Source organism: Chaetodon auriga, chromosome 21 (genome assembly GCF_051107435.1).
Source record: "Chaetodon auriga isolate fChaAug3 chromosome 21, fChaAug3.hap1, whole genome shotgun sequence".
NCBI classification, from domain to species: domain Eukaryota; kingdom Metazoa; phylum Chordata; class Actinopteri; order Chaetodontiformes; family Chaetodontidae; genus Chaetodon; species Chaetodon auriga.
The window spans coordinates 15221620-15293708 of NC_135094.1; the positions used below are offsets into that span (position 1 = coordinate 15221620).

General features: G+C 42.7%; 1 protein-coding gene across 1 annotated transcript; it reads left to right on the top strand.

Annotated features, from left to right (window-relative positions):
* Positions 1–31360: 31360 nt before the first annotated feature.
* klf6a (Kruppel like factor 6a) lies at positions 31361–38360 on the top strand. The gene is made up of 4 exons (XM_076761519.1): positions 31361–31704; positions 33515–34097; positions 34917–35040; positions 35587–38360. Exons 1-4 carry the CDS (start codon positions 31603–31605, stop codon positions 35636–35638), a joined length of 861 nt encoding a protein of 286 aa, XP_076617634.1. The 5' UTR covers positions 31361–31602; the 3' UTR covers positions 35639–38360.
* The last annotated feature ends 33729 nt before the right edge of the window (positions 38361–72089 follow it).

Genomic DNA, 72089 nt, shown 5'->3' on the forward strand with positions numbered 1-72089 from the left:
GACCCACTTAGGATCTGGTCATGAGAGCCAAACAAAATGTGTTTCCATCCAGCCTTGGAAAGCCATGTTTTCAAGAGTAAAACAAGTTTTTCTCATTACTGACCTGTCTGGCTAAGGGAAGGCTGGGAGGATAAAGCATGAGCCATGGAAAAACTTAATATCAAGTCTATCAAAGTACTGCCAGAGAATCATATTAATTTCTTTACATCCTGGCTTTTTTTTTTTTTCTTCCAAGGCTATTTTTTCCATTATCATGTCAAATGAAACCTTTAATACAAAACACGGCTCGTGACATAACAGCCTCTTACATCTTATGATGCCATAGTTAGAGATTTTACACATTCAACACATATGAAAACTGTGCTCTCCCTGTGGTTTCATATGAAATTAGACGTAGTCTGTTGAACGAGGAACCTGATGGGTTGAAAGCAGAGTTATAAAGATAAAGAGGAGTCTTTGTTCGAAATTAGTCATTCCAAAATCACATCCTATTTTACATGTATTCATTACCTGACATCTCTTTTTTGTGTGTCTGTGTGTGTGTGTATCCAACATGTATCCATAGTGCCCTCAATAAGTCCACAATGGCATAAAAAAAACTGTCCATGTTAGCAACAGCTGTCATTTCAGCCGTAACTTCACTGTTCAGGAGCCAGAAGTGGGAAGCCTGCTTCTGTCTGTTTGAAATCTAGGACGCTTTCTGTTTTTTTTTTTTTTTTTTTAATTACAATGACTTTCAAAAGTAAATTTGCCACAGTTATCATTGTCAAACTCATACATTTATATAACAGTGATCAAACTGTATTTGTGTCATGCGAGAATGGAGAGCTTTAGAATAACTAAAGGGGACGTGGCTTAACGGTCAATTTGCCTGCTTGGATTATGAAACTGAGGCACATTGTGTTGCCTGTCAACACAATATTCTCCCAAAAAATTTAATGGTCTTTGAATGAGCATTTTGCAATGTTCATCTTCAGACTTGGTGATGCTTGAAGATGTTCAACCACCAGCTCCAGTAGGAGTTTGTGCAGCAGACGGTAATTAGAAAACACTGCTCAGAATCAAAACGGGCACTGGAAGCTTCCTTAACTTTCTTTCACACACACCTACACTCACACATACACATGCTCACCCTCCTCCGACTATATAAATATGACAAATGCAGTAAATTGAGAGGCAGTGATGTAACCGGGTCAAGTAAAGTTGAGATGCGTGCGTCACTAAGATGACAAATTTGTGCATGCTGAGCGTGGTGACTGAATTCTGATGATTCCAATCAAGCATCTGATGAATACAGACGAGCAGGATGTTGTCAAGTTGAACATGATTGACACAAATGAGCAAAAAATGTTTATTGTGTATTATTTTAGCATGAAAACCCATTCTCTGCGTTGCTGTTAACTGTTGTAAGGTGACATGAGGGAGACATTTAGGCCCTGAATTTGCGTGATGCAGGCCTTTGAGTTGAAATCCATTCAAATGTTTGCTTGGCTGTCTAGCTTGGAAATGATTCATTGGTGGTGTTTCACCAGCATTTCATACCAGTTTTTCTCACTTGTGAATAATATCAATAGTTCTGTTTCATAATGAATTAAAAAGTGAGACTGGGCTGGAATTGCACCCTATGGCTAATGAGTATCCAGCGTTGAAGACATCTGCATCAGGGCATGCAGAGTGCAGGACCAGGCGGCTGGGTGGGGGTGCAGGATGGCATTGAACTGTGCATGTGTGTAAAGGGGGATTGCAGCGCCTCATTAGGCTACAATCTGAGAAGAAGAAAACCTCAGGCCATACCAAGACAATCTGGTCCTGGAGGGTCATTGATTTTCATCCGAAATTAATTGATGCTCAAAGATATCATAAACAGGGAAACATATGTGCAGGCATGTGAGTCAAAGCTGCGCTCAGTCCGCATGATGCGAGCAAGCCAGCCATAACGGTCTTTGTTGATGTATTTTTCCAGAACAGCAGCAATATGGTGTGCTGACTCTTATTAGCAAGGTTAGTTATGTTATTTTGAATGGTAAATACAGAGAACAACAGTGGCATTTATTAGGATGGGCTTCTCTGGATAACTGCAAAACACAGGATATTGTCTAAGTACAAACAAAATTGGCCTTACAGGACCAGATGTCATACAATTTTAATTCCACCCTATATCGTTTGTATTAGGTATGGAGCAGTGCTTACCTTGGGGGCATGTTCTATGAAACCAGTCCTTGTAAGTCATTCACTGAGAAGCTTACTCATTCGTATGCTAATGTTATGGGTTAATATTTGTTCCTCTGATTTGCAATAACCCAAAGTCCACCTCCTCTAATAAGCCCAATGAATAATGCACAATGCTTATACAATGTTTAGAAATGCATATCTTTGGAGATGAAAATCTCGGCCAACCTTGGGTGAGTTAATGGGTAGAGACTGTTCTCCCTGGGGGATGTAGAAGAGGCTCTGCAAAGTCCAGTAAACACTCCAGCATGTAGAGTGTTCATAGCTGCAGCTTTAAGGATTAGATTTGAGTTATGTTAAACAGTTGATCTGTTTTTGTGTGTGTGGGCTTTCTTATTATTTTTTCTTTGCTGCTAATTGGTAAAAAATGCACACCTCACATTCGAAAGACCACCTGTCAGTCAAACGGAGTGGCTAAAGCTCTGTCAGTTGCTTTTTTCTGTGCCTTCTCTCAGCCCGACTGTTTATCTCTTTTCATGCTCACTGCCAGGCTCCTCTTGTGTTTATTATAAGCAAACCGCCATTGGTGGTGATACACTGTAAACACAAAATGCATGTACAGTGGCTGGGATCTGGGCCATGAAGTAGTTCAAACATTATTGGGGGAATTTTAAAATCAATTCTGGCAGGAAGGAGGTCTGTGTGTGGAGGCTAATATAAGGCTAAAGTGATTCTGCCCAGCAGTGGCAGCTGAGTTCTGGACAGTCTCTCGATCCAGATGAAAGATTTTTTTTTTTTTTTATCAAGATCATTGAAAGAACATCCTGTTGTTGAGTGCTGAGGTTGTTGTCAGCATGAAAATGTAAAAAAGGTGTTATGAGGATATATTGTCCCCAAGAGCAGGTGTACGAAGGGAACAAAAAAGGACCAAAAGCGGAGTCTTGTGGTACTCCAAAACTAATTAAGAACAATGACATGACGAGACATAATTGTTTATGGAGACACTGAACTTTCTGGCATTCAGGTGAGAGATACACAAGTTTAGAGCAGTTCCAGATATTTATTCTGTCAATCACTCTACAATAGTCTTTTGTGTGAAAAGCTGCAATCAGGTCAAGTAGTAGTAAAACAGAGCACACACACATTCATCAGCAAGTCATTTGTCATCATGAGGACAAATGTCTGTCTGCTATATTCAGGATTTTGTATTTGCCTCCTGCATGAAAGGTGTTTTTGTGTGACCTGGCATCGCAGCAATATTTGCCACTGTTATCATTGTTTAACTGACAATTTATAGTTCTTGTAAATATGATTCTATGTAAATATTTTCTGGGGAAGAGAGTCCAGATTTACTCAGAATTCATCTGAAATTCATCATGGTTGTATCCACTTGACAGAAATGAAGTTTCAACCAGGAAGAATATTGTCATGCTTAGATTCTTTGCCCACTTCCCACTCAATCAACAGACTAAGGGCATTCACACTTGTCACTTCAACCAATCACATGTTGCCACAACCTGTGTGAGCCAATCATTCCATCTCTGTCAGACTTTAAAAACTCTTCCTTTCTTTGATGCAATCAGCTTTCATTTCAGTGTCAGATCGATGCAACCCACCTCCACCACAATCAGCTGTCCGTGGGCCTTTCTAGTGAGATGATAGGAATGCCGCTTCACATCACGTCTATCCAGGTCTGTTGTGCACATTATGTCAAATAATTTGATTCGTTTTCAAGCTTGCCTTTCAATTAGTCTCCTGATTGAAATGTAAAAGGTTGATTAAAGCAAAAAACACAAATGGAGTTCATTGATCAGTACTTCAAAATAAGAACATAGGCTCAAGTTATTAAGCAGTGATGAGTTCATGGAGCCTTTTTTTTTTTTTCTTGTGTTTTTCAAGTGCTGCATGTAACAAAAAGCAAACATTTGAGCCTTTGCTTATGTCATATTTTCCATTTAACTGTTGCTTTTTTGAGGTTATTAGTGAATATGTGGAGGCCACATTTACATTATTCATGTTAGTCTGTGTTGACTGGTAGTTTTGAAGTTAACTTTGTATTGTTATGGATTAATGAGTTGATGACTCTAGATACAGGGTCTTATATGGTTTTTGATTCCTAATGAAGTGCAGAGCCTTGTTAGCATTTTTTCTTTTTTAATCTAAAGATTTAAGATGTTTGGTCTGTGATGGATTATGAAAGTTCACGATGTTAGGCTACAAACACAAGTGTCTTTAAAATCTCCTCATAATACATTTAAGCAGAGAGCAACATATAGACTCCTTATGTTTGGCTTTGTAGCACTCTTTTGAAAATGGTCAGAAATCCCTTCAAATTCCAAATTAAATTGGACGAACAATCTTATATTGGGTACGCTAATTTGAAAACCTGCAGAGAAACAGTGCAGTCTCAGAACACGTTCATAGGCGAGCAGCTCGCATACACCCACCACCCTCCAGCTGGGGTTCAGCTCAGCTCAGATTCACTATCTCTGTTTGAGATGCATGTTTTCATCAGCTCCCCACATGTTTACATCACATATACATCTCTCAGCCAGTGAGAGTTGGGGAGAGTTTGGCACCAGCTCAGATGCATCCCCCCCCTCCTCCCTCAACACACTCCTTCTCACAAAGACCACATTCCACCCTCCTCTTGTCGAAAGGATACCCATCTGCCCCGGAGGCAAATTCCAGCCATGTTTTCTGGGAACGTAGCGCTCGGCTTTAGTGAGCCTCCCCTGAGAAGTCCCAGGCCTCCCCCCACCAGGGCCAAAAATACTACAAATTATTGAGGGAGCACACACTGAAGTCTTTCTTTTAACCCCTGACAGGTACCGCTGGGCTATTATCAAGATGTTAATGGAAGAGACAGAGATGTGTGGCACAACGGGGAAACCCTTCAGAGGTGTACATCCTCAGGATGAACAGACCTTGTTACGTCAGCCATGTTTTGACACGCATGCATTGTTGAATATTCATTAAGAGACACTATCACTTAGTATCAAACATCCTCGGAAATGACATGTAGAGGTGATTCTGACACCAGTGTCCCTCTGCATGATAAGTCCAAATGCTTCTTTTTGTTGAAAGGGCGAAAAGTGGAGGGGGAGCTCAGGAGAGAGGACGTGTACGAGACCCTACATTCCTCCCAGCTCTATCAAGCAGGCATGAGAAGATGTCAGAGAGGGTGCCTGAGGCGGCTCTGGGATGGTTCACTCTTATCTGCACAGATGAACCCTTCTGGCTCTGACCTGGCAACCATCAGCCAGCTCCAGCGCTGAGTACACAGTCTTCTAATGAAAGGAGTGCACATCAGTAGTAGAAGCACTCACACGCTGCCACCACACATTAGGCAGCTTTCTGTGAGGCAACAAGAAGCAGTCTTCAGACTCCTGTCCATGAAACCAAAGACAGTTTGAATGTCTCTTAGTCTGAATGATCTGTTGTTTTCTTCTGTGCAGTGGTGAGAAATGACAAAACACATTGACTGAAATACTGTGCTTAGAAACAGTTCTGAGGTGCTTGTACTGTACTGAGAGATGTTTCCCTTCTGAACTTCTCAGTCCGGTTCATTTAAATAATTGCTCGAGGTTAATTTGTCTAGTACATCACAAGAAAGCAAAGATTGGAAGAAAGTTTTCAAAATTACAGTGTAAAATTATATCAGGCGCAGAACTTATTTTTCTTCTGTGCTCATGTATAATGCCATGACCCCTCAGATTAATCTTTGACTCTTTGGAGGAGGCTTGAGCCTCAGGTTGGGCATCACTAGACTAATCTACCCAACTGTATATAAAGTAGTTCAAACTAGCTATGCCTTGAGCGGCTACAACAGCGAAATGCTACACACATAGTTTTAACAATTTATAAAAATAATATATAATAAAATGTCAGTCAAGGGGCATTTTTCTGCAGAACTATTTTAATATTTGATACTTTTACATTTTACAGATGATGCTTTTGTACTTTTGCCTATGTAGGATTTTTAATGAACTGTTAATGGAGTAGTTTACATAGTGGTATTGGAAGTTTTACTTTTGTAGTTCTGGTACCCTAACATACCTGCAGGATGTAAGGTGTAATAATATGGGCTCATGAGAGATTTGAGAGCTCTGTGTAAGAATATAATTTAGCATTTGTTTTTTTCCCCCACATCTTGCATGCATTGCAGCATGTCAGCTCCTGTTGTAAGTTAAAGGAAAGAGGCAATGAAATCATTTCCTGTTATCGCCTCGCTGTTTGGTTTCCTGGCAACGTAACAGTGACATCGAAGAGGACAACTCCTGAGAGCTGCTTTGATCCTTGAACCTCATTTACCTAATAACCCTCATCACATACTGTAGATGAAATGTTAGATTTACTCCTCACTCATAATGAAACTGTGCTGTCAAGCCAGACGCTCTTATTGATTGATATAATGAAACATTTTGTCTGTCATGGAAGTCTCAGACAAATCAATCAGTCTTGAAGGCCATTAATCATGGATGTCTGACGTTGGTTGAGTTTGTCATCATCATATTTGCATCAGCAAACTTGTGCAGCATCTTTACCTAAACTTCACAACATTGAAAAAGCCACATAAAGCAATATTCATTAATACACATGCCTTCCATGATCCAATCAAACAAGAAACTCCACAGTCTAATATGGTGGATCCATACTCGTATATCAATATTCTCTATCTAGAGCCAGTGAAAACATTGTATAGGATCAATGCATTCAGCCTCAAGCCCTGAGATGTTCTATTAACGGTTTCACACAGTCATTTAAATCAGTGGGAGGGGATCGATTTAGAGTCGTCCGGCGTATCGATGATGGTTGGTTTTTATGACTGGAATGATAATATGAATAACACAGCAACAGTCTATTCAGCCACTCTTTTGTTGCTAGAAAAACTGTGGTACCGGAAATAGCACCTGCTGCAAAATGTGAAAAAGACATTTAAATAAAGTACAAAGTAAATAGAGAAAAATGTGATTTATTGAGGGAACTACAAAAGGTGACATATTTGAGTCTATTTAATGGAGGAAATGAATTTGTGTCTGGCTTTTTCAAGGATACAAATCTTTTTAAAACGAAAAAAAAAAAAGTAAATTCCAATGCCAAAAACTGAAAGCATTTAATTCAGATTTATAAAGTTTATACGGTGAAAAACCTCTAAAAGTAATTTAGACAATCACAAAGCACTCTCGTCACACTGAAACGGCAAGATAATGAAATTATTTCAGAAGGAAATGTTGCACTTTTTACAGCATTGTATTTATCTTACAGCTAGTGTTAGTTACTTTGCAGATTATGTTTTATAAACGTTTTGATCAGGTCCTGAAGTGTCATATAATATAATATAATAATGCAACATCAAAAGTAATTAGTCTTCATCATTTTATTCATTCTAATTCAGTAGTAATTATCACCTGACTCTTCAGTTCTCCTCACCTCTACGGAGCACGTTAGCATTTTAGCGTCTTCCAGCTTGTTGTTTTGATTTGTCTGGCTCGCACCTTTGCTGTTTCTGTCTTACACTCTCATCAACGTTGTTTGCAACGTTTCAGCAGGCCTGTTTTAATGCTGAGCTACAGAAAAGGCATCTCAATACTTTTTCTACTAGTTTTTGCTGATAACTGTTATTTGATAAAAGGCTAACACTGGCATCATCTAAGGTTTATACTTGTATATACTACTGATTTGTTTTTGCTATATACATTTTGAAGGGGACGTTTATTGCCGCCTGGATTGGTTCATAGACAGGAAATGCTACTTCATGAATCATGCAGAAGGGTTAGGTTAAGGATTAGGGTCCAGTGGCTGGGGAAGATGGTGCACCCGAGATTGGGGTTCACAGCAAGTCCAGCACATGGGTTTAGGCAACATTAGGCAACTTTACACAATCACTCTTTCATTTTATATGTTAAGACAGAGTAACAGGAGAGCAATATGTTTCTCTTCCATTTGCTTTTGCAAATTGTTCAGGCAAGCTCTAATGTCTAGGAGACAGGGTTAGAAGAAGAGATCTACAGTGAGCGTGACCCCAGTGTGGGAAAACTATTGTTTCCAGAAAATAGGCCACACAAGATGGAGGATGACCCGACACATGGGTAGGCTGACTATATGGGCTTAATGATAGTACAGGAAGCAGGTTGCACAAAGAATAACTAGAGAGTCTGAAACAATGGACATCCACCCGCTGCAAAACAGAAGTGACTGTTCCTTGTGACTTCAGCTTCTGTTTGTTCCTCCATCATTCCTTGTGAGCGGTAATTGCACAGCGCAACATCCTGTTTTGAGTTACCTAACTCAATAGAGTCACTGCTGCAATAAACAATGAGAATATTTCCTAAGCTGTGTAATGGCAAGAATTGCAGGGAAATGGGTTGTGATAGAAGAATGTGGCAGTTGAAGTTAATGTAGCCGAACATCTTTTATGGTCGTTGTACAACATCCATACTTTTCTGTCCTAAATAAGAGGTCAAGCTCACACACTGTCTACGCTGCTGTAAAGATGACAGCCCCCAAAGGACATTATGGATGAATTGATAAGATTCCAACGGGGGGGAAAGGTGTGATTTATGCCAGGAACTTGCTCAGAGGGTGTCCTGGGTCAGGGAGAAAACGGTGGCCAAGGTTGTCTGGGAGAGCAGATTAAGTGTCCAGACATAACCTGTCACTGAAAATACAGCCTCAACTGTGGGAGCCGGGAACGACGCCAGAAAGTGAATGGCAAGTCCACCACATTTTCCAGCACACATAAGAATATAAAATCCCTGCACATAAAGACAAAGAAGTAGACGCAGAGGAGGAAAAACGATGATTGTGACAACAGGAAGTGAGGTAAGAGGCAGGTGCTGCTTCCTGCTGCTGAGATACAAGCATGGAGAAGGAAGGAGGCTGGGAGATTTAAAGGGGGGCGGGCAGCGAGGGATTTGAGCTAGCAGATGGTGATTCTCTCACTGTGGAGGGAAGTGGAGCGGAGTGAAGATACGAAGAGACTGGTAAAGAGTACGGACAGAGGAGGAAGGATGTAAGTTGGTCCCGGGAGGGGGGGGGGGGGGGGGGTGAGGTAGTAGGGTTATCCGCCGGCTGGGCTGGGCGTGCTCAATGCAGCCTGGAAGCATATGAGGCCAGCAGGGTTGGTCAGAGAGAATCACAGGGAGGCTGCAACTGCAGGAGATGGAGAAGTTCAAGATGGAGAGATAAAGAGAGAGAGAGAGAGAGAGAGAGAGAGATCAGTGTCATGGGTTCATGTCATATGAGTATTTGTGGTGGTATTTTTCTAAGTTTACTCTGCAAGTTAAAGGACTATTTTGACAAGTTGGGAAATGAATCCTTTTGCTTTCTTGCTGAGAGTTAGATGAGAAGGTCGATGCCACTCTCACATCTGTATCGTACATGTGCACCAGCAGCTGGTTGGCTTAGCTTAGCATAAAGACTGGAAGAAAGGGGGAAAGCTAGCCTGGCCCTGTGTAACAAAATCTGCCTGCCAGCACCTCTGAGGGTCACTAATTAACACGTTATAGAAGCCAAAGTCCTGACATCACATCTAGCATCTGTTCCTGTAACTTCTGTAACTTGTTTACTTTCCCTATTCCACAAGTTGACATCCACAACTTGCTTTTAGAAGTTCAAGACGACATGATTTTTTGTTTGCATACAAAAAACAGAACCCTGACTCAACTTGTAATCTCTAGTACACCCAGCTATACCCTAACCTAAGCCCTGCAGAGCCAAGCTAGCTCTTTCCCTGTTTCCAGTCTTCATGCTAAGCTAAGCTAACCAACTGCTGCCTTCAGCTACATCAACACAAAGACATGAAGGTGGTGTTGATCTTCTCATCTTAACGTATCTCCCAAAATGTGTAGTCCTTTAAATTCTCAATGCTTCTCTGACTGGGATTTGCATAGTTACCTGACACTTTCCAATTCTTTCTTTTCTTTTCTTTTTTTGAAGAATAGCTGTGCTGAAAAGTGTAATCAGCTTTGTGTCGAACAAAAAGCAGGTGTGTGAAGCTAGCTGCAAGGGGAAGGAGAGAAGGGGGTGGTAGTGGTGGTGCTGGTGGGGGGGTGGGGGGGTGGGGGCTTCGCTTTTCACATCCATTTCACCCAAAAAAAAAAAAAAAACTGAGGATAAATCCCCAAAATAGATTTAAGCTCAAAGTGGCAGACTCCAAGCTGTTTCTCTTTGCCATACGGCAGCTGTCTTCAAACGTCTGGGATGACACAGCAAGCATCCTGTTTATTGACTACCAGCAGGAAACGTTTTCAATGCTAACAATGTGCGCTACTTACAAGTCTCCTTGCTGCTGCTGCTGCTGCTGCTGCTGCTGCGGCGGCGGCGGCAGAGGCTGCCTCTTTTTTTTCTTAATTCATCCCTCTCCCAAAAAAGGGGGGAATGTTAACTTGAAAATGAACCATCGAGGGAAAGCTGTGCATCAATATTCATTCATGCAGAACATGCATTGTCAAGTAGAAATAGAGACGGTGATGAGTGCTGCATTTATTTGTCATTTACCTCCTGGTATGCTAATATAATGAGGTCTGCACACCAAATAACCAAAGCCTGCATGAATACTGATTCTGTGCCGTTTCCAATGCAACTGGCACACAGAGAACACAAATACTGCCTTTAGGGTCTCTTTTTTTTTCCTCGTTCCTCGAGAGAATACTTAGTGATAATAGTGGGCTACATTTTCCTTTGAGGCAGTGAAGAGAAAATTATATTATTCTATCAGCATAAGGTTATTGCATTATGTTTTCCTTACGTACTTCAATAAGCAATAAATCTTAAGGCAGGGCCCAAGTAAAGCTGCACAAAGGTAGAGCACATCCTTCCTTTATTGATGACAGTCGTGAGGTGGTCCAACAGTCACCTCTCTTGCTAGACAGCAGATGAGCAGGGACCGTACAAAAATTATTTGTAGGTCAGAAAAGGTGGAGAGTTATGTACTTAAATTTTGCTGAAGGGAGGGATTGTGACTTTCCTTGACAGGGAAATGACTCCATTCTGTCAAGTGAGGTTCCTTAACGTTAGCACAGTTAGCAGCGCTGGGGTACACAGTTATGATACAGAGGTTTTAACCTAAGTCTCCTTGGCTGTTAAATTTAAGCATATGGATTACAGCCACTGTTGGGTCAGTGATCTGGTTTCCTGCTCCAACTGATGCTAGTGGAAATGTTTTGTGGTTTTCAAGGAGGATATTTAACTTTGTCTCAAATATTTTAGCCTTTCTTTCTGAAGTTTATTCCATTAAGGATGACATCAATATGATGGTGTTTGCGTGTCCTACAGGTAAAAATTTGTTAATTTAACCTTATACGAACACTTCTGTCTCTCTTGGAGCTTTATTTTTTCATCAAAATTATCATCCTGTTCCTGGTTCACTCATTTAGGGACAGTCATAACCGTTTATTTAGCAACTCTTGATTTAAAGTTAATGTCTGTGTTTTCACCATTTTTGTGTTTGTGTTTGACATAAAAATACAATTTTCATATATGTGAGGTTGTTTTTTTTCTCAAGTCATGAGGAGAATACAAAGGAAGTATGAACAACGCTGTGGAGGGCCTTGCTTTTTTAGAAATTAAATATCAAATTCTGCCCCTTCTCCACCTCAATAATTTTCATACAGTCCCTAAAGTTGAGGAACACCGGAGCATAATTTGTATCCCTTAAATTGGCTTAATTTGGGCATTTTAATCAGATTGTTTTGCTTTTGATCGTGAATCTGTCCCACCTCTGCTGGAGTAATGGAACAGCAAATTACATGAAAATGGACAGGATGTATGTGCAGAGGCACCTACAGACCTCCCTCAATTTTAAGATTTGTATATAACAGCATGGAAACACAGCTTGCTGTGCACTGCCGCAGGTTAGCACCGCTATTTCTCAGACGCACAATGTAAACAACAGGGTTTGCAAATAACATGTTTACTGGAGACAGAGTGAGTCAGGTCTCGAGGGGTTACACCAGCACTCTGGATGTCTGCGTCATTTCAACCATAATGGAGCCTTCAAGTTAAGCTACAGTGCTATAGAAGAAAACACGACACCGACATTGACCCGAGGGCTTTTTATCAGGTGACAGTCGGGGTTGGTTGCCTTCTGTAGCCTTGACACCTGGTTTTGAATGGGGGATTGAACATCTTTGTCCAGGCTTTTTGCTAAAACAAGATTTTATAGAACATATCCTTGTTCGGCCATGATGGTCTGTATCTGTTCAATTTGCAATGCTAAATTTGAATAGATATTTTTTTTCTCATTACAACTGAAATTGACCCCTTTGACTGGAAATTCTTTTCTCGTTCCATCCAAAGATTCCTTTCCAGTTTAGCCTTTTATTTTAAGGTTCATAAAAAAAAGAAGAAGAATGTTGGGCACAAATGTCATGGTTGTAATTAAGGGATATGTCAGTACTGCTGTGTCTCTCCAGGAAAAAGCCCTGAGCTCTCTCTGTCCCTCTGTGTGAATGACATTGTTTATGTTTCACTTATCTCTGGCAGATGTTAGCTGAGTGAAATTGAATTCCTGGCAACGGGGGGGTGAGATCACGGTGTGCATCCTTTTTTATGTCTGGGGACAGGATTTCTCCTGGCCGGCCTTGATCCCTTGATTGTCTGCCCTGCGATGTTGTTGGTGGATAATGACAAAGGTCGAGGGTGAAACAGGCTTTTCCTGAGTCACGGGGCCAAGGAACCACTGTCAGCCCGTTGGTCTGAATCTGATAGCGACATCTCAAACAGGCACAAACGAAATGACGCATAAAACAAGCCTGTTATGCACAGTACGTGACAAATTATGTGCAATAATACAAATCAGCCATCTAATTCTTTTATTCGCCAATACCAGTGTGGCTCCTCACAAGTTTGAGTAAAACACATATCATACTGGGTTTATAGTTCTTCATATTTCTGCTTTTTTCCACATTATCAGGGTGGACTTGTAAATCTTCCTGAAAGATAAATCCTGCAGTGATAAAATGTAGTCAGTCATCTTTATTGGATTCCTGAGACTGGTGTGAAGACGCCGAGATGAAATTGCTGCTCGCAAATAAAAACACGGCAGAGCCCCTGAGTGAAAGGCTTTGCTCGTATGCTGAATAGCACGCATTTATCTCAAAACTCCGAGCTGCTGTTTCTGCTGCAGTCGAGCATTTCCCCTGAAATTGTCGGTTAGATGATGCAGCTTCACTCTACTGTAAAACCAATAGAGAGAGAGAGAAGGAGAGGAACAAAATAAAGAGAGCAATTTGGTGTCATTTGCTGAGCGGCCAGGCTCATGTGAAGGCGCTCTCTTCCCTCTTGTTTACCCCAAGCTGTTTCCCAACCCGGGACAACAACCCTGAACAAACATGACTATCAGCTGATATCGCAGAGGTCTCCACAAGCATGTGCAGATGACACTCATTACCAGTGCACGTCGGGAAGATACAGAAACAGCAGTTACGCCACAACAACCCTCTGGATTTCGTATGCTTGATTGAAATAACAATCTGCCCCCTGGAGAAAGTTGACGCAAAAGCATAAATAATGAAAGATGGCAATAAAAACTGCAACAAGAGGCAATTGAAAAGTACAATACAGTATGTACCAAACTGAAGATGGAGAGCAATCATAGTTCTGTCCCTGCTAATTTCCTGAGTCTACCCCAGTTGTTATTCCTCTGATAACACCTGCCAATATTACACTCCCTGTTGTGTTAGCTGTTGTTATGCAATGTTCCTCTGAAAGATGACATAGTAGGTATAATAACCTTTGTGGGTCTGTCATGTTTGGTGTTTACAGCGGTTGCTATGGTGCTGCTGGAGATACACGTCATCCCATACAGACTCCCATGTGCTCAAAATTAAAAATCAACGAAAAATCTGATTAAAATCATGCGGTAATGATCTGATGTTCTGCTGAACTTGTGCAAAAGCATTGCATTTGCAAAAGTAACTATAATATGATTAGGTCCGTAAGGCTGATGAACTAATCTGAGCACAGGTAGATATCATGTTTTCAGTTCATAGAATGCACGCTTTGAACATTACTTCCTGTCTTTAACACCTTTGTTAACGTTTAGCCACACTTCACTGCAAAGGTACCGAGTAGTTTCCTTCTGTTACATGTAAACAGTCTGTGAGGCTGATGCTGCAGTTTGTAGTCTTGTCATGATATATTGTACTGGAAGAATGACTTCTTTGTATCGGAATACCATGCATCAGTGTGTCTGTCACCAGACTGTGCACATCTGCATGGTCAAAGTTGAACAAAGGTGAACTCTGACCTGTGAGTCCACAGCTGGCTGGAGATCACATCCAAACAGGAAACAAATGCTTCGGTCTGTCTGTTGTATGAGCTTCATTTGAAGTGAAGCCTCACTTCAACTCCAATTCCAATGTTTGACCTCATCAGCTTCCTTGATTTTTATATATATTCAGAGCCAAAGAAGACAATTTTCATATGCTGAGTAGTTGTCCTCAAGACAAGCAAATGTATTTTCAGCTTTAGAGTCGGTGGAGTGAACCTAACTAAACTCATCATTTTAACTGAGTAATATTAAAGTGTGCTCTCAGCAGAAATTGAAATGGTGTCTTTGTCAAGCCTCGTGTGCTGGATGTTCACCAACAGGCTTCAGACTAATTAATTCTCTGCTAATGTAGATTCAGACTGTGTGTCTATATATTATCTGTAACCGTGAATACAGCCATACAGTATTTATCTGCCCTTGACTATACAGATGATAGGCCCCTGAATGGAACAGCAACAGCTGGCACACTCCCAACTTCCATGAGCCACTTAATAAATAAAATCCCTTTACTGTAATAATTCATCTTACATATCTTGTCTGGGCATCGCACGCATATAGCAGCATGCTCCTGAAACAACAACGAGTGTGAAGGTGCCCTTCAAGATGCCTGAATAAAACGCAAATTCTGTACATTGAAAAAGGACCACCAGAACTAAACCTGTTATAGTTTCAATTTGATCCCTTGTAGCATGAAGTTGACCCCTTTATCTGTGCCACAGATTGAATTGAAGTAGCAGTAGGAGTTTGTGTGGAGGGGGGTTATCATTCACAGCTGCTTTTTAGGGTGTCTTGGGTTTTAAATACACAGATAATGGGAGTGAGGAAGGCACATTATTAAGAAAAGCATGTGGAGCAGAAGGGTGGTACCATCAGTCAAACAAGACATTTAGAGATTTAGATCAATCCTGTTATATAGGAACGTGTATGCACAATATGGCTGATCTCCATATTCATATATGTAACTCTGTGCCGTGTCATTAATAATCCCAAAGACGGTTCATAAACTCAATGGTGAAGCAATGCAAATTCAATATGAGTAATCGGCTGGTGCAGGGCCCTAAAATATGTGGGGGTTTTGATTAGGGTACACGGATGAGGAAGTGGATAAGGAGAAGATATAAAAGCAGCCACACATCTGCATCCCCACAGGAGAGCTTTTGGAGAGGAAGATGAATATGGATTCCCATTAGAAAGCGAATAGTTCATATCCAGGTGATTTGTTACGAGGTATCAGCAGCTCAAATCTCTACTCCCTTCCTCCAGCGCCGCCACTCCTCCGGTGGAGTCATTTGCGGAACGAGATTCCTCCAGACACCCCAGATTAAAATGCAGTTGAATGAAGTGGCAGGTGGCAATCACTCCCCCAACCCTCTCCCTTCATCTCCCCCTCCCCCAGGCTCTTCTTTTATTGAAGTATAAAAAAACCACCTCCAACAGGATCCCGGTTAGTGCTGAGAGATTTCGGGAACATCGGTCACAAGCTGATGCTAACGACGCCTGATGAAAGGGCGGGAGATGAGCGCGTGAGATGAAAATGCATGCGGGTGCCCGGAGCGAGCATCAGCAATGAGGCTCCATAACAAGACACCATAAATAATAACCAACCATTGCTTGAGCAATTTTTGACAAATGCTCAGCGGCGTCCCCTGACACGGCTTGGTTTTGGGTAACGATGCTCACCTGAAGGAAACAGAGGTTGTATTTCGGGTTTGGGATGAAGGATGTTCTCGCAGCACAAGACGCATTGACCTGGTTTCTCAAAATAGAGCCATTAAATCCAACTTCACCCAATGACACAAGCAGAGAATTCAGCGGCTGGAGTTTGTCAAACTTTTCCCCCCGCGCGACTTCAACCGCGGATGAATGTGGATCCCGGTATCAGCTCATCGGAATACGTTATCACCATCCTTCTGCGGCCTCGGCGCATCACTGAATAGCGAGCCAAGGTCAACATGTTTGCACAAGGAGGAGATACGTCAAGGTCAAAAGTTTATCAAAGAGAAAGAAAATCACCATTCAGGCCAGCACCCATGGACGGACAATGAATGAAGATGGAGATCACGACTGGACAATGCCGCTGACCTCAGTCACTCCGTCACATTCACTCTTCCTTTCACCTCCATATCTTTGCACCACTTCTCAGTGTTTTCACACCAAATCAATAGGAGCCGTATAGAACGGCTGACTTGAAATTACCTGGAAAAGTAATGACAAAAAATATCAATAGGTGTAGATAATGTGGCTGCGAATGTCTTTATTGCCATGACTGTAATAGAAAGCCATTATCATTTTACTGCTGAATTCCCTAACCAATTGTAATTGCAACATTATAGCCTATTGCAGGACAGTTGTGATATTTTTATTGATGCAGCTCCTATATTTCCTATCAGTGGAATGAGCAAACAGGGAGATATTCACATCCCTCCCTGTGTGTAAAGGTAGGTGCATCTTTTAAAACATGTTTCCACACAAACCTATGTGACAGGAAGCGTTTTTTTCTGTTTTCTTTCTGCTCCGTCTTCCAGTGACAAGTCCCAACTGAGGCCCCTGGTGCGGTGTATCCCAGTCAATCCCCGTAGTGTTTCCTTGTCACAGTTTGTTTGCGGACGACGAGGCCGAAGTTCCTCAGCTTTTGTTGAGCGAGTGCACAGAGATCAGCGCGTGTGTGTTTACAGTGGACCGTGATGATAATTCCTGCCAGGCATCTCAGATATGCAGGTGTTTGCACATGTTTGCTCACGAGTGCCTCACCCTTTCCATTGCAGCTTCCCTTGGAACGGGACCTCCAGGAAAAACAGCGAGGGGCGAACATAAACACGGGGCGTACAGATTGATGAGTGTGAGGCTGTGTTATATAAGCCAGAGCTATTCAGCTGGGGGGAGTATTTGGAGGTTGGCACAACACACTTGATGGAGGTGCTTGAGAAAGATGTACAACACCGGCCGACTGTCAAAACACCTGGCATGTTGCAACATGCCACATTTGCACTTGAATGCGTTCTCATCGGGGTTTCTATAGCATAGTGTTTCAAGTATGTTACACAACCTGCTGACTTGATGGCGGGAGCAGCAATGACAGATGTGCACGGTGGCAGTTGCATGGAGCACTCGCAAAACACAGAGAGCTTTTTTTACAACAGAGAACAATTCATTCAGCCGTGTGTGATTTGACTGTTTTATGCTTTTAGAAAATGCAGCAGACTGAGGAGTTTCTCCATTCCAGGTGTAGCTTAGAGTAAAGGCCTTGAGGCTTTTTGCAATTGCTCTTCCAATTAAAGCAGCTCATCAGAGACTGATGGTGGAGCTGTTGTTAGTCTAATTAGCAGCCACAGGCCATGTTGGAGTCTCAATGCTCTGGCTATGGAATAAGCTTTCATATGAACAAGTAATCACAAGTCCAGTCTGTGTCTGCAAATCCTCTCAAGAATGTCTCATTACCTAAGAAACAGAGCTGCAGTAGTTTGATAGTGTATTTATTGCTATGTTTGCTCTTTATTTCCGTGTCTTTGTGATGCGTTTTGCTTACTGTTACTTTCCTTGGACTTTCTTCACCGTGCAGAATAATTTATGTGCAGAGTTTGACACCAGACACTTGGACTGCTCGAGTGTTTTCACATTCGTCTGCTGAAGGAGGAAGATTTCTCTGTGCTCACCTTAAATCTGAGTTTAAGGCTCACAGGCTTTCTGGAGTTTTCAGCCTCCTTTTCCACTGTGATGGATGCACCTGGTGCCACATAGCTGAGCTGAATGTCAGTAGCCTTCCTGCACACACAGACCTTTGTCTCTATCGTTCGCACTACTCGCTATACTATGATATCAAATTGAGTGTGTAGTGTGTTTTAACAGCGTAGTATGTGGATTTTGTCTGTGCAAGGAGTGTCTGGATGTATATTAGATTAACAATAACCTCCGAGTGTGCACCATGAGCTTACTTGACATACTCGGTTACCCCAAAATGTGTTGCATCTCTTCAGACTGTCCAATGACAAACAGCAAGACAAATGGGTCTAGTGCCACACTGTAGTTTTTTTTTAATTTTTGATGTGAAAAATCAACTGCGTAGATTTCAAATATTGGCTATCTCAGGAAAATTGACGGCAAATCGAAAAAGTGCTGCAACATTTTCAGAGTTCAAAGCTCCATAAGTGCTTGTGGAGATAGCTAGCTAGGCCAGTCACACAGACCACTGTAGCCAACACAGCGGACTTCATTTCCATCTGCTGTGTTGGATTTTATTTTCCATTATCATAAAAGGTAAGCTTTAGATAAAGTTTAAAAGGTAACTTTCGTAACCAGAGACAAATGCTCAGATAGCACCTCCTCCTCCTCCTCCTCCTTCTCACTTGCAGTCACCTACACGGCACAGCAGCCTTCTCTTCTGCTTCTCAGGAAAGCAGACTGAGCTGCTTTTATTGTTGATCTTAACGGCTATTTTACCTTCATTCTTTATTCTTCATTAAATCAAACATGAACCACCACAATGCCCTTTACCAGGTGTTTTCCCCTTTCTTTGATTTGTCGTAAAATAATACTGGGGAATATTACATTGAGTGGAGGAGGTAATATTGATTTACAGTTGAGATTGAAATTTTTTGTGAACTGGTCATGACATCCTTTATCATACATTTAGTAGGTAGCATGCAGTACATGCTGACTGCGTATGTGGAAAGCAGCATGTTAGCACATGTGCACATCCTCATTGTGTCTACCAGCAGTGGTGGAATCAGGCAGTTTTTTTTCCTTCATTCATTACAGCAGTTCACACATCATGAGTAATTCAACAGTAAAAACAAAAGATACTGACTCAGTGTTGATGTTTCCATGTGTGGGAAATTTTTGTTTAAAACTCCTGTCATCTTTTAATTTGTCAGTCTTCAGTAGTGCAAGACACTTTAAGTTGCACATTCACAGATCCTCTTTAATGAGGGAGTGGATGCACTCTTAAGTATTTGCAAGTAATTCGTAATTCAGTATTTTAACAATTGTTTTAAAACATGTCTGAAGGAATCTTAGGGACTGATTTTCAACAGCCCTCCATGTCAAAATCTGATACGTAATTTCCTCACATAGTTAACGTGTGATCATACCTGTGCACAAAATCACAACTCCAGCTAAAGTACAGAGTTAGGAATAGGACTTAAGTGTGTATCCTCGTGCCCTTCGCCCTTTCGTTGTTGATGGAACTTGGACAGCAGGTCCCATCAACACTGTCATCCCGCTTCACAGCAATGACAAGGCACCATTTGGCCAGTAGATGTTTAACCATGTCCCAGGGCACCAGCTGGCACTCAAACACACTTCACATTTCCCTCCAAAGTGAGCCTCCTGTCGTCCGTCCGTGGTCCCAGGAGCCAAGAGGAGGGAGGTGGCAGTGAGGGGAGAGGGGAGTGGAGTGCAGGAGCAGCGAGAGGAGGGGTGGGCTAACAGGCAAACACTAAAGGTTACCATCCCCATTTCACATCAAATATCAAGGACACCAGTAATTACCGCATACAGCTGAGAGGTTCTGACACTAGCGTAGGGTATCTCTTCTATCTGACCTTGTGATAGCCTGGACTGAAACGCTAGAAGCTCGTACAGGAGGGGTGACTGCAGAACGAAAGAAAAAAAAAAAAAACTTGAAAATGACACTCACTAATTACAATGCTCCCAAAGTGCAGTGCACCTTAATTGTATGTCAGGACGCGTCCAGTTCTTCTGTCTCTCTGGCATGGGTTCTCAAGGAAATAGATTTCTCCCTGGATCTGATCCCATTGCCTCAGCGCAAACACAGCCCTCTCTCTTCACCTTTTTGTCATTGTCACAAAGCATAATGCGAGTTAAAGACCTCACCAGCCACTGCAACTGGGTTAAATTTATTTTGAAGGTTAACTGGAGACACACATAAAGGAGCAAAGAAGGATTAAGAGAGAAAAAAAAAAAAAAGAAGCAGCAAACTGGTAGGAAACACAGACGAAATGCGCAGCGCCTATTAACATCCCTCTGTTACTCAGTGTTGCGTGTGGCTGGGGCTGCAGAATGAACCCAGGGTGTGAGTGTGTCAATTTCTGCTTGTCTGCTTTGTGGGTGGGCACAGGGCCGGGGCTGCATGTGCTGGCTGGGCTAATACAGAGTCAACCGGGAGAATTTGATCCCTGGTTTGGAGGGCCAGGCGCATTGTTAAATTCCCGGATTAGGCGGCTGTAAAGGGAGGGAATGTTAACTGTGCTGGTCAGCAGGCTCGGCCGGGATCAGCGTGCTTATTGAGGCTGCTCTGAGCGGCTGTCACTGGCTGATAGCGTGAGATGACACGACGCCCAGCCGTGTCGCTCCCCACTGACCCACATATCACACCTACGTACAGAAAGTCCCAAATAACTGTGCTAAAATCGGCCATGCCTGTTAATTAATTCTCACAATAGGTCACCCGGCTGCGGGCTGATGTCGGACATGCTTTGACTGCAGGTCTGCATTAGCTGAGAATTTGAAGCCGTGTTCGAGAAATAAAAGAATAAACCAGCTCTGGTGTGACACCTTCATGATATCAAACTAGATAAAGAGCACACTTTATGAATAAATGTTTATGGAATATGTTTACAGCTAAAGCGGCTGAGCTCAAAATAAGAATACCAGCAATATAGCACACCTGCGCTAAGAATAGCCATGATGCAAAACTCTAACTGTGGCATGTATGAGAGGGGTGCATGTCTTACAATGGAGGCGAGGAATGGGAAGTCTCCAACCGAGAATGATCAATTAGGAGCTCGCTCAGGTAGCCCACGCGCTGTCATGGCTTATTTGGGTTGTTGTTGCCACTGCTGTTGTTTATTGAGCCCCCGCCATTAGGGTTTGCTGAGGAAGAGGTGGTGTTGTGCGTCTGTGCTTTGCCCCCCCTCCTACCCTTGTTTTTTCCCTCGGGAAGGCAGCCGTGTCTCCAGTCATTATAGGCTGCGTGTTTGAGGTGAGCGGGCTGCTGTGTGTCTACACTCGGCTCTTCAGTCTTTCGAAAGCCACCCCGCTCCCCTCCTGCCTGCCTGCCTGCCTGCCTGCCTGCCTGCCTGCCTGCCTGCCTGCTCAGCCTGGGTCTGTGTTGCAGAGGGGAGGCACTGGCTCGTGTCATTGCTCTCTGGGGCATTGCCCCAGCCCTGTTTGTCTGTCTGTTCACCTGTCTGCTTTAGTCTGCCAGCTTGTCTGTCTGTCTTTTTGTGTCACCTTGCTGCTGCGGCACTGTGGGCCTCGTGGTGTCTGTCCTGCTGCAAGGCCTCAAAATGACACCGGTTTGGGGCTCATGGCAGGGACAAGTTCACACACTCTTCATTATTAGCGTCAGCATGTTGTGCTGTGGAATAGTTGGGTCTTCGTCAGTGCTTGTTAGGGCAGCAGCAAAGGTGCCAGAGTGGTGCCTATTAAAATGGGCTTAATTTAGTTTTAGGGAACTGCATGTTGTGATCCACAGGAAGCTTCTTGGTGTTTTCTTTGCTTGACTGTTATCACTATTATTAGTCAGTGGTGGAATGTAACAAGTACATTTACTGCACGTACTGCAGTGCAGTATGTGTACAATTCTGTGGTATTTGAGTATTTTAATTTTATGTTGCTTTAAACCTACTCCAATATATTTCTGTTGGAAATATTGTACTTAAATGAAATGAAACATAATTATTCAAATTTTATATTCAATCAGCGGGTCTCCACAAAGCTTTTTGCAGAATAAATGTGATATAATGTGCTGGAAGGATTATTTTGTTACTATCAGACAAAACCAAGTTAGCTGTTAGCATTTTCTTAAGTCTTTATGCTAAGCTATGCTAAGCAGCTAAATCATATTTAACATTCAGACATGAAAGTGGTGTCAATCCTCTCATCTAACTCTTGGCAAGAAAGCAGATAAAAGAACTTTCCCAAAGGTAGAACTATTGCTTTAAGGACTACTGTGCAAGATTTAGGGGGACCCATTGGCAGAATATGACAGAAATCTAATAAAATATAAATAAAAGCATGCTTTAACTATTGTATAATAACCGGAAAATAAGAATTTTTCTTTACATTAGAATGAGTTTTTGTGTGTGCAGAGGAAGTGGGTCCTTGAGTTCGCCATGTGTCTACTGTAGCCCAGAATGGACAAACCAAGCACGAGCTCTTACAACACCTTTCAGATTTTTCATCAGTTTCATGACCACCATAGATAATCCTGCACACTTGGTAAGGGATGGGTGAGGCGAGCCGTTTTCAGATGGTTGCAGTCTGCAACCTCGCCACTAGATGCCACTAAAACCTGCACACTGGTCCTTTAAGTGAAAGATACTTCTTCCACAATTAGCAGTAGTAGCAGTAGAGTAGTGGAATCATTAGCAGAAGGAAGTTTAAGAGTGGCAGTCGTAATAATAGAAGCAAAAGTTAAAAACATTGCAAAATGGCAGTTCAGCAGATGTTGTATTATTACCTTTAATAACAGCACTTAGCACAAGTATCAGTGGTAGTAATAGTGGTAGCATTAGAGCTACTGTAACTCATTACCTGCCTCATCTACCCTTTAAAGAAGACTTCAAACTTCACTAGTTAAGCATCACTCTACATCAATGTCTATGTGACAAGTAATTAAGGTCATTAGTATGTACAGTTTACACTTGTTATTGTTGTTTATGCCAGTGCTATTCCCTGGAGGCTGAGGTGGTGCGATGGCATAATTCACCACTCAGCCTCTATTCCCGGAAACTGCTGCTCGGAACAACAAGTTTCATTGGAAAGCAGTCATGAGATATGAATGAGTCATTCTCAGCTGGGCAGAGGTATCTGCCGAAGGGGGGGGTGAGACAGCATCTCTAAGAGTGATGATTATCATCTGATTACTGCAGCAACCAGATGATGATGTACAAACAGGAACACATGTTGTGTAATGGCAAACTCAATGATTATTTATCGAGCCTATGTTAGCTTTGCTATTGTTTGCTCAAATGGGAAGTGAATCCTACAGTGTATGGGTCACCTCAGATCAAAGCGCTCACTCAAGTGTTCACTCTCAGAGGATGTCCATTATGTAAGCTTGGGAAAGAGGACTTACAAGGTTTAAATGAAAGGGGCTAACATGGTAACGATTATGCTAAAGAAAACTCACAATGGAACATAACAAAAGCAGTGGCATAATAGGTTATGAAGGGGCACAAGCGGTTTCGGGATAGGATTTCCTTTTGATAGGGAAAGAAAACACATAGTGTGAAGGGACAGAGGGAGGGCGATGGAGGGGAGGAACTTGTGAAAGGAAATGCCGATGACACACAAATCAAATAAATGACATAACTGTTCAAAGTTCAACACCGTTCACCAGCAAGTGAGGTCATAGTGGATAGGATTTGTTACTTTGGCAACAGCAAGCTGTTAGCCTGCCCACTATCTGTGTCCTAATGTACAGACAGGCGCTGAGTCAACAAAGCCGGTGTTTGGAGTCAACCTTTAAAAGTCATGACCTTAGCAAAAGGTGCAGTGGAGCTGATGTGTTTCCTATACAGCACAGATACCTAAAGTTCACACTCTGCATTAGCTGCTGCTGATGAGCTCTCCTGACAAAAACACAATTATAATAAAGTAGCACCTCACAGTAAAGATTTTCCAAAGTTCATTCTTTACAGAGCCATAAACTTTGCTTTGATGAATCTTGTCCTGCGTGTGGATTCGTACAAGGAAGCAGAATCTTAATGTGATGACCAAAGGCTTACTCACAGGGCTCCTGTTCCAAGTTTCACTTTAAATGTGTCTGACGGTCATCCGTGATAAACTATTTCCATGTGGGAAAAAAAGTCCCACTTCCTTAGCCTACCTGTGAAAACAAAAAGCATTTCTCCTTTCTTACATCTCCTTTGTATTTCCATTCAATCCTGTCATCAGCAAGAGCAGCAGAGGACTTGGATAGCTTCATCCGAAACTGATCTGTGACCCAGATCTGCGGCAATAAGCGATAGATCTCAGTTTGGATAAGCATGATAAGAAAGCAGTGCAGTCACATTGTTCACAGTTGTGTGAGGACAAAGACCCCCTGGGTAGAGGCCTGCCTCCTAGGTCAATGGCTCAGAGAGACGTCAACTCAGATAACAGTGGAGGTACATTGTAAAACATAGATCTGTTGTCAGGTTGGAACCGGGTGAAAAAAGCCTGTTACTTTTAAAGCATTTCTTTATTATTATTGTTGTTCAGCAGACCAATTCAGTTAGAGGTGACATTAAATGGATCATATGATCGATTTAAAGAATGACCACAGTCTGTGTCTTTGTTTTTAACGTGTTAATTTAAGCATTGAATGGCAATAATTACTGTATGACTGTATACTCAGTCGAGATTCTCACACATATAGAAATACAGCCATGTGAGTGTCCTTAAATGAAGAGCAGATTGCGACTACATATCTTGAACAAAATAATGAACAGAATGTACACTGTGAGTACTTGTGAGATCCAAGACATTTGAACATTTTGTTTCCAGTTTCACAAAATTATAAAATGTCAGACTGCAGACCTCTGTACAATCAGGGCTCTGTGCAGGGTTTTTATAGCCAAAGCGGGCTGCCTCGCCTGAAACAAAGTCATAAAATTCATGCGCTTTTATGAAATGAAACATTAACCTTAAGGGGAAAAGAACATATTGTTGCCTGCTAACAATAGCGCCAGTAGCCAGCTAACTAAACTGATAATGAAACTCAATGCTTGAATATCTGGGTGGCCACAAGTCTACACACAAGACGACAACACAAATCACTTCACCAGATTTTCCATTACAGGTTGAAAAATTGAATTCATGCCAAGTGAGACACCAGTCACCTCTCTGTGATGAGGCTGACAAACAGATTACAGCTGATATGTTTTCTGCCACACCGGCCATGAAACTATGAGTCATTGTTACTTTTATTCATACAACAGGAATTCATTATGTGCTCACCACAACTGGGTGATAGGAGATCCTGTATCAGAGTCTGAGAACGCCACATTCAGCTTGGCGTGACCATGGTCATGGTAACCTGAACGTGACCCCCGCTAACCCCCCTCCCCTTTCTCTCCCACGCCCAAAAGTGTAGAATGAATACGTCCCAGCTCCCTAATCAGTGGGTTGGGTCTGTGTTTATACCGTGGCCTCGATAAATACCACCCCCGAAACAGCCAGAGAACTCTGGTTCCCACAGAGGTTGGCAGAAAATAATAAAATACTTAACATTCCTCCACCCTGTCTAATGGTAGTAGCCCTTAGTGTGGAGCTGGCATCACTGAAGGGAAAAACAACTTTCAGCCCCTCAATGCACCACCCTGTGTGAAACAATGACCATTGAACTGTCCTGCAGATTTTCCAGCACTTTTAAGATCTACCTCTGAAATCTCTCCCTGCGTGACTGCAATGTTCAAACAAAGCTCTACTTGAAATCTTTCTGTGGCACAATGTGTTTCCGCGTTTTCCAGATCTGCGGTCGGTGGGAGTGAATGGAGCTCAGTTTTCGAGGGGGTACATGTGGTCCCGTTGCTGTTTGTTTCTTCAGAAATGGCTATTTGTTTCATTTGAACAGAGAAACACCTGAGGGCAACAAGAGTGTCTCTGTAGATAAGAGAAACTGACTCTGTTGCTTTTCACTTGTCTGATAACCTCAAGGCCGTATGACACAGCGTGCATGGTCACTGGTAATTTGCTGTTGTCAAAACATCACCACTGTACCCAAGGTTATACACTTGCAGGGCATTACAGAGCATTTTGAATGCTTCTGATGGACTGACACACTGATTTCCACTTCTTATGAAAATCTTTTACAGTTTTTGGGGCGGAACAAGGAAAGTTTTCAGAATAATTTTAGTCCAAATCCCTAATTTGTTTAGATTTTCTCATTTTTAATTGTATTTTTTTTAAGCCACTATGTGTGTTTGAAATCATATGAAACTGAGACTTTTAGTATGCTCTACTTGTTAACCCAGACATTATGATTTGCTGGCTTATGTGAATACATATACTCTGTGGCAGTGCTCTGGTTTAGGCACTGGGGTCATCTGGGGTGTTGTGGACTCCACTCTCTGATCTCATTGATCATGTTTTTGTCTTTTTTTTCCCTATCTTTTACTTCTATCATAATGAAATAAAATATCAAAAAAAATTGTAATATTGAAAAAGGACTATAGTCATGATCTGTGAGGCTACACATACTGGTGCTTTAAGCTAAATGCTAATGTTAGCATACAAACATTCTTACAATGACAACGCTCACTTGCTGATGTGTCGCATGTTCACATCTCAGTTTAGCATGTCAGCATTCCAGCATTTTTAGTGCCTTCCTTATCCCCCCATCAAACCGACTCAGGGACACTTAAAGAAATGAGCAGAAACAACACATTAATATGAATTGTTCCCAGTAATAAACACAAACTAAATCATGAAATTCTGTAAGATTAACAGCTCAGGATGTCTACCTAAAACAAAGAAGACACATTTTATTGCAGGTTTTACACTGTGCTGGACTGCAGCGGTGATCAGGGAAGAACCTCCATCATATTGGAAGTGGACAATATTGATTTCCACCCCAATATATCAGCAGGCTGATGCATCGGCCTGTTCTGAATGCGAGCGCACAAACCAATTCACAAACCTCCATCACCAAAACATCACAAGAGCTTCCTGACTGATCGCTGTGTCCCATGCATGTCCGCTCAGAAAGGCCACCTAAACGCACACATACGCACACACTCACGGGGCCCACTCTTCATCCTCAAGGTCAAGAGCTGCTGGGAGGCAGAGGCTGTTCATTGATGGCCTGATGGAGCTGACACCACACGACCCATTGTACACACATGTTGATCTGTCCCCAGACGTGGCCTGACAGCGGCACATAAGACCAACGTCGCACTAAACCATCAATGCATTTCAATGAGAGGATCTCGCCGTTCGTGGTTGTGTGTGTGTGTATGTGTGTGTGTGTGTAGGAGGGGGGAAAGAAATGTGACGAGTCGGGGGATTGTAACAAAGCTAAACACATTTGCAGGCTGGACAAGCCTCAGCCCTGTGGAGTATGTAATCCAAAACCAGGCCAATGATTATCTCCCCTCCCCGCAAGCGCTGACTCAATTCTGATTTATGATTCGAATGAATATCGATTTTCCAGGAGCTCTTTTTCCCCCCTCTCATCCCTTCCATTTCTCCTTTTAACAAAAGAGTGAATGATGTATGTGCATTGATTTCCAATCAATTATTTTTATTCTCATTTTATTTAAGCTTGGACAAATTTTCAGTGGCCCCCGCGGAGAGCAATGCATCTCTATCAATATTGCTGTACTTCATTACTAACTGGCCTTCTTGATAGTAAGCAAGGAAATAATGAGGGGACGTTTAATTCAGAGTCTTTCACATCTGCATCAACGTTGTCGGGCCATAAATTTGTCTCTGCTTCATTTCTGTGACACTGACAAATGAAGTAAGTGAGCATGTTAACTCCATTGTCCTCCAGTGATATGCACCACTGTTATGTGCCACATTTTGCCCTAATTTACAAGATCATCATTCTTTTATGGAGGTTTTTTCTTTTTTTTTTTATCAGAGTGGACTGATACTCATCCCTTTTTATAAATTCAGTTCAGTTTTTCACAAACTAACCCTGATATTATCAGGGTCCTCTCAGCTTCAGCATGAGGCATAAATCTGACATAGAGCCTCTGCATTACAAACTGGAGGTGTGGAGTTTGAAAGAAGTGGGCATTTAGGAGGCAGAGAGGGCTTAATGTCAGTGGAATAATAGGATCCAGCGTTTTCAGAGTATGACCCATATTGGGGATTAAAAACCTTGATATTTTGGCATCTGCTGCTTTGATTTTGACAATTATGGGATAATAATAAATGCTGAAACAAGAACATAAGCTAGTTGAAAAGTGAAGGACCTGAAAGAATATGCTTATTATTTTCACTATCAATGAATCTGCTGGTTATTTCCTCAATTAACTGATTAGTCTTTGGTCTGTAAAATGTCAGAAAATAGTAAAAAAATGCTCCTCATTATGTCCTATAGCCTGGGGTGATGTCTTCAAAGACATTCAGTTTACTATCATGTGAGACGGATGAAGTCAACAAAACATCAAATTTGGCAAGGTGGAAATGTCACATGTTTGACATTTTTGTTTAAAGAAGTGACTGAAATGATTCATTGATTGTCCAAATAGTTGTCATTTCAGTTCTAGTTTGTGTGTGATGTCGGTCGAGGATGATGATTGGAGAAAAGTCCTCATACACATTATAGAATACTACACAAGAGTGGGTGTCGAGTGCACCCAGGTTACCCAGAAAAACCCCTTTGAACAACTCACTAATTGGGTTGACAGTGATGCATTAAAATGGGTCATCCTGTAATTGCTCTTTCCTGTGGCTACTGGCTAGGCTGAGATTACATAACGATGATAAAGCTGCGGACCTGGCCTTCCAAGATAAAAGCTGCCATGCAGGACCCCGTGCATTCTCTAAATGCTTCATCTAACAGGCCTTCTAAAGGAAGTGATTACTGCAGATCTGCCCACTAATGCTCCGGCGGGACCCGACAGCATACTCTGTTATTCATGAAACACATACAGCGCAAGCCTGGGCAACTTTGGAAACGCATGGATAATGAGAGCGCGTGTTCTTGTGCAATGATAAACTGTGCATTCTGTTACATTTCATGTGGTGACAAAAGACGTTTTAGCAGCTCTTGCAAATGGACATGAACTCAGTGAGATTTTGCTTCAAAGCAAAGTGTCCACTGAGTTCTAGAGGGACATAATGAATAGCCCCATTAGTAACATAAAAGTGGAATTCCTTTGGAGGGTGACTGAGGCCAGCTCCAGGCTTCACAAGACATCCCATCACCATATGACTAAATCAGATGCTATGGGTGACAAATATGGCCTCACAGTTGAGAGCAGCACAAAGGATGCTCAGTCGTCTACTCGGGCCAGCAACAGAAAATACTGCCACTTGGAAGACAATGTGGCTCCTGTGTGGAAATGTTGTTTATCTCATCAGGCGTTGCCGTGCCAGGTTGTGGTGCGGCTTAATGCTGCGAACTTATGCAATAGCTGCAGGAACAGACGCCTCTGTGGCACGAGAGTTCTGCTGCAAAGAGGAAATGATAAGAATAAGTTGGGATGACGTGATGCCATTGCCAAATATGTGATGGAATGCTACTGGAATGAAGAGGCATTCATGAGGAAATACAGCTGGGGACAGACAAGAGCAGACTTATGGAAGTTAGAATTTAGCTATAGTGTAAATCTTTATGGTTATGTTGATAAATCTAAAAGTGCGCAATGTAAGAGTCCAGTTTTTGGTTTTAACTTTCATTTAACCTCAGAGATTTGACTCAAATTCCAACAACTCTAAACACAAAACTTCCCTGACTTTGGGTTTGATTTTCATTTCCTAATAAAGTGGTTTCAAACTTCTGAAACCGAGGGAGAAAGAATTTTTTTTTTTTTTTTTTTAAAAAAGGAAGTTCATTTTTCACTTTTCTCTATTCCTTGTTATGAAATGGTGGATACTAAATTTAGCTTTAGTCCGATGAAGTCAGACTGAAGAAGAAGCTGTGGAAAAAATTATGCAAACCACTCATGTTTTCTTTTTCTGCCCAATACTGAAAACCCATCAACAACCTTAACTATGAAAATCAAAATGTATCATGTATAACACATGACTTTTTGGTATAACATCACCTGAACCAACTCCAGGAATAGACCCCTATTACAGCTTTGAAACAAATATCAAGAAACTGGTCAAAACCCATTCTGCCTTCATTAGAAATCAAGAATCTGAATGTCAGAGATGATGGAGTAACACTTAAATAATGTAGAAAGCTATAATAATAGGGTGCAGGCTAGAGAAGAGGGCGCCGTGTCAGTTTTTTATGTTAAAGAAAAGGTTTGTACACATATTTTAAGACGTGGAAATAATGCAAATAATGCAAAGCCCTGTAGTGAAACACTTTGATTAGGAAAAATCACTTTTTAGTTGTACTCTTCCAGCTCGTGTCGACACTAACGTGGTTGGGAACCACTGCCCTGCTGCGCCGGGTGAAGTCACTGCTAAAATGGCACATGTGGATTCATTATACTGCTCTAAAGTGTTTCTGGGAATAATTTGTGTGTTAAAATATACAGGATTTTTTTCCTTGTATCATAATAACTAAACTGGGGTAAAACAAATTCTTTAACTTTGGGGAGCTGCTTTTGAATATTAATTCAAATGTATGCTCTTTTAAGTGCAAATTAGGCTGGAAAAAAAGAGCTTTTTTTAACTAATGACACACTGCACTTGTCGAATCTCTACTTAAGACAGAGTGCAACTTTGATGTTGTACTTTTCAGCCATTCAGTAATAAAGCAGAAGTCTATATTAACTCAGTCAGTGAGGAGAAGTGAGGACTAATGTTTCCTCTAACTCGTGCGTGCTGATAACTCAATAATATCCTGCCATCCATTAGTCACAGTGTCCCAAGACATGTATTCACTTTTAGTGCCCGATGTCAACACGTGCACTTCACCACAGTTACAGCTTCGTGAACTCTCCCCTATTCAACGGCAGTGTTGCAAGTGCTGCTTGTGACAAAGTCACACAGAGACACACTGAGCTGTTTTCCACTGAAGAGGAATAAAACTGTTTCGGCTCACATACGCTGTCTGTGGCGAAACACGTCGCGGACAGAAAAGACTACACAGAGAGAGAGAACATCAGCGGCTTATATACATGCCTATAAATAACCAGCCAATCAGCGGCCAGCCGCTTGGAGTTAAACGCACCAATTAAAACGGCGAAGGAACCAAATTAAGTCTGAGGCCGGTCGCGATTGGCCGGCTGTGATATCATTTGCAGTCCCTTACGCTGCTCGCCGCTGATTGGCTGATACCCTGCAGGCGTAATCCTGCCGCGAGGAAGGAGGGGGGGCGGGCTTCGAGGTTTGAATAGGGAAGTTTGCAGAGCGCAGTTGTTCCCCATCTAGTCCGGCGCAGTGTTTGCAAACACCTTAACACAAGCGAGAGAAGAAGGGGGGGACTGACGGACGGACGCTCGTCTGCTGCTCAAAACATTTCTTCTTCTGCTTCGGACCGCTCTTATTCCTCTCACGGGGTGTTTTTCTACCTGAGAAAAAAAAGATATTTAAGTGCAGCTAAATAGCTTTTTATTTGAAACTAAGCTCTGGAAAAAATGGATGTTCTACCCATGTGCAGCATCTTTCAAGAACTTCAAATAGTTCACGACACGGGCTATTTCTCAGCCTTACCGTCTCTGGAGGAGTACTGGCAGCAGGTGAATATATCTACTATCAACTATTTTGTAGGCTGAGTCAGTGTCTGAGCTTGTGTAGCAGAGCGGAACTGAGCACGCTTCTCTTAATGGGCTACACGGCGGCGTTCAGTGCGCTCCACAAGTTAAAAATCCAGGCGTAGCGGTGGTGAAGGCAGGTGCCCGGTGATTAGACGGCGCCCGTCCGTTCACCTGACGTGCTATATCACGATCGGTGTGGTTCTGAAGTTTTTTGGCAGGCTGAAGTGGATCAGTGTGTCAGTCTGACAGCTGGAGATGAATGGGGACAGAGAAACTCCAGCAGCAGCAGCAGCGTGCTGGTGCTTTGCTGCTCTGCTGTGTGAGCAGGATGGTTTCGGGGCAGGATAGCTGCTTTCACTCCGAACACAAGCGTCCCAGCCGGTGCAGGAGGAAGTCGATTTTCAAGGCAGTCAGCAGTTCATTCAGAATCAGATGCAGCGTGTTGGCTCGGGGTCAGCTCTGTAGATCTGAACCGTTCAGACTGTGTTTATGAGGTGATTCAGTGTGTTTTAGAACTCATCCATTATGAACTTAAGATATGCAAATGTTTCAGAGATTTTAATATCCTCACCCTGCTCTGCTCTATAACATTTCACTTGTTTATCTCAAGCAAACATACAAACAGCAATTTGCATCCTTCTTCGATTTGAATGGCCTCCACAACATGACACTATCAAATGTCAACTGTGGCCAATTCCTGCTGGCATGAGTAGACACCAGCACAGCTGGAAAATATCGTGTAAGGCTGCAGAAGCCTGGAGGAAATATTTATTCTACATCTGCCTCGTCAAGCCTGCTGGCTCTGAGCACCTCCTAAAGACGGGCCCCTGCTTTTTCAACTTTTAATGGCCTCTGAAGTCAATTGTAGCCAGTGTCTTTTACGGTCCATGAGCTTGAGTGTCTGACAGTGAGGAAGGATGTGATTGCATGTCAGAGGTACGCATGAGGAAAAGCAGCTGAATGGCTGGTGTTGGGGGTGGGGGGGTTGAGTGGCTTCCTTAAAAGGACTCTAAATTTGCACAGTGAGTCATTCGAGGGCTGAAATGACAATGCACGTTTGCTGTTGGGCTGCTCAGGTGCAGGAGAGTTGGAGTTCAGAGGGATGACAGCTCAAGCACGAACAGATGACGTGAAGCTGAGGTGGCCGGTGTGTGTTGTGATGTTAGACATGAGGCTTGATGAAGTTAGGAAGGCTGAGTTTAGCCTGGTTAACCATTAATCAGTGAGTTTAGGATCATGACAGGCTGATGTTAGCTGCGAATGTGTCTAATCGGCCTGCAACTAACGATTAATTCAATGATCAGCTGGTCTATGAAACATCTAGAAATAGTGAAAAACACTCATCACAACTTCCTACAGCCCAAGATGATGTGCTTAATGTGCTTGTTTGATCTGAAAAACAGTCCAAAACCAAAAAATGTTTAAATCACTATCATATATGATGCAAACAGGCAGAAAATCAGCATGTTTGAGAAGCTGGAAACTGCATTGTTGTGTGAAAACTGACTGAAATGATTAATTGACTAATCTTTATAGCTCTCATATCTAAACCTCATCATTATAATTAGCCTGAGCCCGATATCTGCAGTAAAAACAAGTGCAGGGATAGCTACAATTTCCTGCTGTAAGCATTTAACAAGTATTCCACCACATCAGGCATTTTGGGGCATGTGCACATGCATCATTTAAAAGGATTCCCCACACATGCATTCTGCTGGAGTGAATGAACCTCCCCTCTTCAGGGATGCTGTTTCGATTCATTTATTCTGACTGTGTTTTCTCATTCGACCAGACATGCTTGGAGTTGGAGCGCTATCTACAGAGCGAGCCTTACGTCTCCACATCTGACCTCAAGTTCGACGGCCAGGAGGACCTTTGGAGCAAGTTGATCTTGGCCTGCGGGGACAAGGCCAAGGCCGAGTCTGACCCAAAGCTGCCCCCGGCCCACGAGGAGGACAATCAGGACAGCCAAATCTTGGACACCAACAGTGTGAATTCTGACGCCAGCAGCGAAGCTTCAGACAGTTCTGAGGAGCTCTCGCCCACACACAGCTTTACCTCCAACCCTCTGGGCTCTGTCTTGGTTGGCTCTGGACCTTTTAGCCCCTCTGTCATTAGCACTCCCCCGTCCTCTCCGGAGGCCAACTCGGAGGCCGGCGGCGTGACAAACGGCTGGGTCGCCACGCACGCCGAGTTGCACTTGCCGGTCAAAATCAGGAGCGGCGGGGTGGCAAAGAGCACGGAAAAGACAGGACTCATCTGCGGGGACGCGTCTCCGGACGGCAGGAGGCGAGTACACAGGTGTCACTTCAACGGGTGTCGCAAGGTTTACACGAAGAGCTCCCACCTAAAAGCACACCAGCGCACTCATACAGGTGAGTCTCAGAGACCTATCAGAGCGGAGGTCACCCGTATGGTGATGACCAGTGTGATGTGTGTAAACAGAAAGCTAAAAAGAAAGGGTGTGTGTCGTCTGTGCTGCTCAGTTCATTCAAAGAAACGCCTCACTTTTTATTGAGTGAATGGCAAAAGTGCTATTAATTCAGTCTTCCACCTTAATGGCATTGTCCATCCATTGTGTAACGTAATTAAAGGTCCACATTGCATGATGTCCTCAGCTGGAGCGCTTGGAGTATTAGCTCTGCATGGCTGGATACCTAAACTGTGACCTAATCTATCTGGAATGTGACTGACTGAGCCAGTGAGTGAGCGAGCGACAGAGAGAGAGAGAGAGGGGGAGGGGGAAAGGGTTGCACATGGGAGATAAAAGGACTTCAAAACAGATTGAGTTTCACCATGGGAAAGGGGTGAATGGGCGGGGAGCCAGGGGCCACTGGGTTGGAAGGCTTTGAATGGTCATTTGAGCTTTTCTTATTTTTGATTAGCAGCGTGAAATTGCACGTGTGGCTTTTTTTCATTTTATGCGGCGCTCATATTCAGCCGCACAGCATCGCTCCCAGCATTCGTAGCATGTCGCAGGTCCATCAAAACACAGCCAGCGGTCCAACAGGTTCAGCGGAATCTGGGTCTTGGCTCGTCGGCACCCGTGTCATGCGGCCTGCCCCCAGGCCTGATTGATCTGACCGTACTTGAATAAGAGCAGCGCAGAGTCGACCAATCGGGGCCTGAGCAGGAAAACAGCGGGTTTGTGTTTGTGTTCATTTGAAGTAATCGTCTCCTTGTTTGTCCTGCAGGTGAGAAACCATACAGGTGTTCATGGGAGGGCTGCGAGTGGCGTTTTGCACGAAGCGACGAGCTGACCAGACACTTCAGGAAGCACACTGGGGCAAAGCCATTTAAATGCAGTCACTGTGACAGGTAAGCCAGGACATTTCTCAACAAATACCGTCAGCCGGCTGTCGATAGTCCCTGTCGGAGTATGCACTGGTGACGTGCACTTTTGTTGATGGGATCTACCTTTGTTGCGTCATCCAGATAAGGATGCATGTCTGTAAAGATCTGAGGCACTGATGGACTTTAATCTGATAAGTAAAGCTATAAAACAAGACCAATAATCAGCCAGTATCAGCTTTTTGAAGATATATGGCATTGATATAATGTCAGCTGAAGAGCAACTAGAAATTAAAAAGCTACAGTTAAAATGTATCTTGATCACAATTGAAAACATCAGCTTGTTCTCAGTAGGAATTTGTTGGCTTTGTTAGTAATTCTCACAAACTGACGAAGCTTGTGATCCAGATTTCTTCTTATCTTTGGAAGCATTAATATTTAAAAGCCACAGCTGCACAAAAGCTTCCTGCAAGAACCTGTTTGATTAATTCTCCAAAGCGTGCCTCGCTCACCAGAGGTCCATTTCTTTGCATTGTTATTGACTTCCTCTTCCTCCTCCCCTCCCGTCCCCAGATGTTTCTCCAGGTCTGACCATCTGGCTCTTCACATGAAGAGGCACATCTAAAACGGGGCAAACACCAACCAAGCAACGCAGCGAAGGGGAAAGTTCTAAAAGAAAAAGAAAAACAAACGCCGTCTCCCGACCAGTCTCTTGGTTGAACTGTCCCAGAGCAGAGTGGCGGGAGTGTGTTCCAGCCAAAGCATGCCGTTTTGCACCATACTGAAACCCAGTGCCTCCGGGACCTCTCTTTGGAGAAAGGCGCTCTGAAGGTTGTCTGTTGCAACAAGAGGACAAAATCATGGATGGGGAAGAAATCTTTTTGATTGAGAAGGACTTACACACACACACACACACACAAAAAAAAAGAAAAAAAAAAAAAGATTAAAGACACACAAACAAAAAGAGTGAATGATGTGTATGTATGGTGCATGATGTTTTGGGGACATCTCCCGGACAGCAGATACACTGGTACTTTACAAAACTGTCTGAGGTGAGCATGTGTGCACTGTGAATGTCTGAGGTTGGCTGACTGGCCCCCTGGGAAGAGAGAAGAAGATTTTTTTTGGGAGGGGGGAGAAGGGATGGATTGATGGATGGTGCGGGGCTGGTACCAATGTTGCTGTGGACTGAATGGGTTTCTGGGGGAAACGTCCCACTTGTGTTTCCCCGGTGGCAGTGTGAGGATGGGGCAGGATGGAAGGTCCTGCCTGTCTGTCTGGCACCCAGACTGGGGGGGTTCTCCGAAGGTTTTGAGGCCTTGGGTTCGACCAGAGAAAGAAGGTGGACGTGTCTTCTGGTCAGTGACCCAGGGACCAAAACTCCCCCTGGTCACTGTATGACAGGAGCTTTTTTTGGTGTTTTTGGTGCAGCTACTAAATGTGCAATGTGTTATGTAGCCTGGTTTATTATTTTTTTACAAGCTACAAAGCTCATTTGTAGTCCAATTGTATAAGCTGTGTGCTTAGAGGTATAACACAACTATACTATAACTTCAGTATCATAGACAGGTGTTGCATGGTTCTAGGGTTTGTTCATTTCATGTTTCCACTGTAATCAGGACTGCAAATAGTTTCAATAAAAGTGCAGCTAAAGTGCGAACGGTTAAATGTTACAATGTTGTACATAAAGCCTTGATGATTTCCTCTTTTCATTTTTACGACTTCATCCACTTCCTTCATTCTGGTTTCTCATCTGGCTGGAGATTTCACCACTGCTTGTTCATTTTCTCATTCATCCTATGCCTTTGAGGAGTAATTTTGATTTTTTGTACTTTCTTTTCTATCTAATAATGCACTGTTGACCTTAATGGTGCCTTATGCAAGTGACTCAGCCCCGTGGCAGCGGCGGTTTTGCTCCCTCGGGAAGTCACGTTTGTTGTATGGGTGATTTAACAAGCTTGATCAAGGCTCAATTGCAAATGAACTCGCACCTCTTTGTGTACAACGAAGGTTCTCCGCCTCAATTCTGACGCTTAACTGTGCTTTTAAGATTTTAATGTTCCCAAAAGTACCTTGACTCTTTCTGTGTTTGAATTAGAGCACCAGTGTAATTGATGCATATCACATTCAATTAAGGCAGAACATGTAAACGAGCCAAATGCTGTATGTTTAGAGCACTTAAATTCCTTTATTAAAGACCTTAACTACTGTGTAGTATGTACTCAAGTTCATCACACACAGCTCAAAGGTACCAAACAGCCAGACGAGGCAAACAAAAATGGTTTTTCACGTGCAGTTCATTCAGCTCCTTTTCCCATCTCCCTCCCCACCATCACCAACCCCATCCTCTCCTGCCTGCCCCCCCCGATCCCAGCAAGTTAGAGTGAAGAAAAAGCTAAAGATTTATTGTAATTAACAGGCTGCAGTCGGACAGGCCTCGCCTTGTACTGCCTCTCCGTAATGAATTGCTAAAGGCTTTGTTGGCGTGGAATCTGTCACAGACTGCTGACTGTGTAGGTTGGTTATTGACCTGTCTGGGGGAGCGTTGTTTTAGCCAAGCTGCAACAGTATTATGAAAACCACAGGAGTGAGCGAGGGAGTGGGGGTGGGGGTGGGGGGAGCTCTCGGGAGGAGATACAGATCAAGCGTTGACGCTGCACATGGAAATTTGTCCAAAAAAAAGAAAGAAGACAGTATCTCCCTTAAAGGCGAATCTATTGGCTCGATCATTATTGGAGTTGGAGGGAGATGGATGCGCAGCAAAAAGGTGGAGGCCGTGATAAGTGCAGGGATCATTCTTATTACTGTTCCAGGATGAAGTGATCTGTGCCTCCCGCTTCAGATCAGCGACCTTGCTGTAGGAATTCGATGTTGCAGCACGTTGCACCGCGGCATGCTACGACTTATGGATTTCAGATCAGCGGGCGAAGGCGACGGGATGAGTACAAACTTGAAAGTGCTTGCTGCGATAGATTTCGGAGTGCTGGCAGTGCCTTTTGTGGGCAAAGGAAGGGAACATCCATTCTGTGAAAACGGCAGCCAATACCGTTCAAGTGGTAATTGAGCCTTGATTAAGCCCCATGTTTGCTCGCATCTTTTACACTTTTCATCATCTCTTTCATCCCACTACACCCCGACTCTTCTGTCACACACACACACACATACACACAAACACACACAGCTCTTTGTTCTCAACTGAATCTTTGTATAAAAAGAAAAAAAAAACAACTTTTGTAAAATTGTTATGTTTATGCTTTATGAAATTTTTATTTGAAATTGTTTTGCAAAATTGTTATATTTCTGTATGAATGTATTTTTTATTGGAATAATAAGAAATTCCTATCTGACTTTGGCTCGCTTCCTTTGTCTCATTTGTCGATTCTCCTCAGTTATGCTTCATTATTGTGAAAGCTTTTTTTTTTTTTTTTTTTTTTTTCTCCTCTCTCTCTTAATGGCCTGCGGGAGCTTTGCAGCTCGTTGAGGATGATGGCTGCATTTCAGCTGCACCCTGCCCTCCAGTGATGAGGACACAGTTACTTAGACTGACCAACGCAGGTACATATTGAACATTCCTCACTTTCAAAACCGAATTAGAAACTCGACTGCTTTGCAAACGCTGTGTCAAACTGCACCTGCTGCTGCAGCTAGAAGCTCGTCTCGAAAAAACCAGCGTGGAAATCTCCCTCTCGAATGAGCAAATTTCTGGTTGTTGAACACAGAAACCTGACGCACCATCGCTCCCAGTGCCAAACATTCAGATTTAGCCCCCCCCCACCCCACCCCACCCAAAACACCCCCTAGAAAAGTTTCTGTAAAATCTCACTGCAGTGGTTGCAATTCAAAGAGAGACTGACTGCTCGCTCCTTAGAGCTAGCTAACTCTCATCAAAGCAGTATAAATAATTTATCTCCATCTCTTACAGCCCATGGCATTTAATTAGAGAGCCGCTTTTATACATTTGTTAGATAATTACTCTACTTGACACAGATAATGATACAAAACAGCAGTGGATAAACCAAAGAGCTCGGTTTAAGTTACAAACCAACAAGAAAATAAGATAAAAAAATATAAAAAAAAACAAAAAAAAAAACAACAGCCTTCGTCTTGTTCTCCGCTCCCCTGCTCTTGGTGATGACCTAGAATGGGCAGGCAACTTATTAGCTCCTCTGATTTCCAGTAAAAGCTCTGTGGTTTATAAATGAAGCTTTGCCCGCAGTTGGTAATTAAGCTCGCTTTGGAGAACCTCCCAGCTTTGGAGTGGCAAAGAGTGTTGTTTTTGCCTCAAATGCTGCAGCTCCTTGATCTCTCAAAACCGCCGCCATGCTTGATTTCGCAACTTCATGTCTACCTATGATGCGTGAGAGCGAGGCAACCAGCAAAGCAGCGCTCTCAGTCCAAACTGCTCACTCGACCTGCTCGTAGACAAAGTCCTGGAGGCTCCGATTCTGGGTTTGCAACCCTCTTAAGGAGACTCTTAAAGAACATGTTGCGTTTAATTTCCGCGCAGCTGACTCTCATCCTCACGATGGAAGTGGAACGTCCTCCTGTGAAGTGGACCATCGAGGATAAAGTTTCTCGTAAATGTGCTACTAAGATCGCATATTTCCTTTGATGTATCCAGACTCCACATCCTCCGTGTGCTTTCCCACATTGATATTGTAACACAGTCTAAAACCCAAAGGATTATGGGAGACAATGAATCATGTTTAGATGTCACACATCTTATCTTAATGTCTCAGGGGAGTGCATGAAATCTCGGGTTGCGTCTCATGTCAGTGCGATGGTTTGAGTGCATGTAATCAGTGGTGGAAAGTAAGAAAGTATATTTTGTCAAGTACTACACTTTGGTCAATTTAGATTTAACATTTCCTTTTTATGCTCTTTTATACTCCACTACATTTCAGAGGGAAATATTGTACCTCTCATCTCACTACATCTATTTAACAGCTACAACTTGTGTTTCAGATCCAGATTTTACAAGGACAAAGAACATATGATAAACTTACAAAATACTTTGCATTGTATGAGAGTGACTGCAGCTATTAACCCTCTAAAATGTCATAATTCTGTTCAATATTATTATTACTTTTTCATATAAATCCAGTGAGACAAAAGTCCAAAAAATGAATGCAGATTTGCGTGGTGGAATTTCTTCTTCGGTGTCCCATGAATCATCTGACGAGCCCCCAGATGTATCCTGTGACCCTCTGGATGGGGCCTAGCTTTGCAACCACTGGACTAAACTACTGAGCTGTATGATGACCTGCAGCTCGACCAGCTATTTATACACCGATGCATCAGTATTAATCCAATAATATCATATTTAATAACATATTAGTAATGGACCATTTTGTTCTGCAGTACAAGTACTTTTACTTTTGATACTTTATGTACATTCTGCTGTGCTTCTGTACTTCATTCAAGTTATAATACTTCAAATTTTCATTAAATCAGACCCTGTTTTTAACGCTGTTGATGTTTGGCATTGTTTAGTTAGCTCTCCTTATGGTAGTGTTCATTAGCACTGGCGGGGTCCGCCATTCACAAGGTGGATTCAGACTGCCTACCTAAACACGAGGGATTCACAGTGACTTATGCATGCAAGCAAATATCTATTTTGATCTCCCTTCAGAGGAGCCCGACCCCTAGGCAGGGAACCACTGGACTAAACTAAAAAAAATATTCAAAGTAGTTCAAAGTAACTCCACCTCGATCAGCTGCAGTAATAAAATACTACCATCACATTATGAATGGTGTTATAGATCATAATACATCAGCCATGAGGGCTATTTTAGTACTTTCACTTTTAATACTTTTATTTTCTCTACGTTTATGAATGCTCATAAGAGTATTTCTAAATTGTGGTATTGTTACTTTTACTTCAGTAAAAGTCATCAACTGCCGACAGCAAGGCTGAATTAACTACCAGGCAACTGCTCCAGTGCGGGTCCCAGACTCCAGAGGGCTTTAAAGGCTTGTGGTAATTTGATTAAATGCAAATTTGTCAGGAAAATGCAGCATCTAATATCAACTGGACTGACAGAGGCGGGGGAGAGAGCTCGTGCTTGTTCGGCACTACTCTCAACACCGGCGTTATTGTTATTCTTTGCACAAATGTAGAAATAATTTGAGTACTTATTGAGTACTACGTTAGGCATGTGTATGTTGATGTGATACACCGAGCGGGTCACACTGAAGAAGAACGAGCATGTTATTCACAATCATTTCAAAGCCGTCCTGTGTCCACGTCAGTTGTATCAGTGAATCTCAATGAGTGTGACAATCTCTCACTACATAATTGCAAAGGGATTACTATTTTATCATTCCCTTTCAAGCGGAAGGCCTTCCAATTGTGGATAGTAAAATAAATCATTATCCAAAATTGCTGTGAAATAACAGACGTGCTGCAGGAGTGAGAGATTGCCTCGCCTGAGCCTCACATACACACACACACACACACACACACACACAAGAAAATGGACTATGATGGAGGCACACAGTGAGTTAAATGAGGGGAAATAATAAGGAAAGAGGAGGTTATCAAGCTCTGAGCCTGGTTCATTCAGCCAGCCAGACTGCAAGTCATCACATATGCAGACTTTACTCTGAAAGCTCCAGCGTCAGGGCTTTCTCTCCCCCCTCTCTCCCCCTCTCTCCCCCTCTCTTTCTGTTAATGGAGTCTATTAGGACTTGGCTTGTAGGGGAAATAGGACTGAAATCAGAGGTCACTGACCCTCCTTTATGTTCCTGGCTTGCCAGCGCCACAGCAGCAGTCGCCACCACTGTGCCATAATCACCATCATCACCATCCCCATCATCATCACCATCATCATCACTGATGCTATCTGCCTCTCCTACACTGTCATTCCCATTTCAATCCTCGCTGTTACCATTAACATAAAAACCACAAGTATTGTCAGTACTATTGTTATCCTGCAATCCTAATATACTCCTCCTCCTCCTCCTCCTCCTCCTCAGATTCCCCTTTAAATAATGCATTTTTCCTTAAACGAGGCTCCATACTAAATTAGATTCTACAGCTAATTACCATGTTGCAATTAGCAGAAGAAATGAGAGAGGATCTAAGAACATTGCCCACAACAAAGTGATTCGATGTTATTTTTTCTGTTGTATTTTGTTTTGCTGTAAATCTACATAAATAAGTATGAAGAGCTGCAGCTCGTTTTGTCTTTCAACACATTAATTTCTCACTGAAACAATAAGAGCATCAGTTCTTTTGAAAATAGAGGTTCAATCCTCAGAGACGGCCCAACCCGCCTCAGAAGAAGCAACAGCTCAGGGCGACACATTGAGGGTGGGGTTAACAGGAAACCAGCTGATGTCACTGAGCGCGACCTTGTTGCAGAACTCACGGTCAACCACTGAACACCTCTGAGTGTTATGCAAAGTAGCGAGGGTGACTCCATCAGAAGTAGGAGAGTTTGGCTAATAAAATGATCTTTCAAATGCCGGTCTGCTCCATCACTCTCACTGGTGGGGTTAAACCGCCTTGAGCGTAGCTGTAGAGCCATATTGTGCCTCGTTAAGTAGATTCAAACAGCATCACGTGACTTAAATTTATACATTTATACATACAACCAGAACTACTTCACTGTCAGCTTGCTAACTTTTCTCCAGAAGAACTGTGGCTGCATGGCCTGACTAAGCTGCAAGGCGGTTCCAGCTCATAAATTAGCAGTTGACCACCTACTTGCTTGCTGTTCGTGGTAATTTGGTCACTCCCATCAAGGAAGCTTGGAGGAACGTAGACTTAAAGCCTGCAGGTGGATGCTGGGGTTGAGGTGGAGCCTTTGAAATTTTTGAATTAGCACAGACCAACGGACAGACAATGAATATGGGCCCCCAAGGCCCCGGGGCAGCACCCACTTTTCCTGGGTGATATTTTAGTTGTGCTTGTTTGTGCTTGTTTGGGTCCACCCACGGAGCTTTACCTTCACTAATGAGATCTCTCTCACTATGTAATTAACTAATGGGTGTGCACAGGGCAGCACAGGCTCCAGAAGACTGTTTGTCACTATCCTGTGAAAACGTTATTGTTTTTGCGAGCTAAGAAAAACAATGCGTTATGTCAGTTTATTTAGTTTAAGAAGCAGGAGAAACAGGAGTGAAACTTCCCTCAAATTTCACTGCATAGTGTTTAACAGGTTACCAGAAAATGGTCAGTGTTCATATGTGACAAATAACACCGCAGCCCGCTCATTCATTTCAATGGGGCCGCTGCACTGATACATCTGAGGCACGAACACTCACAAAAGTTCAGCCTGGTCAACTTTTCCAAACAAACGCAATGCATTGCCATCTGGCAAGGCTCTAACCAATCAATTACATGCGAGCACATTTTTCCTGGTAGGTTTCTTTCTAATTAGAATAACAGAAATTTGTCGAATGTTAACGTAATGACATCATATCATCCTAATATGACTCTGCTGACAGTTGCTAAGCTATAATATTGAATTATCACGCAGCCCTAATGGAGACCTTCTGCTTAGATTATGTGGATCTGTTTAAATTAATTAGTGAAAGACGGAAAACCGTGATCCATTCAGCTGACAAATAGGTACGTACATTGATGCTAATTGTGCACAGTGTGTGAGTACGTACGCAGCTGCAAGCACACTGTGGGCACTGTGTAATGACTGAGTGACAGAGGAGTCACACTCAGTCCTCAGAAGATGGAACTCCAAAGCTCAAGGTAAATGAGTCCATTTGAATACAAATCCGGGTCGAACTGGGTCACAATCATAATTGTCTCTGTAATTAGATTCACTCTCAGAGTCTCTGGCTTGTGTCAGTCCAGCAGACAGCGGCAGTGTACTCAGGAGAATGGACCAAAATACACTGTTAGCCTGTGGATTCAGGGGTCGAACGGTCAAGAAGAGGTGAGGACAGGCGAGCGCACATTCCCATATAATGGTCCCTAGTGTAATGATGTTTTTGTCCCTGCCCTTTCCCACTCTCATTAAGGCATTCTTGGTAGGTCACATTGCTTTCAGAACTATAGATGCAAAGCTCTGCCGGTTTATGTACACTAATGATCCTAGTTGTTATGTTACTGTCATGGCGCTGGCAGTCATTCTAAACAACGTGTTGCTATGTTGCTTCATGTCAGCGTCAGCACGTTGACCAAAATAACTGCATTGTCACTTCTTACCTCGGAACGGCTCTGTTTTCAGCCCACTGTTTGACTCCCCGTGTGATTTCCACAAGCCACGCAGCCAACCCACAGCCTGAAGTGCAAGGATTTCATTTACAACACCGAGGCGAGATGTCAGGCTTTATAAAAGCTGCTATGATTTTCAATTTCTAGTGCTAGTGAGGAGAGACACTTATTAGTTGAAGTCAAGGTCTGAGATGCTTTGAAAAGTCCTCTTCTCTCTTCTACAGGTTAACAGTGTGCATTTGCATTAATCACCATGACAACTGCCTCCTGACTGTGCGTTATGCTTGGCAGAGGGAAGAAGAAAGCAAGCAGCAGAGAGATGGCGATAGCCTCGCGACAAGATGTATTTTAATTCCACACTTTGTGAATGTTTTCACTTCAAACTTACTGTAACGCATCCCGCTTTGCTCAAATCGCAATTACTGTGGGAAAAGATGAGGTCACAGTGCACAGGCTCAATTACTTTCTCTGCTTTTCAGACCAGATCTGTCCACTTCATCTGTGTGTGAGATATCCGGAAAATCAAGTTGGCTATTACAGGTTTTCTGTCTCCCTGCCAATTTTTTTTTTTTTTCTACATGCAGGGCTGCAGGGGAATGAAGCAGAAAGCAGGATGCAGCTTTTTAGTCTGTCACAAGGATGGAAATACACAAACAGATTCACATGTGCAGCCAATTTGGAGTTATACATTCACATCTGCATGTCTTTGGGTTTAATATAGTTTTCAGACAGACTCATAGGCTTGACTCTATGGAAATGTTGGTCTGTTTGTCTGCCAGTTTGGTCCAGACTGAAATATCTCAACAGCTGTACGATGGATTACAATTACATTTAGTGCAGACGTTTCTAATTGCCAGCGGCTGAATCCTAATGGCCACAGTGATCCCCTGACTCTTCTTCTACTGCCATCAGTTCTCATTTTTCCTGTAAAATACAGCAACATCTACTTGAACTGGCATTAAATTTATGGTTCCCTCAGAATGAATTGTAATCTCTTGACTTTTCCTCCAGTGAACCATTGCATAAAAATTTTAATTTGTCCAATATTTCTGTTCATGCAAAGCTAAGGACATTCCCATCAGCCCCCCTGTTTTGTGTTTAATTAGCAAGTGTTAGCATGCTTATGCACTAAACCAAGATGTTGAACATGGTAAACTTCATACCTGCTAAATGTCAGCATGTTAGCGTGTTGAGCGTGTGCAGTTAAACCGTCACATAATACTCATTACACGTTACTAACTGAACTACAATTTAGCCTCGTCCACTGAAAAGTGATTAGTCAAAGGTGCATTAAACAACTCCAAACTCTCCACACGTACAAACATTATCTGAAATCAATAAAACAGCAAACAAGACGACCCCCAAACTGCCAAAGTAACATTAATAAGACTAGCAGCTGTGTTTCAGTGAAGTTCAAAGTGAAATCTCTGACTCGCTACTGATAAAACTTCATTATTAGCATTAGCTGTCCAAGAATAAACTCTGTTAAATGATTGTGTACTTTCTTTTCTTCACAAGTATGTAAATGGACCCATGTTAAGTCAATCATCAAGTTTTATGCGTTTGATATTTACATTTCACTCCATCATCGCTCATTAAAACCTAAAGCTACAAACGCACCCCCGTGCAGAATATTAATCCCCCTCTCTCTACCTCCATCTCAGGAATTAATTTTGCAACGCACACCAGCATTCTGTGGGCTAGACCCTAATTAATTTTTGGTCACACTAATTAATTATCGACTGAAAAGTGAAGAGCATGTAGGAAATACTGTAGCGTGTGACCAAGAAGAGGGGAGATAAAAAAGTTGCTGCTGGTGTTGGAGGCAGCGGCTTGATATACATGCAAAACAGTGTGACAGTATGTAAAGTGGATGTGGTGAAAATAAGGTGAGAAGCGGTTGTATCGCAGTTTGAAAGCCGAAACTCTTAGCTTTTAATATAGTGTGTAACTTGTCTGTTTATTCTAGCTTTGCTCACATCATATGGGAGCGTACATAGCCTCTACATTAAGTCTGTATCAGCGCTGCGTTTTGGGCTGTCATCAGTTCATTGCTCCTTACTGTAGATTACACATATGCAAATGATCTCCACAGCCACACTGGAAATTATAGAATCAGTGAACAGGGAGAAAGGGCAAGTACTTTCTATTTTCGACTGACATGTTATCTGGCATATTTCAGAGATTAATTGCAGCTCCCTGAGGAAAAAGACATCTGTCCTCCGATTATTAAAGTGATTGTTTTGTTTTGCCAGCTTATTCTTCGGGTCAAGAGGTCTTGTAGTAAAATATAAATGACTTGGGCCGTGGATGGCCTCTCTCGCATGCTGATGCATAACTCTGAGACGACACTTAGGAATGTTAAAAGGTTTCATAACCCTGGATCGACATTGAGGCTAATGGTAGCTATTCTCTGGGAAACGAGAAGCCTTTTAGTCAGCTTGGAAAACAGCAGACGCAGGGAGCAAACATGACGCTGTGGTTATGTGAAATCCTCACATCTCCTCTTTTGGTGATTTTCATACTTTGGTGTTTTATCATCAGGCTGAAACCAAAGCTGTTTATCCTTACTTCGTGACATTTTGAAGATAGGAGGCTTTAAAACCACAACGATAAGCTATTTTTATAGATGGAATTTGTTTTTTCTTTTCACCACAGAAGGGTAAGTGTTAGCGACCACATGTGCAGATCATTTTTCATTTCATGCTAACAGAAATTCTTTACATTTATAATCATAGGTTTCATATTGTACATGGTAATAAAATCAAATAAGAAGCGAGAGCACAGTGATATACTAGCTTTATGTGTCTGAGTGTTGCTTGAAGTATGTAACCAGGAGGCAGCGAGGCTCAATGACGGCGCCATGTCACGTCCAATCACTGCAGCAGACAGGCAACAGGTTACTTTGCATTTTAATTATGAGAAGGTCAGGCCAGGGTTTGTTCGCCAGCGTTGTGCTTTATGTGATTAAACATGCACCGGACGCATAATTTATAGAGCACGGAGGACGCTTTGACCCCATCGCGATTTTACAATCTCCCACCAGCCTTTGTTGGTGCAACATAAATAATGCCAGCAATTTATGGCAGAAAGATGAAGTTTATTGGTGGGAAAGAAACAAAAAATCAATGATACATGTTAAGGCAATTTCATTAACTCTGCTTCTTGAAAATCAGACTAGCTGCAGGCTCCTTTCCTTGTCGCACTTTTGTGTTTTCAACAAGTGTTCTCGCCGAAGGAAACAGGAAACATCAATGGCCAGAGAGTACAATTCCCACAGTAAACCTGCGGTTGCAAGTTCTTGTGATGCTTCAAGGTTTTGTCACCCAACCCGATTTCACTGTGGTTCTCATTATGTATTCCCACTGAGCTATTTTGAGGGCCAGTACACACAAATAGATGAGGTGAAAAACTGCACAGCTGACATGGATTACATTCTGGAGCTTCAGAAATTCAGAAACATCAGTTCTTTCTGTGCCAACCAGCGCCCTGCAGCCCCACAACAACAACAAAGTAAGTTGCCCCTTTATTCCCAATTTATTTCCCATGGAACACTGCTCTAATTCACATCCACCTCCCTCCCTCCCATAAAAGCTTACAGATGCCATTCACTTTGCTTCAGAGCAGCAGCCTGGCCATGCTCCATAAGATCCAGTTCTCAGACTTTAGCCTTTTCCCATTTGCATACTGTAACGCAGCAGGGGAGGGAGGGCTAACTTTCTCACATGGGAGGCCAAAGACTGTGACATAATTGTTTGGCACATTATTAACACTCGGTGGCTGTGAATGCAGCCTCCCATGCTTGGCTGAAGAATACACTCCGGCAGAAACTGGACGTTTTGTCATTTGAGCAAAAAGGGAGGGGTCACGATCAAAATAATGCATTCCCACCCGCCCTCAAGGAAAAGCTTGCCCACCCGTGTGCTACTGATGTCAGCACTGAGCAAAACAAAAAGAGCCACAACCTGTCGTAGCCTCAGGGTTACCCCACTCTTGAGCTCAGGGCCCAGCCATGTCATTTGAGACAGCAGCACTTTCAGCTACAATACTCCACCGTCATCACGCTGGTGATGGTGTTTATCATTACGGCTCTCCAGGCTATCCAAAAACCATAAGCATCCTTTCATGTTTCTGAACAGTCACCAGACCAGACAAGCAGCAAAGGTGACGACACGCCTCCCCTCCTGCTCCTCCGCTGATATTACTCTTGGCCTTTAAGAGCCTCTGGAAAATTCCCCTATGATGAGCTGGAGGCGTCTGCTCAGTGGAGAGGTGATTTCCATAAACCAGGTCACTGTGGTGGTGGTTAGGACTGTGATCACTCACATCCACTTCACCATGAGGGGATACCATTGTTTTGTTGCTCTGCCAAGCCGCGTTCGCCTCCTTCAGATGAGTGACGGCTTTCGGTTCTGCATACATGGAGGTTCAGCTCATGCTGTGGTGGTAAAGATAAGAAAAATGGTGACGAAAATGTGATAAATATAAAGTGTTTCAGTTAGTTCCAGATGCAATGTGAAAAATGATATAATACACCCTGGACTGTTTCATCAGTTTCTTACAAATTAATCAAAGTCTTTGCTGACATGTATATAGATTTGTTCAATTAACTTTCATTTTGAACTAAAACACATTATAAATATCTGTACAAATATGAGGCTATGGTGAAAATTCCCCGTGTTTATTTGTCCTTGGTATGATTTGGCACAAAATGAAAGTGAGACTGACTCACAGCATAAAGAGGGAGCGTCAACTAAAACAGCAAGAGGACTCACTTTTCTATTTCTGTTCTCTTTTCCTTTCTATTACTGTACACTCTCATTTTGAATGGGATGACATTTTGTCGACTGCTGGTCAACAGGGGGCTGCAACTGAGGATTATTCTTATTATTAATTAATCTCTCAATTATTTTCATGTTTATTCCATTCATCATTTGTTCTAAAAATCATGGAAATTATAAAAAAATCCCAACTTTTCACAGTCGTAGTTTCCTGATGCCCAAATTGATCATCTTCAGGTGACTTAATAATCAGTTTACAATAATTTAAGATATGCAATTTACCAGCTTGATCAAGTAAATCTTTGAGTATTTTGTATGAAAAATTGCTTAAACTATTAAACCATTATCAAAATTGTTGCCGACAGCAGATTTCACTCTTTCCAGTCTTTATGCTAAGCTAAGCTAACTGTTTGCAGGCTACATATTTACAGTATACTGATCGATTGTAGATCATATTAGTTCATAGTTCACAATACACTTTCACAGGACCTCTGCAGATAGAGAGGAAGGTACAAAAGCTTCGTCTAATTGCAGAGAATTCAGTCTTTTGGTATCAACCCATCCAAAGCACCCCACTCTCACAGACAGCTACAGGAGCTGCAGGCAAGGTCCTCATGTCTCCAAAGTGCATCCAAACATACCGTAAAAAAACTGAAACACTTGCGATCTCATCTATGGTCCACTTATTGAAATTTTACCAAGTATACAAGAGTTTTTTCCCTTCAAAGACTTCTGCTATTAAGAGATTCAGTAGAACTTAAGCACCAATCTGCTGAAGATGCACTTTTGGGATGAGTTTTAAAAAGTGAGGAGATGGGCTTTTTGAGGTCACACCAACAGAGCGCTGACGCCCAGACAAAGACAGACACACAGACGGGCCATCGACGCTCCGAGCTACACTGAACCTATTTATTTGTTGTTTGTTTTCAACTCATGGGTGGAACATACAACAAAGTAACAGCTCAGCCCAGTTTATATTTTAATTAGTTTACCACTGTTGCATATACAAATCAGAATTCTGCCAACACCCCACAGTTAATGGATCCCAATAAATGAAATGTACAATTTGAAAATTGAGCAGGCACGCTTCCAGAATAAAGGCCTAGTTAATCATACGCGGACAGTTATTCATTGATTCTCCACATCTAGTCGACTTCTGATACCGCACTTCCTTCTTATTTCCCCGCCAGCTATTCATTCCTTTTATTTGCATGACAGACTTCGTGCAAGAAGCGTCCTTTTTTTTCCTGACATTGTTTGGTTTTGTCGGTACGTATCCTGTTGTTTTGTTTTGAGGGTGTAAAGGTCTTTGGGAGACTGAGACAGCCGTATCAACCCTGTTTAGCATAAAGCTTGTGGCTGGCCCCGTCCGTGGCCTAATGAAAAGTAGAAGATAGGCTATGCTTGTCATGCTTGGCTAGCCCTGTGATCGGCAGACTGTGGACAGTTACTCTGCTTGCATGCCAATTAATCTCACCCTCTGAATTTCCCACCGTCCTTGTTTTATTCACTGCTTAATGGAAAAAAGTCGGAGGGTTGCTTTTCAACAAATAGTCATCACAACAATGCATGTTGGATTTATGTGCGTGGCACAGACTTTATCTACACATTTTATAGTTTCACACAGATTGATTTTGCTGAATTCACTTTGCATGCTTGCTTCAGATATGGACTTCAGAGTCTAATGGTTTTATTTAGCTGCAGATAAAATAAGGCAGTAGGAGTCCCAGTTGTGTAGGATTACAGCTTTCCACGGACTGTTAGATGCCTCTCAGGATCATATTTTCCACCTTTTGATATGGTGCATTGGTTAAAGGGCACTTTCAGCCGTATTAGCATGCTGCTCAGGCAGCCACTGAACATTATTATTCTCTTTTATTTATATGTCAAAGCAGTGGGAGGAACCTGGATCCCAGCTCGGGCTCAAACGCTCCTGGCTCCGTCTCAACAGACAGGCTGAGTGTCTTTAAATGGCCAGTCATCACCATCGGAGAGCAGATAAAGATGGATTTCAGATGAAGATTCATCGGGTGAAAACAGACCTGAGCTTGCTGTTTCTGGTGCTCATCATTCATCACGCATCATCTGCTACATGCTTACACGGAAATAAATAAATAAGAAAAATGTGAAAAGCACTCATACAGCTATTTTACAAATCAACAAAGAGCTGACAAAAAAAAGAGCCCATTCATCATTAATAATAGACGTGTTGGCTAAGCTCACAAGGCAAGTGAGGAATCCAGGTTACAATTTGTGGGATAAATATTTCAGCGCTAACATCTGTCTGTATATTCTGTGCCAGTGTGTTTTGAAGTTGTTACAAATGAACGTCAAACGGAAAGTAAGTGAACAAGCCGTCGAGGGAATGGAACAAAGATGTAGCAGTGCTGGGAGGAGAAGGGAAGATTCACAGGAAGAAAGAGCCGAACAGCAAACAATTTTCCTTGGCTCGTCAAACAAATTAAATATGCAGTTTGGCAGACTTCACGGTGTTGCTCCTGCACCGATAAAAACAAAAAAAAAATTAGAAAAGGAGAAAGGGGCAGGGGTGGTAATCGGGGGGTATGCTCCCCCCTCTCCCCCCTCTGCTGGGGCTGCGCCACGACTTGGACAGTACTCGCATTCTTCCACAGCTTATCCCAGGACTCTCTCAATTAAGCGCTAATAGGCAACCACACAAAAAGACCTCTCAAATTAAGAAAGGAGGGAAGGCACTCACTTTGCTTACATTAGAATTATTTTAGGCTCTTTTTTTTTCATGACTTCCAGGGGAAATGCCCATCTAATTGCCCATACTGTTTCCTATTTCCTGTTTCTGTTTACTGTCAGGTTTTTGATTTGATTACGCTCCGAGGAATCTCCCCTAAGACAACTGTCTGCTCACTTGAACATGGTCAATAGAGGAGCAGCACCTAAGATGGGACATGACAGCTCTGCTTTGACAGCCACTTACATCGGCGGAGCACAGGTCAAAACGTCAAAGGGGCCAGTTTGACAAAGCGCCGTGTTTTGACAGACATTTTAAAGGGCTTATTGCGAGAAATACCAATAAGTTAACAATTCAAATTAGCACCAGCTTCCTTCCTCCTGCTAAATAGCTTCCACTGCCATTGTGTAATCAAGAAGAAAAGAATAACACAGAACATGAATACAAAGTGCCTATAGCAAAGCACCATACTGAGTAGAGACTAAAGCAGTTGCCACATCAGAGCACATCCATATGAAATGAGTTACTGATCGGGCTGTTTTTCAGCTTCAGAGAATATGGCACCGAATCAAAAACCCACACTTTCAAAAAGCAGGCAACCCCCCCCCCCCCTTCCACCCCCACCACCATCACCACCGCCACAGCCACAGCCATCCCCCCTAACAACCCAAAAACAAGGCAAAGGAGCCAAGCAGGCTGTGCACCCCAGTGTCTGCACTAATGTGAGAATGACTTGTGTTGATGCAGAGGGACATGGGGGGGGGGGGGTAATAACAGTTACATCTAATGCTTGTTCTGTGTGTATGTGCGTCAGGGTCTTTGATAAATTAATTATGTGTGCTTTCAGCGGTTACAAAAGTGTTAATTTCAGTCAAGTCAATGTGGGGCAGGCTGGCTGAAATGCTTGTGTCGGGAACGCCGGCATTCAAAAAAGCTGCTTTTTTTCTGCATGTTCTCGTTCGACTTTACAAGCACTCTTCAAAGCCCCTCCAGTGAAGTCACCAGAGCAGGTAGCAGACCAGGCTGAGCCTCATCAGTGTAAACAAAAGGTCCCCAATATAACAGGAAATAGCATCAACCTTCACCACTTTATGTTTTCTTGTGTATTCTGTCTATATTTTTCAAATTCGCCATGTTGTTGACCGCATTACATAAAGTCATGTTATTTTTGCTTGCAATCAAATCCCAAGACATTTCAGCTTGGTTGAAAACAAAGTCACTGAAGGTCATTACTGAAAAGCACTGAATACCGCTCCAAGTTCAAAAGCAATAAAAGAGTTTTTTCCCTCATCTGCATCCTCTTGAGAGAGCTTTTCTTTCTCAAGTGTTGTAGTGGCCACAAGGACATCTACAAGCAGTCAAAATTTAAATATAGTTGGTTACGCAGGCATTTCTCAGATGCAGAGGCTCTGGAGGCGTCTCATCAGTGGAGGTAAATATGAGGGACAGACGAGTTAATTTGAGCTATGAACAAAGAGCCATGCTGGGACAATATGTGGAAGTATGTAAAACTATAGACGGGGATCTAAGCCACGCAGCTGAGAGATGCAAGCACATGCAGGGGCCGGAAAATAAAGCGGAATGATTGAAGAAATGAGTTGTGCTACAAACTGCACAAATCACAAAAGTAATTGGTGGAAAATGTGCAAAAATAAAACCTCCATTGCAGTTCAGAGTACAGATTTTTAGCCTTGGATTTTACCATAATACGCCTGCTGTATGTCTAGTATCTGATGCTACAGCAGGAATTTTATATCCACTGCTTGAATTACTCTATACTTTATCTACATGCAGGAGGCTTCAGATTTTAAAACTTTGTGTTGTCTCAGTTGTATCGCTGCTGGTAGCTGCTATTTCTCGCTGGAATTCCATGCGGCATTCAAGCTGGCGTCATAGTTACTCTATGTCTAAATATGCAAATGTCCATATATAAGCTATTATGACATTAAGTTTTGCCTTCCCTGCTGTTTGTAGATTTAAACTAGACCAATAGACGACCTCTTCTGGGGCACTTATCCTATTCCCTGTTTTTAAGTAGTTGGAAAAGTTGCTATGTTAGATCACCCACAATTTGCACATTTGTGATGTCACCACATAACTATGTAAAACCGTTTATTAAAAAAGTAAAGCTACACATAACTGATGATCTAGCTTCTCACTAGCTATCGTTTTTCAAGGCCTACTTATCAACAAAAACTGTTGATCTTTGGCTGCACTCTGACTTTTGATCCGTCCAATTAGATTATTTCTGCCTTGAAAACACTTTTGAATCAAAGCAATTATTCTGCTCCTATCTGCCAAAACCAACCACCAGATTTGTTTCCCAGACCAGGCAGCGCCCCCCCCCCCCCCCATTGCTCTGCGCTGAGCGCACTGGGGGGCTGAACCAATGGAGAATGTGCCATTAAATCATGTATCAGGGTAATCCGGAATCGTTTTACACCCAAGTTGCTTTAAAGAGAGCCGAAACTGGCTTTGGTGTTTAGCCATGGTCTTGCACGCCCCCCTTCCCGTCCCCCTTGTGTTTTCTTTCAGTGTATCCTGGGAACCTGGAGAAGTAATTACATCATTATGACTCTCCCTTTTAGCTCGTCCGATTGGTTTTGTGGGAACTTCAGTGCAGGAAGGAAGGAATCGCAGGTGTGTTTATAATTAGGACAATAGAATGGGGCTGTGCAAATGCTCTCTGCCCTGCTTACGGTGCAGGCAGAGAGAGGTGTTTGCTGTGATTATTTGCATGTGTTTTTCCAATATATGAGCTAAATATATCTTTTATCATCATTTGTAGTCAGGCAAGCATTTTAGCTGAGCATTGGATGAAAACAATCTGTTTGAACAAAACCTAAAGCAAGAGGTCACATGTGTTCGGGCTCATTAACGGACTATTAAACCTTTTGTGTGACTGTGGCGCCCCAGACAGGTTGTTTACGTTTGCAGCTCCATCTCTCGCCCTGAAACATCCATAATCTGAAAGGCGAATGCAAAGCAGACCAAGTCTTAGCGAAGGCTCAGACCTGTCCATTAGCTTCAGCTCCCAAACAGCTATTGTAGCACCACAGCATGTGGTACATACTGTGGCTTGTGCACTGCTAAAAAAAAAAACCCAGTGACACACTGTTTCTCTCTTTTGTTCCCTCATTCTCTCCATGTGCAATATTTGTTGTGCTGTTCCTTGTGAAGTGGAGTTCCCATGTGACTGGCTGCCGTCTTGCCGTGAACCTGCTGCAAAAAGAATAGGCCACAGTTTTATTTATAGATGAGGCCTGCTATGACTGTATAATGAACTGGTGAATATGTTGCAGAGATGCAAAGCACACCTGTCACTTCATACATGATACAGTGATGAAGGTAACAGGGTGTAAACAGAAAAAACAACTTTATAGCGTGGTAATTTTATAAACTGAGTTTCCTTTATCTTACAAAGTTTGCTGGGACAGGTTTCATACTGCAGTTATCATGGAAATGAGTTCCTCCACAATAAAAATGGGACATATCTCCAGTAAATACACTTGACACAGAGATTGGGTTTGGGAAGAAGTAGCAATTTAAAAAGCATCAGATAACTCTTTGAAATTCATTGGCATTGCAAATCGATTCTGACAGGTAGTTTCACAAGGTTTATTTTCCTGCATGTACATCAAACTGTGGCGTGCCCTACTAAACTTATTTTCAATTTGCTCAGTTTCACTCTGTTCACTTGAGGTCAGAGTATCTCAGCGGGGAGAAACCTGGGCTGTGAATCTTCCATCTCTGACTTCGACTCTTTTGCACTTCAAAGTCTCATTGCGCACCTTGAGATCACCAACTCTGCATCTCAGATGGAGAATAAAAGAGATACATTATGCTTTGAAGAAATTGATCCCCGAAGACGGCAAGCTGGATGTCAGCCAGTGTGGTTATGATACTGTTATGGCTCTGCGAGGCTGTTTTTTATCCTTTTGTGAAAGCGATACTATTAGATCTGCTATTACGAGTCAATAATCTTCGTCCCTGATGTTGACACTGCTCTGATGTGTTTTTGTGTGTCGTGTCATGCAGAAGGGAAAGGTTGTCTGCAGCAATATCTCAGGATGCAGCAGAGATTTGACCCAATTTGTTTTCATTTACAAACTCCTTCCTTGTAAAGCTAAACACTTCTTCCTATACTGGCACTAACTCGTGACTGCGCCAGATGGAATTAAATAGAAAAGGTAGGCTTTATCACAGCTTGATTTGTCCAAATCTGCTGCACTCTGCGCTGAATCTCTATATTACTGCCCCATATCAGAGAACAGCAAGCTGGAGCATTCAGCAAATTCAGCAATCAATGTGAATGTGAAACATGCTTACTGTTCAGCGGACCGGATGGGGAAAAAAAAAAATCCTTACCCCTGACACAACATTATTTCTATGAGTCTATTAGAAAATAACAGCATTTGCAAAGACGGGGGAGGAATACATTATCAGCAGTTAGGCTGAAATGACAACACACATTATACGGCGATTAGTTTACACAAGGCAGCTAATGGATCCAATCACAGCACATTAATAAACAAGACACTTAGCTTTGTATCTACCTGAAGAGCCTCATCAATCTTTCATTGAGATAGCCACAGCTGGGCCAGGCAGCACAGATCCAATATTTTGACTGCTGGGGAACAATATCAATGGCTATATCTTGTATTGGCACCGCTAGCAGTTAAGCAGAAGTAAGAATAAACCCTATTCAGAATAGAAGAGCAATCAGTAAGATTATTCTTTACGCCCCGCTGCACAAAATGACCGTCATATATCTGCAGGAGTTGATAGGATTGCTGATCAATACCAATGAATCAATGGTTACTTTGCCAGGTGCTTTCAAAACTCCCCCCACACCCAACTCACTAGCATATTCTGCTAGCAGGTAGAAACAAGCATGAAGACTCAGAAGCTTCACTCTCAAGCCAACAAAAGCAAATGGAGGCAAATGCCAAAGCTGTGTTATTGTTGTAGTATTTAGCACAGTGATATATCACCTATTTACTGGCTGCTTCTCTAATTAGCTCGCTTCCTTGTCTCGGTGTGAAAGTACAGCTTCATTGTTTCTGTCAAGTCCAAGCCGCCAAACTGTAGCTCAAAATGAGTGGAGGTGCTGGTGCTGTGGGAGTGCGGTGGGCGGATTTGTGTACGAGGAGATAAGTTCTATGATGTTGTTAAAATTCCTAATAGCCACCAATAGAGAGCAGTAAAATAAATAAATGGCGTAAACAAAACGAAATGTCCCAATCAGACACAAGTTGTTATGCCTGCAGCACTGTAGTGAATGCAAAAAAGCATCACGTCTGCAATGTTTATCCCCTAACTGTCTGTAGATTCAAATTGATTTTGCACCATTGATGGAAAATATGATTTTATAGTCTTTTTGCTTGTCCCCCATATCCACACAAGCAGTCCATTGACAGACTTCAATGTAAAAGGAAGAAATCAACTCCAGATCTGTGAGTATACAGAGAGATCAATCTATTATTCAGTCAATTAATCACCTCAAAAATGCATGTTTATCAGATGTCTGTAACACTCTCATTCTGATGGATTACATGCATTACGGCCCTGCTGCCGATCTGATTTGTATTCCTCGCCGTGCTGATGACAAAATTACACTGCTGATGCATTGGTTTTCTCCATCCAAGATTGATGGCACTGATGAACAAAAGGGAACAACCAACTAAGCCCGTGGCCAAAAAAAATGCTAAAAATAAATAAAGAAATGGAGATTGCAACAGAAATGCAAAGGTAAAAAGAGTGACTGATTAAGCAGCTGATGGACTGCATGACAGACAGGCTGGAGTCAGACAGGCAGGTAGACAGCCGGAGCTGAATGGCAGTGTTGGGGGGGGTGGGGGGTGGGAGAGGGGTTCAGCAGAGTTTTTGGCTTCTACTCCAGTTTTTTTGTAACTCGGGGGCGTATTCCCCGTGGTCTGCAGACAACCCCAGGCTGTTCTCTCAACTTCACCAAGTCTCTGTCTGTCTCTATCAGCCTGGGATCAGGGCTGCTCCAAGCTTGTGTGTGTGTGTATGTGTGTGTGTGTGTGTGTGTGTGTGTGTGTGCCCACGCTGTCTGTTGCTTCAATAAAACCAGCCAGAGCAGGCTGGGACCAGAGGGAGATTGACAGACAACACCAGCTCACAGGCACACAATAATAATGCAGCACAAACACACCGTGCAGCACACACATACACACAAAGACATGCAGAGTAGCTGCGCAAGAGCACGCACACATACAGCTACAGCACATATTCTCCTCTCGCACAGAAACGCCCACACTCGGAGGGTGTGTATGCGCGTGTTTGTGTGTGTGTGCATGTGTGCGTGTGTTTGTGTGTTAGGCGGGGAATAGCAGGCCTTCCTTCCCCTGGGTGCCAGGTGCCGACAGGACATCTTCTGCTGGAGGCAGTTATCTGAGGACGAGCAGAACACGAGGGGGGAGGAGGAGGATTTTTCACCAGAGTATTGCCAGCATGCTGCTGCAACATGCAAAGGCAAAATCAGTGCATGCCGAAAAGTATGCACAAAAATATGTAAATGGCCAGCTTTGAAGAGAGTGTGGATGGTATGAAGTGTTGCTTATGTGCACATTGTGAAATTGGTTTTGTTTAAGAGATACATGAAACAGTTAGTGTATAAATATTTTACTCAGGGCATCAGTGCTCAAACTTTACTGGCCCCTGAGCCTGCTTTTAAATTCCAAAGTCTCAGGATGCAAGCAAACAGCTTTCATCTGTCAAGTGAAATTGAGAAAGCTTTTAGTAGCAGTATAAGTAATAGCATGCATAGATATGTTCTTGGTGCACTTTTCTTAGACCATAAAGACAAATGGATTGTACAGAAATAAGATATTCAAAAGCTAAATATACACATGAAATATAGTTCTTACTAAAATATATTAAGAGAGTGTCAACATCAGTCTTAAAGTGCATTCAGGTACAAAATAAAGTAAAAATGATTCTCTCTTCTCATGCGAAAAAAGGACCACTGTAGTATTTTTGAGGCCAGTGGCCGAACACAGCCAACAGATCCTTATATCTAAAAGACTGCCTGCTCAATAGCACTACCATGGTAATGTAAGCAAAACATCCCAGCAACCCTATTGAGCAGATAGGTGACAGCAGTTCTCCAAAACCCTGGACTACGTTCAATTACAACATTTTTAATGTCCACGGACACCAAAGCATCTGTTCAGATCTTGTCACTGGACAGGTATGCATTGGTGTTGTCTCTAAACGTAACTTTTAACTGAAATGCACCTTTAGAAATCTGCCACAACCTCATCAGTTGACTAAACATGGTATCACAACTCCAAGTTTAAGAAACTGTGACCTCAAAAACACTGCAAGGAAGTACTACTTAAAACAATCAGTTCCACTACAATCATCACCTAAAGGTAAAAAATGAAAGTAGACATATAACACAATAAAAACGAATCAAAAATATACAGTGGAAATAAACTAAATATGAATTTGCTCCTGTGTAAGGTTTGCACTCCCAGCCTATTGATAGCAGATAGCAGTGTAGTATTTGCTTTCCAGGCAGTATAAACTGATAGCAGAGAAGCAGAAGTATCTTGGAGGTGTAAGCTCTTCATAGGGTGCATTGTGATTAGAGGACACAGTCCACAGACTCTGTATGTGGATCCATCTCAGCACTGAGGCTATTCTAACTGCAGTCGTGGCGTATGGGATTACAAAGATACACAGCCTGTACACGATTACAAAGACGCAGAGCACAGTGGAAGCCTGTTCACTCTGTGCAGCATCCTCCTTGTTTATGTCCAGGAGATGTGGTAGAAGAGCAGGCAGCCAGTAGGGAATCCTCCATGGCCATGTAATCTGGGCTCTGTGCTTAGACACAGCACATGAAGGACAGGCTTATCTCTGGAGGGCTCGCTGTGAAACAGCTACTGGGAAGAGAAGGAGGGGGGATTCTACCGCTCAATAGATCTTTTATAGAGACCGCACGTGTTCCTCGATGCATTTACACCTCGATGTCGCAAAGCGATAAAACCCGACAATGTTGCCATGCAAAATGCATTAGCATCTTGGATACAGGCTGATGTATTCTGCAACACTGGTATCGAGCTGATGTGCAAGTTTTGGAGGAATTGAAATGAGGTGTAACATTCTGGGTGGAAACCCTATATTTACAAAATGTCTGCTTTCTAGTGTGAAAGCCAGGAATTACCCAGTGAAAGGTTATAGATTCCCAAGAGGTCAGAGAATTTTCACATTGTGTACAGCAGAATATCACTCCAGTTAAAGGCACAGTTTGACATCTTTACTTCCTTGAAGAGAGTTACATGGAAACACTGATCTCACAGCTGTCCGTTTAATATGAAGCTTGAGCCAGCTGCTGGTTAAGTTGGCTTAGCATTAAGACTGGAAACAGGTTGAAACAGCTTGCCTGGCTCTGTCCAAAGTCGGAAAAATTCACCAACCAGCACCTGTAAAGGTGACTAACTAACAGGCTTGTTTAACCAGTACAAAAACCAAAGAGTAATAAGGACCATTGTGGTCTTATTTCTTGGCTGGGAGCAGCAACTTCCTGGAGTCTCATTGTCATCTTGAGGTCACTGTGGAAGAGCTTTAAAGGTGCTGGTGGATAGATTTTTTAATATCTTTTGGACAGAGCCATGCTAGCTGTTCCCCCTTTCTATTCTTTGTGCTAAGCTAAGCTTACAAGCTGCAGGCTCCAGTTTCTTATTTACCAAGCAGACATGGGAGTGTCTTTGCATCTAACTCTTGACAAGAAAGCTACTAAATTTCCCCAAATCGTTTATCACAAACTGATCCATTAAAGTTAAAAGCCACCTAAAAGAGAGTTTTTATCCTGCTGCCACACTTCTACACATTCTTTCCTAATAGTGAACCCACAGTTGTAAACAGGGTATTTTTATGACATATATGGGTGGTGGGTTACGCCAGTGTTTCTCTTCAAAACCTTCATAGCATAGCTCACTGTACTTGTCTGAGCTTGTGAAGGCCTTTGTTAAGTTTCACCTCCTCTCCCCAAGGACATCTCGTCACCCCGTATAACCCCGCTGTCACATCATCCCATCCTGCAGAATAGAATATTCCCTCCCATTCCAGTTTGTGTTACTATTTCATTTCCCCGCTTTTGTACTCTACACACAAACTCTGGGGCGGATCCCAACATAACAATGAGCCGTGCCGCTATCTGTGTTTTAACTGGCTGTGCCAGAGGAGCTCTCTGGATTGCGGCCAAAACAATTCATTCACATGGAGTTCCTCACACGCCCATGTTATTTCACTCCTTTATTTTGGAAACTCAACGGAACAGTCTCATTCATCACTGCTGGAACTGTTGCAAATATTTTCGTGTTCTTTTTAAGGAGGGGGGGCTGGGGTATAATTCACGGTGCCACCTGAATATATGGCACATAAATAATTCAACCAAAAGCTATTAGAGTTGTTGTGTGTAGTTGGTGATGATGACGGTCATCATGGAAATAATGGTTATTTATTTTTGGCGTCACTTTAAGTTCAGCTGTGGGATTATGTTTATGCTCTGCAGAATCTGCATTAAGTTCACCGAGTTCAAGCCGTGACTGTAAATACTGCTGTCTGTTACCCAACCCTTCCATTTTTTAATCAAATCTCTCCGTCCTCAGCTCTTGGCTTCCTCCTGTATTTCCACGTCTGTGGGCAGAGAGGCACATCTTGATTTTATAATTAGTTTGTTGTCTCGTGTTGTTTTTACCTGCCTTCCAGTCCACGCCGAACACTCGCACTTTATCAGCCGTTGTTATCTTATTCTGTAGAGTCTAATATTACTCATCTGTGTATTTTTTTATGATTCCTGACATCACTGATGAGCCACAGACTCTCTGGCCTTCATCCCAAGATAAACTCAGAGATAGAGCCGTGTGTGGGAGTATTTGTCTCTCCACACACCCATGCAAAAGTCACACCGCTATCAGCATTAAAAGGTGGGACAGCTCAGCTTTCTGGCAGCTCACCAAACTTCCAACACGTTCGAAATGTTATGCCTTCTCTGATTAGATGGCACCTAATTGACCCCTCACTAAGCTCCGCTTTTGCACTGTTGCCAAATCTTTCTTTCCAACGCTGCACATATGCAGTTTACAGGGGCATTAGTGGGAGATTTACCACTTGAGATTCTTGGTTAAATTTGAAAGAATGGGTCTTTGATCTCACACAGAGGTAAACAACAACAGCGTCTCATATCTTGCGGACAACCTTCGGTTTTATTGGCTTAAATGATGACAGTCCCTTGCAGACTTTATTAGCTGCAGCTAGCTAGCTAAACAAGGCTTCAGTGAATCCGTGAGTTGGCTGTAACATGTAACCATAGTGCCACGTAAGAGGGCCTCAAGCATTTGATGTCTGTAATTAGGCTAAAGCTAAAGCGACATGTGCCAAGCAAAAATTTCTGTATCCTCAATAGACGACATGGAAATAAAGAAGCAACTTTGTTTTGCAGTGTAGAGCCAAAATAAAAATGTAATTAAAATGTTCCTTCATCCTAACCTGACAGACGTTTGCTTTATTGTTTGTATTTTTGATGTTTACTTCAGGAAAAGGGCTTCAAGAATCAGGATTCATTGACGTAGATTGTGTCTCAGATACATCTCAGAACTGAATGTTGCTGTTATTACAAAACCATGCACTTCGCTTCATTACATAGAGAAACCCAAAGCTTGACAGCCTCGCCGTGCCCAGTTTAATGTCAGTAACAGTCATATAGTTTCACATACATTCAGGCCACAGGGCAGAGAGCAGACGAGCAGTGATTTTCTCTGCATGCAAAGTCAGACCTGGTAGCTGTGGGTAAACACGATATTATAGCCGGCATACCAGACATCATACCTTCTCTGCACTGCAGTGCTAATTTAATCTCTGTTACTATGGAGGTACAACATGCAGACAGAACACATGGCTGTTTGTATGATGTGGCTTCAGGCCCACATATCACATATTGTACTAACATAGATTTCCTTGTTTTCCATTAAATGAAACCCATTTTATTAAGTAACACCACAATTCATGCGTGACAGTGGTGCCACCTAATTTCATTCCAGAAATAAAACCCGTACGAGTTATGGACCGTCCACCTCGGCATCTTTGATCTTGCAGAATCTCACATTTTTGTGGTCAGATTTTTATTTGAACGGATAATCTGTTCCACGGGCAGAAATCATCTCTCGCCGTCCTCTTCCAAAAGGGCAAAAGTGATCTTAAAACTTCCAGTGTTGATTGGTTTTAATGAGAGTATGACCTTTCAAGGAAACCCAACAATAAGCGGGATGGCTGATTCAAACAGAATCCATATCAAAGAAGCCCTGGGTTGCAACAGTGAACGCGGCTCACCGCAGGAGGATGAGGAACTCATTATTCTGTGATTCTGTGACTTACACAGACAGAGAGGCTGAAGCAGAGAGAAGTGGAGAGAAAAGAGAGAAAGGGGAGGGAGAGCAGAGAAAACAAGTGTCAAAGAAAGATTTTAAATGATCAAAATTCTAGTCACAAAACATTAGGGCTTAGGCCGTGTCTTTTACTCGGAGCAGACGAGGCACTGCAACTCTGCCAGCTGCCAAGCATGTTGCATCATGAAAACACACTAAACCCTCAGAGGGAAGTGTTGAACAGCGGGAGGGATCTGAGCAGCATCAAACCTTCGTCCTACTGTTCTGTACAGTGCGCTTGCTGATTTTTCCGACAACACACTGTACAGTACATATGTTGCATTGCGGGTTTGGGTCTCAAAGATCTCAGGCGGTAATGAGCTATACAGGTGATCATGAATGATAATAATGCGGCAGAATATCGTATAAATTAGCTGTTACTGTGATCCTCGTGTGCATCAGTGCGCACAGCTCAGCTCGAAGTAGGAATGCAAATGGCATTTTCTGCATTAATCCGAGACACAGTGATTGAATTGCAAATGCACTAAAGTAACTGTTTTTAAATTCATTTAAAGGCTTTGAATAGTAATCGTTTTTTTTTGCCTCCTCCTGCACGGCACTGTTTAAAAAAAGGGTAGATTTTACCTCTTTCGGTGCATTGACCGCAAATCTTAAAAATGAGAGGAACTTTAGAGATGCTACATGCAGCACTTTAATGCAAATTGAAATACCTCAGTAATACACTCTACATACACTATTGTCAGAACATCCAGATGCTCTCTTTGTAGAAGTCCATTGTGGCTGGTTTGATCTTGGTAAATATCTTTATATATATTATATCTGCTGGTGTTCAGCAGACATAATGTTTATCACATTCACTATCTTAACTTAGCGTGTTAGCAGACTAACATTTGCTAATTAGTGCAGAGCACACTTGCTAATTAGCACTAAAGTACAGCTGAGGCTGATTGGGATGCCATTTGGTTCTGGAGGTATTTAGAAACCAAAACATTGGACAGATTTGACTTAAAATTCATCTACTGAGCATCATATCTGCACCAGATTTCATGGCGATCCATCAAATCGCGGTGCTTTCACTGACTGACCAATACTGCTATCCCTTCAGCTAATCCGCTAGCGTGGCTGAAAGAAAATACCATATAACTCTTTTCACCACGGTCATTAAAGAATTTTCTGTTTGTAATGATGCTATCTAATCTAATCTACAACCCAGGATGATTTAGTCAACAATTGCATAAACCTCCATCACAGATTATGTTGAAAATGTGTGACATCTGTTAAATCGCTCGCACGACTGGCCCTCGCTTTGCCTTCTGTAAATGTCACAGTGTGTGTGTTTCTCCGGCGGAGGTGTGTGGCGTAGACATTCTTCACCTTCTTAAATGATGACACGGGTCAGCCCAGTGTCTATATCTGTCCCACGCAGAACTGCAGCCCCACAGCAGCTATTTAAAGCAACCTGGATGTCTCTGTCTGCAAATTATATAACGGGCATGAAGGGAAGCGTGTACTTAACTTACGTCTTGTACCACTTATAGCGGAAAGTGCATGGTTCAGTATCAGCTGCTGGAGATTGAGCAGGTGTTGCTGCTTGCAAGCATAATATTATAATGAGAGTGACGTGATGGTCTTTGATCCTTGGTGGTCTTACGTGCTTCTTTGATGATCTTCAGTTGTACAGAAACTACTTTAATGAATGATTCTTGTTTGGGTTTCAGGTGCATATCACCTGGAAGCTGTTTTGATTGACTTTTGCCTCTGATCTCTGACATTTCTGGTCTAGAGGTCTTTGAGATGTGGAAAAATTGTTGCATAATGTTCATCATTTTTTCTTGTTTTAGTTAGGCGTGTTTTTGGCAGACATGTCTGTAAATATATTATGTTAATTAAATGTAGTCAGATTTAAATCTAGGTTTCAGGCAGGAAGAGGGAAAGTTGATTTGACATCAACTGAAATGCACTTCAGGAAATTATACTGTAAAATATGTGAGTTTGAAGATCATACCTTAAATTCTATCATTCATCCACTGGATGCAAAAAAAAAAAAAAAGCAAGAAATACGATGAAGTGGATGAGGCAATAAGCAGCAGCCACCGCTGGTATTTTCCTTTAACAGACACTTAAATCCTCTCACGTCCTCTCAGATGATTTGATTCCACACCTGGCAACTTTTATGACCTTTTCTTCTAACCAGGCAATATCCTGATAATGTTATCTATCGTTAGTTTTCTAGCAGCAACATAAACTCAGCCTGTCTGCCCCTTTTTCACCTGATTTGTTATATAAGGTGCTTTACCTTTCACACAGGTTAACAGAAGGAACAATTTGAACTACACGGTCTGGTTTAGTTTGATGGTTGGAGGCCTAAAGACTCTATTGTCTATGTGGTTTATGGTTGTTACCGTTACCAGGCATTCTTGTCATGTAGCCTATATTTGTGTTAAAGGCTTGTTGAAAGGAAAATCAGGGGCAAGGGGGAAAAAGTTTGACCTCTTGTTGAATGAGGACACAGAAAGGGGGAAAAAAAAAAAAAGCCGATAACAGAAGGTGTCGACGTGACAAAAGGGAGAAACTCCGACTCATGGCAAATCAGTGTCTGAGTTTTATCTCATATGTATTGAAAGTTATTTAGAATAAACAATTTAAAGACATACATATGTCATTTTACCCAGTTCTTTAGCAACTTTCAAGACGCTTTGGTATCGATCAATGGTGCAAATTCATCTTTCAACGTTCATTAAAGTTTGAAATTGACAGAGGATTTGCACAGATTTACTTATGAAAATACTTTTTAGCTCAGAGCGGCTGCAAGTTGTGGTTATTTTGCTACTGTTGTTACAAGCCACATGCTAGTTGCCTGCTAGCACTGGGCAGCGATACGAATGGATGATTTTGCAGCTCCACCACAGCAGGTAACAAGTTAGCTAGCAGCACACACCAAAACTCCTTTGAGATGATAAATAAGAGGGGTAGACAATATGCTGCTCTTTGTCTCATTCATCTGCACACCTGTCCTGCCAGCACCTCTTCACCACTCAGCCACGCCCACCAGCACAACAACTTGAGTGCACACCTGAGACTCATTGGCAATCAGTGCAGTACTTAAGCTGCTCTCTCACACTTACCTGCATCATTCTTTGGATTGTTTTCCTAGTAGCAACCTTGCCTTTCTCTGACCTTGTCTGTTTTCTGAACCTCTGGTAACTACCTTCCCCTTGCGTCTTTCACCTTTCCCCTTTTGGGTTCAGGATTCAGTGGGACTGCTTGTTGTTTGGTGCACTAAACATTGCCTGGACCTGTTGTTCGTTCTGAACGGAGCATGAAGTCCGCCACAGCTAAAAGTCCCAGAGACTTCCAGGTTCAGGTAGCGCCTAAACCAGCCTGTTACAAAACCCAGGCATATCCCTTTAAGTTACCCTCAGAAACTGAATCTAAATCAATTCACAACTGCCCTGATGTACAACAGTAACCCCACCTGCTCCTTTTATGCTTAATAAATACATACTATGCTTCTGTGATTGAACTATAAAAATTATTTACTGACCTCTCTATAATGCTGGTGTTCATTTAACAGCATTTGTTGATGGCATATTAAAGTTTATGCAAATGCTTACTTGTTTAGTTTTATTCCACTTTATATGACGTTCTTGTTCATTCTCCACCAGGGATTCGTCCATCCTGATATTCAAGTATCCATTTCCTCTCACATGGCCCTTAAGATAACAAGGGAGCATAAAAGTAAATAAAATGAAGACCTAAGTTTCCCATTTGCATTTGCTGAATTTTATTTATCAGGTTTGGATCTCATGTGATTGCATATGTTATTGCTTGTAACATCTTGCCCAGCAATAAAGAAAGACGTTCGGTCTAATCATTATAAATGGGACATCTGGGTTCATAGAAATAAAAACATCAAATCATCCAAAGCCCTTCTGGTTAATAGGCAGGAAGATATTCTTCCATAAAGAACAAAAAAAGATGGAATTACAGAAAAAACTTGAAGCTCTGCAGAAAGTACATAGTAGCACTGACACATCTTGTGGATGTCCCTTTGCCTGCACTGGGGAATACAGGCTGGTATCAAACCTTGCCTTTGGCTATAACCTTTGTTCTCTGATATCAAACCCATACAATAGTGCTGTATGGGATCAAAATCTGAGAGTAACATTGATATTCAGCCAAAATAGTGCAAGTTGGCTTTGAAATCATGTTTCCCATGCAAGACCATCCCTTTTTATTCCAAATTCACTATATCAGGATACACGATATCACAGAGGAAAACAGTAGGGAATTCAATCGATGTTCACTTTGAAATCCAACCCAGTAAAATTTCTACTTTGCCTCAATTCACCAGGCGTGATGGTGATCTGGCATGTGTGTGCGCATGCATGTGGTGTTAGTGTGGATTGTGTATGTAGAGCATGCTGTGTGTTGCAGTAAATCATAGCAGATTCCTCCCAGGGGGGCGTGAGGATGAACCGAGGGGAGAGTGAAGTAGGATTGGGGAGCTGGGGGGGAGTAGCTGAGAAGCTGACAGAAACATTATTCAAATGATGCTCCTTTTGCTTTTTCCCCCAGCTGCAAACTAAAACCTGACATTTAGTCGCAGCGAGAGAGCGAGAGCTGAGACAATTCATGAGGATTTTCCACTGTCCTCGTCTTTGGCTCCTTAGCATCGAAGGTCCCCGAGTCCTCCGGCGGAATTACATGCACCTCGGCCCTCCTCCACTCAGGGGCCCCAGTGTTTATGAATCAAATATTTGATTTGGAAGGACTCCTGTCCTTGCCATTGACAGCTACCATCCCAACAATGGAAAGGTCACGGTGAATCCAGCTTATCAGTGCGACTACGTGGCCTGTCCACTTGCAGCCTGCTGAGCCCAGGAGCTGCTGGTGCTGGATGGAAAAGGGAGAGGGGAGACAGGAGAAGGGATGAAGGGAGAAAAACGGATGTGGAGAGGAGAGGAGTGAGAGTAAGACATGGGGGGATGGGAGGAGAGGAGGTGGGGGGGGGTGGGGGGGGAGCATCCTCCAAAGCTGTCGCCTGGACATATTGTGCTTTGATGGGTTGGCTTTCATTTTTACTGCCGTTTTTCTTTGCTGTGGAGGAGCAGTATTAAAGTCTTCAATCTTTAGCTGATATTACAGGACTCACGGCAGATTGTGATAAACAGCACTGCGCCTTCCTGGGCACTTCCTCTCTGAACATCTGTTGGAACATCACACGGCAACAAAAGCAATGTAATTATAATGTACCACCTAAACCTGTATACCACACAGCACCTCAGAGGCGTTTTTAAAGTGGGCGTCACTTTGGCAGACGTACAGTCAAGGCTGGGAGAGTGTGTGTGTGTGTGTGTGTGTGTGTGTGTGTGTGTGTGTGGGAGGAGGGGTGCATGGGAGGATGCACACAGCAATGTGTCTGCATTTTTAGGAGCTTCAAAAATCCCAAGTGACTGCAGTTCAGGTTTTCCATGTTGCGCCATCAAATTACAGCACTGTCCTCCACATTCAAGTGGGCTGAATCATGTTCACACACATGCAGGGTGATGTTACACAATGGTGCATGCTGCTGTTACAACACCTGGGCTACATGTAGCTTTACATATCACAGCGTCAGGTAGGAAACTTTAGTACACTTGTGCAGTGGGGGAAGGGGGGTTACTTGGGGATTACTTTATAAGTATGTTTTTGTTCCAGTTTGCTGAAGATATTGTAAAACATTTTAATCTTAGTCATTCAAATTAATGCATTTCCATGAATGTTTTGCAGAATTTTGTATGACGTCATTATAAAGACTCAGCACCCACAACTCTGACTTCCAGCATCCCTGAATTTTCCAAGGTTTTATAACACTTGATGATAAGCATCACATTCTACAGTCACCGGCAATACTGAGTTTCATTATCCCTCTGAACGTTAATACAAAGCATTAGCACTGTTTTACCAGACTGTCCTGGTGTAAACTGAGGCTGATAGCTTCCATATTGGACATTTTTAAAACAAGGTGATCCACCTGAATCAGAAAGTGGATCTACAGTGGAGCAAAGAATCCCATACTCTTCACGTGAATCTTTGTACATTTGTTCCATATGGCAAAATGAGATTCTGGTGTCTCTTCTTACCACATGAATATTATATGTCGGTGAGTGAAATACAAACTGGGAATACAAATATACAGATCTGTTGCCTCTCTTTTCTTTGGAATAGTGGAAAGTGCTCACAGCCAAGCTCCTAAACATGAGTTTAAACCCCCACACACACACTCAAAAATGCATCTTGTTACTCCATTTGGATGTTTGAGCTTCACTGTGCAGAATGATTTATGTGCAGAGCTTGACATGAAACAGCAGCTTTCACATTCATCTGCTGAAAGAGGAAAGTTTCTCTGGGCTCACCTTAAATCTCGGTTCAACACGTGTGCGTACCTGAGGGATGTTGTGACATCACAAGCAGTCGGGAAATGTGACATGGAAACCTCCAGTGCAAAAACACTGACAATGGACTTTAAGTAGGACACATCTTGTTAAACTGGTTGAACTTTTGTTGAGTATTTTTATGCAACTATCTCGGAACTTATACCTTATACCCATATCAGGTATAAATTAATAGCAGATGCATCACATCTTAGTTTACTCTGATTACTCAACTTTATCTTACATATTTACTACGTCATGTTCTTGTGCTATACAAAATACCACTGTGTTACACACATCACATATGAGATTTGAGTGAGAGGGACACAAAGTTCATGCATTATTCTTTTCACGACAACCACACCTCTTCCTGCTGAGCAATCGCATATGAAGCAATACTAAATTTCCATTGGTGCCACTCACCTACATTCGGTATCTTCCTGTTTGTCTCATGCTGATGACACTGTACATTGCAGTATTTTGGTACGCAGTTGTGCAGTGCTACAAAAAGCCTGGGGCAAAACACAATAGCTCTTGGCTAATGTTACACAACTCAGTGCCCTAATAGCCTGAGTCAGCCCACATGGTGCAATAGCGGAGAACATGCCATGCATCACTTCACGAACAGGAAGAGGGTGTGGACCCACATTTACAGTCTCAGGTAGATGATAAGTCCAGGTCCCCTCCTATTGGCCACAAAGCCTTCAGAGCGCTGCCTGGGTTCAGAGGTCAGCATGTAAATGCATAATGTAATCTGCAGACAAACAGCCCAGCCCTCGGTACAGTCATCAAGGTAAATATTGCTGCGCTCATTTGTCTCGCCAGGCGTTTCATGGCCTGTGTTGTTTGAATGGACATGTCATAAATGCTGATGACCTGCCAGTCGATGACTAGTATACCCACAGTTACTGCTGAATATCATGTCTGGGCCTATTGTTTACGATGGGAACACCCATGATTATTTCAGTCACACATTCAGCCACTTGGAAACACTATGTGGAGGAGGATTACAGTCAAGGTTGTCGGCCCGGTGGCTGGAGGCCAAGAGTGAGATACAGATAGAGAAATGCAGAAGAGAGGCCAAAGAGGAAAAAAATATACCGCAGACGAAAAGAGAGACGTATAAGACCCCTGCAGTGAATGAGACTGCCTACTTATCAGCCGTGAGCGTGATGTGCAAACAGAGGCCTTTCAGGGCTGCCAGGCACACAATAGCTTTGTTTGCTATGCAATAGAAACCAGTTGTTCACTGCTGAGTCAATATTTACTGCCTAATGGAATGTGTGCTCTGCTACTACCCCTGCTCAACAACACCAGATTGGAAGAGGGACTTATTACCTCCCCTCTCCGTCTTTCACCCCCTGTCATCCTCTGTCCCTCTTCGTCCTTCCCTCCCTCTTCTTTATCTTACCCTCCCTATCATCTCGTCCTTTACTTCCTTTACTCCCCCCTGCACTCTCTGAGTTTTGTTACTCCCTATTCCCCCTCATCCGTCCCTTCCCTACTCTGTCGATCCCATATCATATCTCCCGCATCTGCACCCCCCTCGTGTGGCAAAGAAACAGAGTAGTGGAAACTCCATATAAGGCTCGGGACCGAGAGCACTGAGGAATCTGTGCTGGAAAAAAAGGCGAATAAAAGATTTTGAATTCACTTATCATGTAAGCTTGACAAAGGGAATCCATTGATGTATAGTATACAGTATCCTTATTGGAGTCGTAAAAGAAATGGGTGGGAGCGGACAATCTTCTGTTTATGGAGGCCAACATCCTACCAAGGCCGTACAGAGAGAGATTGCTTAACGATGAGATCACTGTGCTGACAGAATGATCCCTTTGTGCCCGAGCCCGGTGGTAGGCAGTGAATGCATTGCACCGTGGCTGCCGATAAACTGCGGCTAATCACTGGCAAATTTTCTTAAAGGTGCATGCAGGCAATCATGCACGAGAAACACCAACATGCTTCCCAGGTCGACTGGGCTGGACAGCATTTCGGCTCACACCCTGCATTGATTCGGCACCCGAATCTTTTGCTCAGCCACCCTCACACACAGACTCACACCTTTGCCCAGGTGCGGAGGGATAAGTGGAGGCATGACACACTTGTCCGAGTCCTTTAAAGGCTTTTTTCCACCAACCACCCCGACAATCCATTCCTTTCAGTCATGCTTCAGTATCGTTTCCTTACAGCCCAGAGGATTACTGAGGAAAGGACATTTGTGGGAGTGATGGTGCCGGTGGTGTGCGTTGAGGGGGGGGGGGTTTCCATAGTGACACCAAGGCAATGAAAAGATTGGACCAGTGGAGTGTGCAGTGGGTGCCAGTGTGTGTATATGTGTGTGCATGGGTTTGGAGTTCAGCTCTATAGCTCTAGGTTGAGACACAGTGGAACCATTCATGATCTACTATCTGGCCTCCTGTGGCCTTCACTCTTAAATCAGCGCCAGCTTGCAGAGCTCAGATCCCTGCAGGGTTTTTCTTTTTCCACCCAAATCCATGGCACTATGTGGTGAGAAAGAAAAAATAAATTATCATCCTAATAGTGTTTGATGTTTTCTGTCATCGTTTCCCT

What these genes read in the sequence shown, in the direction of transcription:
- klf6a (XM_076761519.1), top strand. Translation starts at nt 31,603, where the DNA reads ATGGATGTTCTACCCATGTGCAGCATCTTTCAAGAACTTCAAATAGTT. An exon ending in TGGAGGAGTACTGGCAGCAG is followed by an intron (nt 31,705 to 33,514) that starts GTGAATATATCT and finishes TCATTCGACCAG; the next exon opens with ACATGCTTGGAGTTGGAGCG. An exon ending in AAATGCAGTCACTGTGACAG is followed by an intron (nt 35,041 to 35,586) that starts GTAAGCCAGGAC and finishes TCCCGTCCCCAG; the next exon opens with ATGTTTCTCCAGGTCTGACC.